General features: G+C 42.8%; 2 protein-coding genes and 1 long non-coding RNA gene across 3 annotated transcripts; 1 reads left to right on the top strand and 2 right to left on the bottom strand.

Moving 5' to 3' along the window:
- Positions 1-12,906: 12,906 nt before the first annotated feature.
- LOC120919456 (keratin, type I cytoskeletal 19-like) lies at positions 12,907-20,252 on the bottom strand. Its single transcript, XM_040331631.1, has 7 exons — positions 19,694-20,252; positions 19,491-19,573; positions 17,831-17,987; positions 17,270-17,431; positions 17,062-17,187; positions 16,344-16,564; positions 12,907-13,749 (listed from the first exon to the last, which is right to left on the bottom strand). The coding sequence occupies exons 1-7, from the start codon at positions 20,213-20,215 to the stop codon at positions 13,560-13,562; spliced, it is 1,461 nt and encodes a 486-aa protein (XP_040187565.1). The 5' UTR covers positions 20,216-20,252; the 3' UTR covers positions 12,907-13,559.
- A 14,341-nt stretch (positions 20,253-34,593) lies between these two features.
- LOC120918410 lies at positions 34,594-50,125 on the top strand. The gene is made up of 3 exons (XR_005744372.1): positions 34,594-34,639; positions 49,262-49,421; positions 50,038-50,125. It is a non-coding gene; the product is annotated as an uncharacterized LOC120918410 (long non-coding RNA).
- A 65-nt stretch (positions 50,126-50,190) lies between these two features.
- LOC120918405 (keratin, type I cytoskeletal 19-like) lies at positions 50,191-58,576 on the bottom strand. Its single transcript, XM_040329949.1, has 8 exons — positions 57,337-58,576; positions 55,238-55,320; positions 55,001-55,157; positions 54,477-54,638; positions 53,825-53,950; positions 53,452-53,672; positions 53,081-53,115; positions 50,191-50,309 (listed from the first exon to the last, which is right to left on the bottom strand). The coding sequence occupies exons 1-8, from the start codon at positions 58,411-58,413 to the stop codon at positions 50,212-50,214; spliced, it is 1,959 nt and encodes a 652-aa protein (XP_040185883.1). The 5' UTR covers positions 58,414-58,576; the 3' UTR covers positions 50,191-50,211.
- Positions 58,577-72,089: the final 13,513 nt, after the last annotated feature.

The raw sequence follows: 72,089 nt of genomic DNA, 5'->3' as shown, positions 1-72,089 counted from the left end.
GCCATTCACATTTATACAGCGATTAATGCGATAAATATGCACTAATTACTGTATAAATGTGACTGGCATTCAAGGGGTTAACACTAGGGGGGTGAGGGAGGGGTTAATATGTATACCTAAATTGTGTTCTAACTGTGGGGGAAGGGGGGTGACTGGGGGAGGTGACCGATCTATGTCCCTATGTACAAGGGACACAGATCGGTCTCCTCTCTCCCCTGACAGGACGTGGAGCTCTGTGTTTACACACAGAGCTCCACGTCTTGTCCCTGTAGCCGCCGATTCCGAGTGCCTGGCGGACATCGCGACCGCCAGCCACGCGCATCGGCATCTCGGGGACGCGCCGGCGCGCTCGCGCGCCCCCCAGTGGCCGCAGGAATACAGGACGTCAATTGACGTCCTGTTGAATATTCAGAGTCACCGTGGAGCCGTCATTTGACAATGGCCCGGTGCTCTAGTGGTTAATAAAAAAAACTCTAAAAAAAAAATTGGCCCTTTAATAAAAAATAAAATAAAAATACATTAAAAAATATATTTTTTTTTATTTAAAATAAAATAAAAAAAATGGGGGTTGCCATCTGGGGCCCTAGGGGTCTCCGGGCCCCTGGGGACCTCCGGACCCCTAAAAAAAAAAAAAAAAAAAAAAGTTTTTTTTTTTTTTTTTTTTTTAAAGGGGGTTGCTTTGGGCCCCCAACAGTGACAGGGCCCTGGGCATCTTCCCCATTTGCCCTGTGGTAAAGATGGCCCTGAAAGGACCACATCCTCTGCACAGTAACTTCTTATTTACATTGGAAGCTGCCACACTTTTTGGGCACTTACAAACAGTGGCAGTGCGTCCATAAGGGGCGCACGGGCGCCACCCCATCTCTCCTGCCACTTCTCTATCACCATAGATAGATTCATGCATTGAGCCTGAATTACAACGGTGGGGTATTTTTTGGAAGCGCCTGATTAGAGCCATAGGCTCTTATAGGCATCCAAAAAGGTGAACAGCGGTTGCCATTCTGGCGCTCGCAGTTCACTCAGCATTGTGTTAGAAAAACAAATTATTATTCGCTTTACTAACACTGAACCGCCTCTCAGCCAATCAGGTGCTCGGGTCTGTTACCTGTCACCTGATTTGCTGAAACGACAGGTGCTGTGATTGGACGCTTATCAGGTGTTCAATCATAGCAGAGGATGGGAAGAGAGGATGGGAGAAGGCATCGAGGAGCGTGGAGGACACCGTCGTGACTTGCTGCCCCACCAAGACAGGTAAGTGTTGGGGCATGCACACTGGCAGCATTTGATGGGCACAGTAGAGGCAATTGATGGGCACACTGGCAGCAATTGATGGGCACACTGGCAGCAATTGATGGGCACACTGGCAGCAATTGATGGGCACACTGGCAGCAAGTAATGGGCACACTGGCAGCAATTGATGGGGGTACAGTTTGATGTGCACAGTGGCTGCATTTGATGACACAGTGGCTGCATTTGATGGGCACAGTGGCTACATTTGATGGGCACAGTGACTGCATTTTGATGTCACAGTGGCTGCGTCAGATGGGCACAGTGGCTTCTTTGATGGAACAGTGGCTGCGTTTGATGGCACAGTGGTGACAATTGATGGGCACAGTAGCTGCGTTTGATGGGCACAGTGGCTGCAATTGATGTTTTTTTTTTTTTTTTTCAGTTTGTTTGCACCCCCAAAAAAATTTGAGCACCAGCCGTCACTGCTTACAAATATTTCTCACTTTCATAATCCTTCTCCAGTTACTGTAACCAGGAGATGAGACAATATAGTTAGGGATTGTTGTTTGCTGCCAGAGCTAATGAAATACCGGTAGAGAAATTCTTGTGTGAATCGACGGCAGAGGATGAGTCACCACAATCTTGTAACCCATCCTAATATTGTACATGCCTTGTAGACTTTATATCCTTATACAATGGTACTAGAAGTTATTTCAACATCAGATACTGTTTCATACAAGTTGAAAACTGATTTAATTAATCCCTTTAGCATGGAGTATTGTGGAGGTTATTGTGATGATGAACGACACTTTAGGTCAGGGGTGTCAGAAGGCCAGATTTGATGAAGTGAACATGCGTGAGGGCCTGACATTCGGTCTAAGTGTGTTCATTCGAGCACTAATACACTCCCCAACAATAATTATCTTGCCTTTGTGGCTGTGTGTGAGTAAAGAGATGAGTTTGGGTGTGTTATTTGGATATATTGTATTTATTGGCATAAAACACTCACATTCACTTTAAGAGGGAAGTTTCAGGAAAAAAACTAAAAAAATTAAATAAAGAACTGTGAAGAAAAATAAGGGTCAGTGCCCGTTTGCAGACCCACCATTGCCAGGAATGCAGCACCCACCATTGCCAGGAATGTAGCACCCACCATTGCCAGGAATGCAGCCCCACCATTGCCAGGAATGCAGCCCCACCATTTCCAGGAATGCAGCACCCACCATTGCCAGGAATGTAGCAGCCACCATTGCCAGGAATGCAGCACCCACCATTTCCAAGAATGCAGCACCTCACCATTGCCAGGAATGCAGCCCCACCATTGCCAGGAATGCAGCCCCACCATTTCCAGGAATGCAGCACCCACCATTGCCAGGAATGTAGCAGCCACCATTGCCAGGAATGCAGCACCCACCATTTCCAAGAATGCAGCACCTCACCATTGCCAGGAATGCATCCCCACCATTGCCAGGAATGCAGCCTTGGTGGGTAAAAGGGCGCCAAAGATATCCAACAGGAGAATCTCCTGTTTACACAGCGGCCTCTTTAAGAGGAAGTCCCGCCTCCTTTGATGGACAAAACAGTCGTCCAATGGCGGGACTTGATATTACAGAGGCTGCTGTGTAAACAGGAAATACTCCTCCTGTGTGCACGTAACTCCTCCCTCCGAGGCAGCCAGCCTATATATCTTTTGTGGCCCCGGCGCTGGGAGATCGTCGGGGACCACAAAAGATGTGTATGTTTAGATAACCATGCGGGCCATTCGAAATTGAACGCCAGCCGCAATTGGCCCAGGGGCCATACTTTGGACATGCCTGCTTTAGATGAACCTGCCAGGCAATGAAAAAAATTGTATCTAAAGACGGTCATAGATGGTGCAGGAAGGAAAATCAATTCTCCCATCAGCACAGTCAGTGTTGTTGGGGGAATCACGCCTGCAGAGCCAGTGTTGCCAACCTACCAGATTGAAATTTACTGACAAGACACCCAAGATTTACTGGCACAAGAGCTTAGTGGCATTTCCAAAAGTTACAAAATTACAGTTTTAAGTTCAAATTTCAGTATTTAGGTTTCAAACAAGTACAATATGCAATTAGCAATACGATTAAAGGTAGATATTAAAGCGGAGTTCCGGCCACAATTTCACTTTTTAAATATAAATACCCCTGTAATACACAAGCTTAATGTATTCTAGTAAAGTTAGTCTGTAAACTAAGATCCGTTTTGTTAGGTTGTTACAGCATTTAGACACTTTATAAAATAGAAATTGACTGGGGCCATCTTAAGTGTGGGCATCATGAAGCCAGACTGTATGACTTCCTGGATTTCAGCCTTGCAGATCTCGCACATGCTCAGTGCTGCACAAGCAGTGTAATAGGTTTCAGATCAGGTTTCAGCACCTGTACTGTCCAAGTCACATGATTCTTCAAGACTGGGGAGTGCACAGACTCCTGGAAAGTTACACCCACTACATTCCCAGGAGTCTGTGCGGTGTAGGTTAGGAAGCTTAAGCACCTAGGTGCAGGAAGAGGGAAGATTAACTATTCTGCCTAGCAACAACACTTTGAAGGCATCTAAAAAAAAAAAAAAAATTCTTAAAGGACTAATGACATTTTTTTAAAACTACTGATGTAATGTTATATTTATGGGTGGAACTCCACTTTAAGGCAAACAAACATATTTCTTATTTTATTTTTGATATATAGTGCTTTGAAAAATAATCCATACCCCTTGAAATGTTCCACATTTTGTCATGTTACAACCAAAAACATAAATGTATTGTATTGGGATTTTATGTGATAGACCAACACAAAGTGGCACATAATTGTGAAGTGGAAGTAAAATGATAAATGTTTTTTCATTTTTTTAACAAATAAATATCTGAAAAGTGTGGCGTGACTTTGTATTTAGCCCCCCCCCCCCTTTACTCTGATACCCCTAACTAAAATCTAGTGGAACCAATCACCTTCAGAAATCCCCTAATTAGTAAATAGAGTCCACCTGGGTATAATTTATTCTCAGTATAAATACAGCTGTTCTGTGAAACCCTCAGAGGTTTGTTAGAGAACCTTAGTGAACAAACAGCATCATAAAGGCCAAGGAACACAACAGACAGGTCAGGAATAAAGTTGTGGATAAGTATAAAGCAGGGTTAGGTTGTAAAAAAAATATCCAAAGCTTTGAACATCTCACGGAGAACTGTTCAATCCAACATATGAAAATGGAAAGAGTATGACACAACTGCAAACCTACCAAGACATGGCCGTCCACCTAAACTGACAGGCTGGGCAAGGAGAGCATTAATCAGAGAAGCAGCCAAGAGGCCCATGGTAACTCGGATAACTAGGATTTTCTTCCGTCCGAAAACCGGATCCCGACGGACGCGGACGCTAGCGGATGCTCCATCCGCTAACGGACGCGATCCCATAGGGATGTATTACAAGTCCGTTAACGGACTTGTAATACACGGACGAGCGGAGCGGACGTCTGAAAGGGGCCTAAGAAGTCCTCTTTGCAGTTTGCGATAAGCCATGTGGGGGACACAGCAAACATGTGGAAGAAGGTGCTCTGGTCAGATGAGACCAAAATTTAACTTTTTTGCCTAAAAGCAAAACGCTATGGGCTAGATTCAGGTAGGGGCGCGCAATCTAACGGCGGTGCAGCGTTTCGTATTTACGCTACGCCGCCGCAACTTACAGGAGCAAGTGCAGTATTCACAAAGCACTTGCTCCGTAAGTTGCGGCGGCGTAGCGTAAATGGGGCCGGCGTAAGGGGGCGTAATTCAAATGTGTTTTATGTTAATGTGTGTTGACCTGACGTGATTGACGTTTTGTACGAACGGCGCATGCGCCGTCCGTGTACATGTCCCAGTGTGCATTGCTCCAAATGACGTTGCAAGGACGTCATTGGTTTCGACTTGAACGTAAATTACATCCAGCCCTATTCACGAACGACTTACGCAAACAACGTAAAAAAATCAAAAATCAAAGCGGGAACGATGTCCATACTTAACATTGAGTGCGCCTCATAGAAGCAGGCACAACGTTACGCCTTACGCAAACGACATAAAAAACGAACGCCGGGCGCACGTACGTTTGTGAATCGGCGTATCTAGGTAATTTGCATACTCTCCGCCGAAAACGACGGAAGCGCCACCTAGCGGCCAGCGTGAGAATGCACCCTAAGATACGACGGCGTAAGAGACTTATGCCAGTCGTATCTTGCTTTCTGAATACAGAAAGAAGATACGCCGGCGCAGCTTTGAATTTACGCGGCGTATCTATGGATACGCTGGCGGAAATCGTTGCTGAATCTAGCCCTATGTGTGGTGGAAATCTAAACACTGCACATCACCCTGAACACACCATACCCACCGTGAAACATGGGTACACACTTTAATTAGGTAATAGGCACAGGGAGAACCATCCGTAAGGATCCTCTACAGAAATAGAGGATACACTTATATTTTTTTATGGCAAGATAGAAGTGGTATAATATACATTTATTCAGGAGTTAGCGCAATCCACACACTATTGCTCTCATTATTGCTGTTATAGGCCAAAATCTGAATGTTGTGCTTTGCTTCGTGTCCTCTTCTGAACTTCACGTGGGATATTTTTAAAACAGCTCAGACAGATTGCTGCTTGTCTTTGATATGTAAAACCTGTAAATTATAGCACCCTGAAGGAAAGGATTTTCCTTCTCATAACACCCAACAATTTGCCAAGAAGATAAAATATTCCGACCACACCCATATAATGACAACATATACAACTCAAATGAACTTTCATTTTTAAATCAGCCAAATACATTTCAGTAGCATCAAAACTAAACATGTGCTAAGTCCTACAATGTGTTATCTTTAGAATCAGTGGCGGCTGGTGCTCAAAATTTTTGGGGGGGCGCAAACGTAAAAAAAAAAAAATTGCAGCCTCACTGTGCCCATCAAATGCAGCCACTCTGCCATCAATTGTCACCACTGTGCCATGCCATCAATTGCAGTCACTGTGCCATGCCATCAAACACAGCCACTTTGACATCAATTGTCACTACTGTGCCATGCCATCAAACGCAGCCACTGTGCCATCAATTGTCACCACTGTGCCATGCCATCAAACACAGCCACTGTGCCATCAATTATCACCACTGTGCCATGCCATCAAATGCAGTCACTATGCCATCAATTCGCACCACTGTGCCATGCCATCAAACGCAGCCACTGTGCCATGCCATCAAACGCAGTCACTGTGCCATGCCATCAAACGCAGCCATTGTGCCATGCCATCAAACGCAGTCACTGTGCCATGCCATCAAACGCAGTCACTGTGCCATGCCATCAAACGCAGTCACTGTGCCATGCCATCAAACGCAGTTGCTGTGCCATGCCAAACGCATTCACTGTGCCATGCCATCAAACGCAGTCACTGTACCATGTCATCAAACACAGCCACTGTGCCATCAATTGTCACCACTGTGCCATGCCATCAAACGCAGCCACTGTGCCCCTCATATGTCGCCACTGTGCCAATTGTCACGACTATGCCCCTCAATTGTCGCCACTGTGCCAATTGTCACCACTGTGCCCTTTAATTGTCGCCACTGTGCCCATTGATGCCACTTTGCCCATTGTCACTACTGTGCCCATTGTTGCCACTGGACATGTCACTGTGCCCTTTAATTGTTGCCACTGTGCCCATTGTCACTACTGTGCCCATTGATGCCACTGTGCCCTTTGTCGCCTCTGTGCCCATTGTCGCTGCTGTGCCCTGTAAAGTGCACTTACCTTAATCCTTCGACGTCCCTCGATGTCTTCTCCCGCCTTGGTGACGCTTCAGCCAATCAGGTTACCGATAACCAGAATCGGCGAACTTGATTGGCTGAGACGGCCATCAGTCTTATCCAAGGAACGCACCCCCCGTACATTCCCTGGATAAGACATCCAGGAGACGAGGGCTGTACTCGGAAAGCCTATCAGAGCCGCTGGCTCTCATAGGCACTTCCGCACAGCCAACCAGCTGCCGTTATTCAGGTGGTCGGCGCTCGATTTCCGGCCACCTAAATAGACCAGCGGCAGCTGGCAACAATAACAATGCATGAATGTATGTTATTTTCAGTGGCGGTGCGGAGCCAGAGGGGGCGGCGCTCCAGCGCCCTCTATGGATGGACCACCGCTGTTTAGAATGGAGCCACAGTCTGAGTAGAAAAGCCTGTCCCTTGCCAGCCTGCTGCAGAGAAGGACTCTCCCTCTGCGTGGAAGCAGTGGTCTTTTTTGCAATAGGCTGACACAATAGATTTACAATCACTAGGGAGTAGTGATGAACTTGGGTTCAGGGCTGGGTTTTGATCAAAACAAAAGTTTTCACAAACTCAGAAGTTAGCTGTCATTGATGAGCTAATGAGCAGAATCCCCACTCTGCAACTGACATACACAAAGGGGCAGGGAGGTTTATGATATTATTGTCCTATGACTAATATGGCCACATGGCATTACAGGAATTCCAGTGAAGTCAGTGACCAAATATGGTCATCTCCATATTTAGTTAACCACCTCAATACCAGACACTTTCCTCCCTTCACGCCGAGGCCAATTTTCAGCTTTCAGCGCTGTTGCACTTTGAATGACAAATGCGTGGTCATGCTACATTGTACCCAAAAACCTTTTTTTTTTGCATTTTGTTCCCACAAAGAGAGCTTTCTTTTGGTGGTATTTGATCACTGCTGGGGTTTTCATTTTTTTGCGCAACAAATAAAAAAAGACCGGAAATATTAAAAAACAACAATGTTTTTCTTTGTTTCTGTTATAAAATTTTGTAAAATATAAGGTAAGTTTTCTCCTTCACTGATGGGCACTGATGAGGCTGCACTGATGGGCACTGATGGGAGGGTTAATATGCAGCACTGATGGACACTGATAGGTAGCACTGGTATGCAGCACTGATGGACATTGATAGGTGGCACTAATGGGCACTCATAGGTGGCACTGATAGGCAACACTGATGGGCACTAAAAGGCTGCATTGATGGACACTTATGGGTGGCACTGATGGGCACTGATAGGTGGGTACTGATGGGCACAGATGGGTGGCATTGATTGACACTGATAGATGGCACTGATGGCCATCACTGATAAGGAGGCACTGCCAGGCATTAGTGATGGGCACTGACTAGCGCCAATTGTGGGCACAGTTTGGAATTTATTTTGGGCACAGATTGACATCCCTGGTTGCCATGGGTGGTCCTGGTGGCATCCCTCGTGGTCTGAAGTGGGCATCCTCAGGGGAGCTGACAGGAGAGCAGCCAATCGGCTCTCCTCTACTTGCATCCGTCAGAGGCTCTTTACCGAGATTGGTGTTGTGGTGTATCAGATTGACACGTCACACCACAGATCGTGCTGGCTGTTATCCTGAAAGATGTCATATGATGGCCAGACAGGATTAATCACTTCCACTTAAAGCGGAGCTCCACCCAAAAGGGAAAGCTCCGCTTGTTTGCATCCTCCCCCCTCTGCTGCCACATTTTGCACCTTTTTGGGGGGGAGCAAGTACCTGTTTTTTACAGATACCCATTCAAACTTCCGGGAGACCTCGCCACAGCGAGGTCCCTTTGGAAGTTCGGCCCCCTTTCAATGCCATTCAGAAAGCACAGCGTGCTTCACGGTTGCGTAAAAGGAAACTGGCTGCCGGTTTCCCTTAAAACAAATGACGGCTGCAGCACTCGAGAGCCGATTGGAAAATGGGGTGGGGTGCCAACATTGCCGGATCTCTGGACAAGCAAGTGTCCTAATATTAAAAGTCAGCAGCTACAGTATTTGTAGCTGCTGGCTTTTCATTCTTTAATGGGGGGAGGGGGGGTTCTCTTTAATGACTTTTGACTAATGTGCTTTAACTTACAGTTCAAATCAGGGCCAATTCAGAGAGGAGTGACTTCTGGAACAGTAACAATTTTTGAGTGACAACAACCACTTTTAGAAATGACTGTAGTGGGAACACCACTCTAATGCCGCGTACACACGATAATTTTTCGGGTTGTAAAAAACGACGTTTTAAAAAAATGTAATTTAAAAAGATTGTGTGTGGGCTTCAGAGCATTTTTCGGGTTCTGAAACATGAAAAAAAAAAATCGAACATGCTCTATTTTTTCACAACGTTTTAAACAATGTCGTTTTTCGGATTGTAAAAAATGATCGTGTGTGGGCTTTAACGACGTGAAAAACCCGCACATGCTCAGAAGCAAGTTATGAGACGGGAGCGCTCGTTCTGGTAAAACTACCGTTCGTAATGGAGTAAGCACATTCATTACGCTGTAACAGACAGAAAAGCGCAAATCGTCTTTTACTAACACGGAATCAGCTAAAGCAGCCCAAAGGGTGGTCTGTGTATTTGCGGTGTTTGCTCATGTTCCTTCAATAAAGACAACTCAAGAGTTCTTTGGTGTGTGGCCGTCCATCCGTCCTTTGCTACTTTCTATTGCCTAGTGCATTGCCAGCACCCACATCCACCTGGACTTATCCACAATTGCACTTGGGATTTCCCTGGAGCGGTAAACCCCACCTCGCTCAGCCCAAAGGGTGGCGTCATCCGCATGGAACTTCCCCTTGATAGTGCCGTTGTATGTGTTGTACGTCAACGTGCTTTGCTAGAGCATTTTTTTTTCACTATCGTGTGTAGGCAACATCGTTTTAATGATGAAGTTGAAAAAAACTTTGTTTTTTCTAGAGGCTGAAAAACATAGTTTTTTACAACCCGAAACATGATCGTGTGTACGTGGCATAAGAGCCAGTATTTGTCACCCTTTCTAATGTATAAAGTCATACTGGTGGGAGAGCATTATGTAATTGCTCAGATGATATGGCCTTTATATAAATGGGCAATGTTTTGACAGACTTAATAGAGAGTCACAGGATATTCAGGTAGGACTATTGAGAGGGCAAGAGCCAAATGAGGAGATATTTTAATTGTATTTACTAAGAGCTTTGGGTTAGAGTAATTAGACACTCCAAGAAAAGAAGAGGGCTATAGAGTGCAAAGAGGTAGGGGGCTGTACTAGGGTATTCAGTCTTCCTGGCGTTATCAAATTCCTTGTTTTTGTATGGCTAGTTTAATAACTCATTCAATAACTCAAACTGATTAAATAATTTACAAAAACATTTTCCCAGATAAAAAAGGCTTGACATTCCTTTCAAATTGTACAGTATCTCACAAAAGTGAGTACACCCCTTAAATTTTTGTAAATATTTTATTATATCTTTTAATTTGGTAACACTTAAGATATGATATGATACAATGTAAAGTAGTGAGTGTACAGCTTGTATAATAGTGTAAATTTGCTGTCCCCTCAAAATAACTCAACACAAAGCCATTCATGTCGCTGGCAACAAAAGTGAGTACACCCCTACGTGAAAATGTCCAAATTGGGCCCAGTTAGCCATTTTTCCTCCCCGGTGTCATGTGACTCATTAGTGTTACAAGGTGTGTTGAATTTGATGTTATCGCTCTCACTCTCTCATACTGGTCACTGGAAGTTCAACATGGCACCTCATGGCAAAGAATGCTCTGAGGATCTGAAAAAAATAATTGTTGCTCTATATAAAGATGTTCTAGGCTATAAGAAGATTGCCAAGACCCTGAAACTGAGCAGCAGCATGGTGGCCAAGACCATACAGCGGTTTAACAAGACAGGTTCCAATCAGAATAGCCTTGCCATGGTCAACCAAAGAAGGTGAGTGCATGTGCTCAGCGTCATATCCAGAGGTTGTCTTTGGGAAATAGACGTATCAGTGCTGCCAGCTTGCTGCAGAGGTTGAAGGGGTGGGGGGTCAGCCTGTCAGTGCTCAGACCATACGCTGCACACTGCATCAAATTGGTCTGCATTGTTGTCATCCCAGAAAGAAGTCTCCTCTAAAGATGATGCACAAGAAAGCCCGCAAAAGGTTCGCTGAAGACAAGCAGACTAAGGACATGGATTACTGGAACCATGTCCTGTAGTCTGATGAAGGTAAACTTATTTGGTTCAGATGGTGTCAAGCTTGCGTGGCGGCAACCAGGTGAGGAGTACAAAGACAACTGTGTCTTGCCTACAGTCAAGCATTGTGATGGGAGTGTCATGGTCTGGGGCTGCATTAGTGCTGCCGGCACTGTGGCGATACAGTTTATTAAAGGAACCATGAATGCCAACATGTACTGTGACATACTGAAGCAGAGCATGATCCCCTCCCTTCAGAGACTGGGCCGCAGGGCAGTATTCCAACATGATAATGACCCCAAACACACCTCCAAGATGACCACTGTCTTGCTAAAGAACCTGAGGGTAAATTTGATGGACTGGCCAAGCATGTCACCAGACCTAAACCCTGTTGAGCATCTGTGGGGCATCCTCTAACGGAAGGTGGAGTAGCGCAAGGTCTCCAACATCCACCAACTTCGTGATGTCGTCATGGAGGAGTGGAAGAGGACTCCAGTGGCAACCTGTGAAGCTCTTGTGAACTCCATGTCCAAGAGGGTTAAGGCAGTGCTGGAAAATAATGGTGGCCACACAAAATATTGATACTTTGGGCTCAATTTGGACATTTTCACTTAGGGGTGTACTCACTTTTGTTGCAAGCAGTTTAGACATTAATGGTTGTGTGTTGAGTTATTTTGAGGGGACAGCAAATTTACACTGTTATACAAGCTGTATACTGACTACTTTACATTGTTGTCACATGAAAAGATTTAATAAAATATTTACAATAATGTGAGGGGTGCACTCACTTTTGTGAGATACTGTATGTATATGTAGTGGAATAGAGAGGGTTGGGCTACATGGAGTTCTGTAGTTTAACAGGTAGAGCTGACAACGCTTGTTAAGATTTTAAGTGCTTAAAACCCACAGTTGTTTTAGCCCAAACAGTATGGTAGGAACACACTGTATTCTTTGCACATCAATGGGTATTTTTAATTTTTTTTTTAATTGTCTAATTGGGTGTCCCAGGGCCGTCTTAATAGCATCATGGGCCCCTGGGCAAAGTAATGCTCTGGGGCCCCTACAATGATGATAGTGCAGGAAAACAGACATCAAGTAGGTAGGAGGCAGACTGCCTCCCCTGTGTATCTATCACTCTCAGTGCCATTATGGGGCCCCCAATTTTGGGGCAGCGTGGGCTCAAGGGCCAGCTTCTTTGGGGAAACTGCAGGGGCCCCCATGCAGCTGGGGCCCCTGGGCAATGCCCAGGTGTGCCCCTCTTATTAAGACAGCCCTGGGGTGTCCCACGGTTTCTATCAACCTATTGCAGGATTGTCAAAATAAAATGCCACGGCAAGAGGAGACATTAACATCGTCGTATGAAGCTAGCTCTGTTACTGAGTATTTTACAAAAAGGGAAAACAACAAATTGCATAAGATAGCACTTTTATTAAAAGATTCAGAAAGTAACATTCTTAACAGTGACTACCAACCCAGACCTTAAAACAACACCTAAAAGCAGGAATATGTATTTATGGGAAACTCAAATGCAGTGATGATAGCTTGACAGCTGTTCAGTTTACAAAAAAAGACACGCTGTGCCAGCCTTATAATAAACTATAGAATAGACTAAGTCTGGACATTAGATGAAAAGATGCTGGAATGTAAACTTGTTGTCCAGTTAATCAGATGGAATAAATATCTTGATAAAATTACAAGTAGTTTAGTTGTTATTGATAAGACTAAAAGCACCACCATTAGCCAGTGACATCTCAGATAGCAAGCAATTGAGCTGCAGGTTTGAAAATAACTTGCTAAGCTATTGTTAGACTTTGCCAGGCAAAATTGCAGAAAGTCCACATTGCATGACTCCAGATCAACTTTCTTTGCAAACATTCTGCAAGTCTGCTGCAAATTCTGGTTCAGTTTTGTTGCGCAATAGTCCTCCCACCACAGGGGTCACTGTGGCTAAATTTGGAAAAGTGTCAACTATAGCTTGTGCTTCAAGTGCTCTGCAAGGGTACAACTTGCCAGTGAAAATGTGCAGCAAGACTTACAATTCAAGTTATCCTTGCTATCTGGGATATAATAAGCATAAGGGTGCTTTTTCCATATAAAAAAAGAGCTTCATGTATAAAAATTGAATGTATGGAAAAAGGAGGTGTTCTCTTCATTAACCAAACAGATTTTAGCTTTTATATGCTCGCTTGAACTAGAAGAATGGCAGGTGAAATATGATTGGTTGCTGAAGGTAAGCCCTCCACTTTACTTTATTACAATTGGTATACATGACAGTCTATTCTTTCCAATATACAGCATCCGTGGCAGAGAAAGGGGGATGAAAAATATGGAAGCCTTCAAGTGTATATGGCCAGGATTCAATAACAGGTTTTATTCTCTTTTAGCTTGAGAGTATCCCTCTCTGACATCTTCCACTATGACTCTTGATTTTCCACCGCTGGAATGGCTCATGCCACTGGAACCTCCAGAGCCGCTCATGCTGCCCACGTTGCCCATGCTGCCTGCGGTGCCAGAACCTCCATAGCTACTCATGCCCCTTGAACTCCATCCACTTCCTCGTCTGTAACAAAGCCACATAAACATGATTAGACACTGTCTAACACAAGATATTAGGATATATTTTTACCAAAGCTTTTGCATGGAAGCTTAACTTAACATTATTTTTGTTCCCAGTGAGCCTTCAAGAAATAAGTAGCAACCGTCCTGGTGTGCCATTATGTCAGACAGTTGCAATGAGGAGTGCTTTGTCTATAGGATAGATACACCATGGGTTTTATATTGGGCATGTGTGGTATACTGAGGTGAATATTTTGTTGGTTGTTTTCGGAATGGAATTGGACCTAAAATGTTTCCTGAGGAAATATTTTAGTATTTTTGAGCTTTGTGTTTTTAAGTGCTGATAGGAGTTGTGATCTTTTCTCCAGGACGTTAAGGCCCTTGGTGTTAAGTGAAACACATTTCAAAGAAAAAGGGATGGATAGGCTTTGTGTTTGGTGGCATGGTGTGCTGAGGTTTACCCCTGAGGCCCCGTACACACGACCGAACATGTCCGCTGAAACTGGTCCGCGGACCAGTTTCAGCGGACATGTTCGGTCGTGTGTACGGCCTATCGCACAGGTTTCCAGCGGACATTTGTCCAGCCGACCGTTTTTCAGCGGACAAAAATTTCTTAGCTTGCTAAGAAACATGTCCGCTGGAAGCCTGTCCGTCGGACATGTTCGGTCGTCTGTACAGACTCACCGTACATGTCCGCTCGGCCGCCATCCCTCGCATGCGTCGAAGTGATTCGACGCATGCGTGGAAGCATTGACCTTCGAGGGCCGCGCACGTCGCTGCGTAATTGGAGATTTCACATCAGAAACACGGACCATCACATGCGGAGTCCCGCAAGGATCACCCCTCTCACCTCTACTCTTCAACATCTACATCCGCCCGCTCCTCAAAATCATCAGCAGACAGGACCTGCGTTACCACTCCTATGCGGACGACACGCAGCTTTACCTTCGAATCACCAACAAAAAAGACCAATTTCTTGAACTTGGAAAGTGCCTCACACTGATCGACAATTGGATGACCGATAGCTCCCTCAAACTTAACGGATCGAAAACAGAACTACTCATCCTTCACGCAAATAAAAAATCCATTGCTAGGACCACATGGACACCACCCACCATCCTCGGACAAACCATCGCACCAAGCAAAAAAATCAAAAGTCTCGGAGTCATCTTCGACTCAGACATGACGATGGATGCACAAATAGGATCAGTCGTCAGCAGCTCTCATCATCTGCTCCGCATGCTACGTAGACTCATCCCCTTTATCCCGAAAGAAGACACGGCAGTAGTTGTCGGAACAATCATCAACTCACGACTCGACTACGCAAACTCCCTCTACTTAGGGCTACCAAAATACCAGATGGCGCGTCTACAAGTCGTCCAGAACACGGCAGCCAGACTGGTAACAGGTAAAAAGCCGTGGGAATCAGTCGCCCCAGTCTTGAGGTCCCTCCACTGGCTGTCCGTACAGGACAGGGTGACGTTCAAGACGCTCTGCCTCACCCACAAATGTTCACAGGGAAAAGCTCCTCAATACTTATGCGAGAAAATAAAACCGTACGTCACCAAGCGCATGCTTCGGTCAACCAACCAAAACCTTCTCCAAATTCCTAAATCCCGCTACAAATCGAAAGGAGAACGAAGATTCTCGGTCCAAGGACCACGGCTCTGGAATGCTCTACCCACGACCATCCGCTTGGAAGAAAACCATCGGGCATTCAGGAAAAAGCTAAAGACCCACCTCTTCTGAAAGATCTGTACTACTCTGGATGACAAGCGCCTTGAGGCGATTAAGTTCGCATTTGCTGCGCTATACAAGTTACTCACTCACTCACTCACTCATCGTCACGGCGACGGCGCGGCCACGTCACCGCGTATCGTGTACACGTGGATTTCTGTCTGGTGGTGTGTACAACCATCAGACAGAAATCTCCGGGTGGACATGTCCGCTGAAAACGGTCCGGCGGACCTTTTTTAGCGGACAGTCCGTCCGTGTGTACGAGGCCTTAGACAAATGACAGAAATCTAGTGTTAGAAGGTGGTGATAAACCTCTCCACCTAGGGAGGAAGGGCCAGATGGGGAAGGTAGGAAGGTAGAGGAAACAGAGAAGAAGAAAAATGGTGTGGGGGGGGGGTAGAACCAGAGAAGCAGGAAAAGAGGAGGGAAGATAGGTGGGGAAAGAAAGAAAAAGACAGGGGGTGGACAACAGTGAAATAAGATTTGAAAGACATTTCCGGAGGTGGGGATAGACCCGCTATCCAACCTAAAAGAGGAGACAGAGCCTGGGGCTCAGTGCGTGCTGGAAAGTGTTATTTCTTACAACTTATCCCACCCCAGCTTCTAAACCAGTAATTCCAACCACCAAGCCACCCCCTCATATCCAAGTAAAGTGCTCCAATAGCCAAAGGGCAACAGAATATTATAGCATGATATTACTGGACAATAAAGGACAGAGGGTGACTGGAGATTCCCTTGTCAGTATAGGACAGGGAAATATCTGTTTTTTGGGGGGACAACAGGCCAATACAGGATAGCCTACCTTCCTGTACACCTCACGTGCCTTTTTTACTACAAATTTTATTGGTTGGTAATACTTACTGAGAGTCCTCTCCATCCATCAGTTGCCTATATGTGGCTATCTCCCTTTCTAGATAGGTCTTCACATCCAGGAGATTTTTGTACTCGAAGTTCTGTCTTTCCAAATCACATCTGAGCTCTGCTAATTTCATCTCTACATCATTGATCATTTCCTGAAGTTGAGCGAGTTGGGCACCGTAACGGCTTTCTGTCTCATGCAAACTGTTCTCCAACGCAGCTTTCTGTATTGACAGGAAATTTTGGAGGAAACATGATAAGCACCAAAAGTATATTTTTGTTCAACACTTTTTGTGTTGTTATATTACAGTCAGAATTATTATAAAATAGATGTTAATGAAGATCGTTATGGGAAGTTGGTTGTGGCACCAGCTTGTTTTTCCACTATCAGAAAATAAACTGACATTTTTTTGATTTTCAGATTTATGATATAATAATGTGATGCCTGAAGCAATTTCTTTTGGACATTGATAGGGAAATCCTTGGTATTACAAAGCATCCATATACATATGTTTGGTTTTATCAGTATTCTATTTAATGAGAGAACACACAATCTAAAATATTAAGCATTTGCTTTCAGCCTTATCAGAGCTTAGCATGGCATGATGTTTATATGTGACATAACAGATCTACTAGGTCCTACGTGGCTATGAGTCTATTACCCAGGCATAAAAAAGCAAGTCAAGTGATGAAAAGGGATAACATAAAAAAAAGCTATTACCATACTGTTTTGGGTCTGAAGGTCTATCTCCAGATTTTGGAATGTATGCTTGAGTTGAAGGATTTCTGTACTGTGGGTCTGTAGCTGTTGGGAACTGCTTGTCATCTGATGGCTCAGTTCTTCACTCTAAAGAGAACACACAATATTGTCACAATCATACTTCAATACAGTATCTAACATCAGTGTCGCAAGTATTATTTCTTCTAACCTTGTCGACGAACCACTTCTCTGCTTCCTTTGCATTTTGTTCCATTATATTTTCATACTGAGATCTCAGTTCAGTTAACACTTTGTTTAGGTCCACGGATGGTGCAGCATCCACTTCAACGTTGACCTTCTGACCCAACTGAGAACGCAAGCTGCTCACCTCCTGAAAAGGAAGAAATGTGAATTCATATTTTTAGGCTTATGTGCTAACTGCTCCAGCTGATTAATTGGCACAGTCTTCCTTGAATACCTTACATAAAAATATAAATAAATCAATCTGCTGCTTTTTTTTTTATAAGGGGCCGATTCCAGATTGAAATCAAGCATTTATACTGGTTAAAGATAACAATATATTTCATGATTCTTTTAATGATTACATAACTGCATTTCCTGGTGTTTTTTATTATGTGCTGTGAAGTCAGATTTAACTCTGTGGCGAGGGGATTACCGAGCTTCACTAAACATAAAGAGAAGCCATTAAAACTGTTCTCTTCACAATAGCATTTTGTATCTATAGTCAGCTGATACCTTTAAAAAAAAACTTTATGAAGAAGGCAATTACCTCTTGGTGGTTTTTCTTTAGGTATGTCAACTCCTCATTTAGGTTCTGGTATTGCATTTCCAGGTCTTTCTTGTTCAGTGAAAGTTCATCCTGCACACGGCGGAGGCCATTGATGTCAGCTTCTACTCCCTGGCGGAGAGCAGCCTCATTGTCATACCTGAAAAGAGGTTGTATAATCTTGTTAAAGTAAAATAAATACTAGCAGTAAGATACTTAATGGTACCTAGTATTGTAATATTAATATATGTGTGTAGGTATGTATGGCACAATATATTGTATTGCATGACCATATTGACCAGGAATTCAGTTGAACTGTCCAAGCCAGCTGAATTCTAACATATCAAAGGGACAGCTGAAGACCCTTTGATGTGTTAATCTTATGCAAGACTACCTAGGAAGTATTTATTGATGGTAATTAGACTTGAGGGGGTATTCATTCAGGGAAACATTTGGTTGACCTGGAAGAACCCCTCCCTCCAGTGTGAGACCAGTATTTGAGACTTTCAAGCTGGCATTTAGTCAGTCTTGTCACTGAGTATATTCTCTGTATATTCTCTGTATGAATATGGCACAGGTCAAAGGAAAAAGAAGGTCATAGGAAAAGATGAGACTTTGAATTACTCTGTTGAATTTGTATCATCTGTGGAATTTGGACGTTATTCTGTATTAGAAGTCAAATAAATGCACTCTCTGGAGAGCCTGGTGTGTTGCTGCGGAATAACATAACTTTTAGTCATCATACTAATACCTAAATATCAATTATCTAACCGGACTACACTATACATTTATATCACTACACCTAGCTACACCCAGGCCCTGCTTGTATGAAGGAGTCCTAGGAAAACATTCTCTGTTTGAAAAAAAAATGGTGGTACTGTCATGAACTAAAAACCTGATGAGTAATGTAATGTAATGAGTAATGTATGCTACTTTAGTAAATTACCTGCTATGCTATTTATTTGGTATGCAGATACTTATTTTCAAATATTCTGAATTTTGTTTCATAATTTTTGTAAAATACATGCTCTTTTTATATAGAATATACAAATAAAACATGCATAGAGAGTGTATATAGATTGACAATAGTCAGAAAGATTATATCACCTGACCCAAATGATGGTGCTTTTAAAATATTTACATTAAAAATATGACACCTTGGATTGTGCAGTCTATGAAAAATAGGTGGTATATGAAGTGACATATGGTCATATTAGGAACAGGTTTTCCATTTTTTAATTATTGCAGTATTTACCTGAATCTCATTTTGCATTAATTATATCACTGAGATATGCATTTCTTTGCATGCTTGTTCTTTGGTCATTTTATTATATTAATATATTTGCTAGATGATATTGTATTATATTATATTATATATTTATTTGTTACATAGATGTATTATGGCTGTTTAAATAAGAAACCAGACACATAAAAAAAACATGTTATTTTTAGTAGGTCAGCTGACCAATAGACTTCTATATTATGTGAGGAGCAGTAAAGTACAACTGTTGTGTAGCACTGAAAATCAGAAAGCAGGGCCAGTGTATGGAATGAATAAAAATGGCTGCAACCATGCACTTTTGGATTTATAAACCATATGTACAAACAAGGTTTTAGAGCATGACAACATTTGTAAGAAACTAAAGGTATTAATAATACATACTTGGTTCTGAAGTCATCAGCTGCCAGACGAGCATTATCAATCTGGAGTAAGATAGAGGCATTTGTTGCATTTCCTTGCATGATCTGAAAGATGGTAGAGAAATGTTTGATATGGCCAGACATTCAAGAAAGTCATACAAGGTGTATGGCATTGGCACATGTATAATTTAACGACTGTTATTCAGAATGTTACTATTAACATACCTTGTTTTGGACATCCTCAATGTTCTTGAAATAGGGATTGAAATCAGGAGATGTGTATGGAACTTGCTTGTCATACCACTCTCGGATTTTTCTTTCAATCTGGGAATTTTCTTCCTCTAGGGAGCGGACTTTTTCCAGGTAGCTAGCTAGTCTGTCATTCAAAATTTGCATGGTTTCCTTCTCATTCATGTTAAGCATGTTATCGCCACCAGAAGCAAAAGACCCTCCACCAAAGCCAAATCCAGATCCATAGCCTCCAGCACCTCCACTTCCAAATCCAAAGCCAGAGCCAGAGCCAGAGCCATAGCCTCCAGCTCCCCCTAGACCTAAGCTAATGCTTCCAGCAGATCCACATCCAGCACCACCAGCTCCATAGACTCTGCTACCAAAGCCACCATGAACACTGGGAGCCCGGAAAGATCCACTTGAGCGTACTGAGGACATGCGATTGACATTACAGCTTCCACTTCCTAGTCCTCTAAGGGATCCAGATGAAGATCTGTGACTTAGCTTGATGCTCATGATGACTTTAGTCAACTAGTGGAGTGGAGGAACAAATGTTTCTGGCAACACACTGGCCCAAATGAGCTCTATTATATATCACTCAGTAGGGTGTTTCCCACTAAGGGTCTAGTTTCCCATGAGACTGCGCCCTATCATGTTTGTGCAATAACTACAAAATAAATGTGCCCATAAAAATTGAGCATTTTGGGTTCCTGGTTCAATTTCTGAATATACTATTTTATTTCTCCTATAAAACAGTTGCATGCCACACCTAACCAAGAAGTAACATTTTATAATAAATTATAGCTGTAGAAACTGCACACACGCTACATTTCAACCAGATACGCAAGGTGTAATAAAATTACATTGCAAAGGTACCCTTTCATTATTTGTCTGCTGAGTCTAACATATGGTGTGTCTCTTTACTTCTTGTTAAACATGCATAGAAATTTGACTCTAGTGAACAACAGATACGCTGAAATGTTGAAATAACTTCTAACACGTATTAGTAAGCTGTTAATACTTAGTTTAGCTATTTGGTTAGTTAATGCAGTACTTTATAGATATATTTCTAACAAAGACTCTGAATTCACAAGATATTTAAAAAATAAGCAATGGAAACATAAGATTCTTGTATATTCAGAACTTAATTTATACAAAGGACAACTGGCATTGTCCTTCAAAGCGTCCCTTGCCCCTCACAATGTATTCTATATACAGTATATAGGTTGGTTAGTCCTGCTCTGAAGGTCCTAACTGTGTGGCCCTGCTTGGCGCTGCACAGGCTTGAAAAACGTCCCATATGGGGTGTGTGCTATTGCACAAAATACTGCTTTCCTCTGTCACATTTATAGTATACAGTAATGCCGCGTACACACGCTTGGAATTTCCGACAACAAATGTTCAATGGGAGGTTGTTGTTGGAAATTCCGACCGTGTGTAGGCTCCATCGGACATTTTCTGTCGGAATTTCCGACAACAAAAATTTGAGAGCTGGTTCTCAAATTTTCCGACCACAAAATCCGTTCTCGTAAATTCTGATCATGTGTGGACAATTCTGACGCACACAATTCCATGCATGCTCTGAATCAAGTACGAGACTGAAACGCTCGGTCTGGTAAAAATAGCGTTCGTAATGGAGATAGCATATTCGTCACTCTGTAACGAACTGAAAAGCACGAGGCTGAAAAGCGCAAATCGTCTCTCACCAAACTTCTACTAACAGGACTGGTATTGAACTTCCTTTTAATAGTGCCGGCATACGTGTTGACCGTGACTGCGTTCTTGGCGTTCGGAATTTCCAACAACATTTGTGCGACCGTGTGTATGCAAGACAAGTTTGAGCCAACATCCGTCAGAAATGTATCCAAGGTTTTGTTGTCGGAATGTCCGATCATCTGTACGCGGCATTACTGTAGTCAGGTTGAAAAAGACACAAGTCCATCCAGTTCAATCAATAGAAAAAAAACGAATAGAAAACCTCCATATACACAATCTTATACCCACAGTCAGTGGCGTATCTAGGGTATGGCAGCCATGGCAAGTTCCATGGGTGCCATATGAAGGGGGCGCTGTTGAGTGGCTGGGCAGCAAGGCACTTACCAGGGTCTGAGGATGTCTTCTTCCCTCCTCCCGAGCATAGGTAGGATCTCCTTTTCAGCATCTTTGCTAATGGACAATGGCAGCGCTATCCCTGCTGCGTTCAGCCACAGCCCTCCCCTGTTCTCCCATTCCATCTGGTCGGATTGGCAGCGCACAAAGAAGAAGGAAAAACATCAGTTTCTCCCTCTCCTCTGTGAAAACTGAGGCCTTAAGTGATGAAGATTTCATCACTTCCAGTATTGGTTCTGCATTTACCTGGCCTTGGAGGGCAGAGGAGGGATCAGGGGTCTAATAAACACCATATTTCTCCATAAAGAGGATATGTCACTACCCAAGGTATCACAAGGGATGATAAATATCACTAGTTTTGTTAGCCGTTTTTTTTTTTGTTAAGGTTATCAGAAAGATGGGTTTCAAATGTTTCGACAGGGGCGCAGTTTCAGTGCTTGCCATAGGCGACATTTACATTAGATACGCCTCTGCCCACAGTTAATGCAGGGGAAAGTGAAAAAAAACAATAAAGCATGATCCAATTTGCTCCAGCAGGGGGAAATAAAAATGTATTTCTGGTCCCCTAAGAGGCAATTGGTTATTTATTTTTGCATCAATGGTCCCTGGTGTTATCACCTATAAATGTTAATATCCAGGTATAATTTGTTCATTTAGGAATGTACTCAGCTCTTTTTTTAAAGAATCTACTGAGCAGACCAGAATCAGTTCTTGAGGGAGACTATTTCATATTTTCACAACTCTTACTGTGAAGAAATCATTCTTGTGAACGGTCCATACAGCTTTTGAGCTGTGGTAAAGAGGGTTAGTGTTCTTTTTGACATAGTTCTTTGTACTATGCTACTTTTAATACCCTCTGTTGGTATATTTCTCTAATCCACCGCTTTCCAGAGATCTTCTTTACCATCTTTACTCATTGGCTTTCTTAAAAAGTATCTATTTTTACAGCAGCTTCAGTCTTGCCATTAGACTGGCTGTGATACTGAGGTGATGTAACATATTCAAATTCCCACTCTCTGAGAAATGGTTCACACTCTGGGCCAACAAATTGTGGCCCATTATCTGCAATGGCAAAGTCAGGTATTCCATGGTAGCTAAAATGTACATGGACACATTCAGTTATCATTTTTCAAGTCATATTACTCAATGTATCTATCTTCCAGAAGTCTGAATAATGAACTAGTATTAACCACTTAAGACCCGGACCATTATGCAGGTTAAGGACCTTGCTCCTTTTTGCGCTTCGGCACTGCGTCGCTTTAACTGACAATTGCGCGGACGTGTAACATGGCTCCCAAACAAAATTGGCGTCCTTTTTTTCCCACAAATAGAGATTTCTTTTGGTGGTATTTGATCACCTCTGCGGTTTTTATTTTTTTATAAACAAAAATAGAGCGACAATTTTGAAAAAAATGCAATATTTTTTACTTTTTGCTATAATAAATATCCCCCAAAAATATATAAAAACATATTTTTTTCCTCAGTTTAGGCCGATACGTATTCTTCTACCTATTTTTGGTAAAAAAATCGAAATAAGCGTTTATCGATTGGTTTGCGCAAAATGTATTGCGTTTACAAAATAGGGGATAGTTTTATTGCATTTTTATTAATCATTTTTTTTTTTACTACTAATGGCGGCTATCAGCGATTTTTTTTTCGTGACTGTGACATTATGGAGGACACATCGGACAATTTTGACACATTTTTGGGACCATTGTCATTTTCACAGCAAAAAGTGCTATAAAAATGCACTGTTTACTGTGAAAATGACAATTGCAGTTTAGGAGTCAACCACTAGGGGTCACTGTAGGGGTTAAGTGTGACCTCATATGTGTTTCTAAATGTAGGGGGGCGGGGCTGGACGTGTGACATCAGTGATCGTCTTTCCCTATATCAGGGAACAGACGATCGCTGCCACTGCCACAATGAAGAACGGGGAAGGTGTGTTTACACACACCTCTCCCAGTTCTTCAGCTCCGGTGACCGATCGCGGGACACCGGGGGTGATCGGGTCCCGCGGGCGCGGTCACGGAGCTTTGGACGCTCGCATAATGGGCTACTATGCATCGCATAGTAGCCCATTATGTGTCACTTACCTGAAACCAAAGCCTGCAATGTCACCGCTGTCCCCTCTTCCATGAAGCGTCTATCTTCCTTTGGGGTATCACGGCTCCAGCGATGTGATTGGCCGGAGCCATGAATACGTCACTCCCGCGCCAGTCACGGCACGATCTCCTTTAGAAATGCACGCTCGCTGTTCCTAAAGGTTTCTAAAGTGTGCCTACGCCGTTGTCTATGGCGCATGTGCCATAGACATCGGCGCCCATCTGATTTGTAAATATCGCCTAATGTGACGAGATCCTTCCTCGCCCAGGTCCTGCTCTCCCGACACTTCTCTGCTACCAGTGAGTCAGCTTGCAGATTGCAGCGTCTGATGGTCCAGTCATCCAAGGTTCCGGGGTCCGAACTACAGCTATGTGCCATTCAGACCCATTAAGAACAAACACCAGGCAGGCTGTATGTAAGTTCAAGCAGGACTCTTTATTTCAAGTACACAGCACACTTTTATACAGAATTTTGGAACATCCCACTCCCAACAACCGCTTTCCTATTGGTCAATTGTAAAGTATATCCAGTCTTCACTCAGGTCCCCCTTGACCATGCAAATGAGGACTTGAAATTGTCAACAGGGATTGGTCCAATAGCTTGGATAGAAAGACTTGTGTATTGAGACAGAAGCCCCAGGGGGTAATCAATGTACACAATAACCCGGTTCTAGCTAGACGGACTGACTCCGACACCCGCTCTTAACCTGCAGAACACAATAAAAGGTATTTCGCAAGCTGGTTCCACTTAGCATTTCAAAAGCCTTGCATTGAATGTCCCTCTCCTGTGTAACAGATGTCAAGTAGAAACACTTTAATATCTCAAGGTCCATGACATTACTTCCCCTGGGAAACAGTCCAACAGCCGCAGTGGGACCCAAACGGGTCAACTCGAGGATGTTGGAAAAATAGTCTTAAAGTTCCAGGACTGTCTGCTGGGATGACCCATCTGCCTTCCTGTTTTGAGGTCCTGGCCCATAATCGGACGGCAAGAGGCTCACATTCAGTCCTCTCCAAAAGCCCCTGTCCCGGCTAGGTCTGTCACACATCACCCCCTTTGGCAGGAGACTAACACTGGGAGAGACCCCAATTCCGGTACCCCCCCAGTACCCCAAATAACTTGTCCCAAACAGAGCATTACTCACCCAGCCAATCTCTGCCTCTCTCAGAGAACACGCCTGCCGCTGGGGAGAGGCCTGGACTGGCCCTTCTCCCTGGAGTCCTTTCAGCCGCTGGAGAGAAGACAGGGTGGCTGGGCTCAGTTCATCATGCCGTTGGTAATCTGGGCCAACTGGCCACCATTCCTGGGGTATACCAGTGGAGACTGCAGTCCCATCCACTGATGCTAGGTAAAAATCCCCCAGTGCTTGCAAAGCAAAGCCGACATCCTCCTGTCTCAGTGCCGCACCATGTTCTGGGGTTGTGTCCATGGAGATCGGAGTCCCATCCACTACCACAGGAACCCCCTCTCCTGTTAGTTGAGAGCAGAGGCCTGGGACACTCTGCTCTGTTGCCAGCTCTTCCGCTGGGTTGCTGTGAGTGGAGACCACAGTCCCATCCACCGATATCCGCTCAAGCTGTAGTGGGGTGCAGCCGCCAGTAGCATCCTGTCCTGCTGCCAGTGATTCAGCTGGGAGTACGAGCTTTACCACCTCAGCTTGTTGCTGGGGAGGGGGGCCAACCGCCCCGGCTCCCTGGAACTCCACAGTTGGTCCCAGTACTGGGCAGAGATGGCTAGCATTCTGCCCTGTTGCCAGCACTTCTGCTGGGGGTGCATAATCCATAACATCCTCTGAACAGTCCATACACTCTGTAATCTGTGGCTGGGGAGTGATCGCCATCTTCTCACCCTGAGCCTCCGGAACTGCCACAGGGGTGGGGCAGAGGTCTTGATCCCTCTGTCCGGTGACCAGCGCTTCAGCTGGGGAAGTTCCTTGTAACTCCACAAATACTGTACTTGGTGCTGGGCAGAGCACAGTGAAGTTTGGCCCTGATACCAGCTCTTCTGTTGGAGGCTCCCCAGGTTGTTCTTCCTCAGCAGAAAAGTCTATCAAATCCCCTGTCTCTACAACTGGTGTCTGGGGATAGAGGTTCACCATCTCCTGTCCATGGAACCCAGAAGATGCTATGGGCACTGAGCAGAGGTTAGCAGAGCTCGGCCCTGCGGTCAGCACTTCAGCTTTGGGAATGGCAAGCTCCCGATTTTCCACTGCTGATTCATCAGCCAGGATTTCATCACTGTCAGCTGATATTTCCTCATAGTCCCAGGTAAAGGGAACCTCACCCTGCTGCTGAGCGGAGTCTAGCAGCTGTTTGTAGGCGATTTCCAGTTCCCATTCCTGAGCGGCCAGGAATTCCAAATCTTCCTGTAACCAGTGCACTTCCGGGACATTCAGTCTTCGCTCTCTGTGCTCCATTATTTCCTCCCAACGCCACTCCCGATCGCTCCCAAAGTTGGGATCCCTGGACATCCTCCAATACAACAATCCCAGGCCATCATAGTCAAAGCCTTCCGTGGGGCTGTCATCCGCTGACCACGGGCACTCTTGGACTACATACCACCGGAGGGCTCTGTAGCTCTCGTCCAACCGCATCTCTTCCCGGATCAGCCTGCTTAACTCTGCTGTCCACTCCTGCTTTGGTTGTTCCCCCAATAACAGCATCCGTACTTCATACTGTGACCAGTACCTTACATGGATGGAGGGGAGAGCTTTTCCCTGGTGTCGCTGCTCGCGGGCTAGCGCTTCTTTCCAGAGTTCGCAGCGGATCGAATCAGACCATCCAAGCAGGACCTCCTCTGATACTGGTCCTCTGCGCTGTATCTGCTTCTCTCGCAACCTCCTTCTGAATTCCTCTTCCATGGTTACTGATATCTGTACCTCTCCTCTTCTTTCATTTGGTGCTGCTTCTTTAGGCGTTGTCACCGATCGCCGTATTTCTGCAATTCTCAGCTCCTGTTGCCGCTCTCGTTCTCTCTGTTGTCGCTCTCGTTCTCTCTCATCCTGCCGCTGGAGGTCTCTAATGGTATTCTGTATGGCGGTCTCTGATGGGTTCGCACCATATAATGCCAACCGCTGTTGAACTCGCTGCTGGAACAAGTCTTCAACTGACCGGGGTCCTGCATCACCATCCCTCTGATCCATCTCGGCTAGCGCAATGATCAGGGTGGCCTTGTTCTTCCCACCGGTCCCTCCACGGCTCTCAAGCAAGTCTTTTAGCATGGTTCTCCTCCAGGCTGCATAGCTGGTCATTCATGGTGGTGGTTTGGAGTTGTCCCAGTAACTGGAGAGCAAATCCCACCGCTGCCAACCAATGTGACGAGATCCTTCCTCGCCCAGGTCCTGCTCTCCCGACACTTCTCTGCTACCAGTGAGTCAGCTTGCAGATTGCAGCGTCTGATGGTCCAGTCATCCAAGGTTCCGGGGTCCGAACTACAGCTATGTGCCATTCAGACCCATTAAGAACAAACACCAGGCAGGCTGTATGTAAGTTCAAGCAGGACTCTTTATTTCAAGTACACAGCACACTTTTATACAGAATTTTGGAACATCCCACTCCCAACAACCGCTTTCCTATTGGTCAATTGTAAAGTATATCCAGTCTTCACTCAGGTCCCCCTTGACCATGCAAATGAGGACTTGAAATTGTCAACAGGGATTGGTCCAATAGCTTGGATAGAAAGACTTGTGTATTGAGACAGAAGCCCCAGGGGGTAATCAATGTACACAATAACCCGGTTCTAGCTAGACGGACTGACTCCGACACCCGCTCTTAACCTGCAGAACACAATAAAAGGTATTTCGCAAGCTGGTTCCACTTAGCATTTCAAAAGCCTTGCATTGAATGTCCCTCTCCTGTGTAACAGATGTCAAGTAGAAACACTTTAATATCTCAAGGTCCATGACATCGCCTAAACCGTGGAGGTTTGGGCGATATTTCGAGCACCTACAGGTATGCCTTAATCTAGACTTACCTGTAGGTAAAACCACTTTAAGTAGTCCTGTTCTTGTTCATAACAAAACAAAACAGATTATAGAGCACCCATTCAAGAATGACATTTATCATGCAGGGCTAGTTAAAAACACCTGAATATATTTAAAAAAAAATACAGGGGTTTGGTCACACTATATAGTCATAGTGGTAAGCCCACTTACTGCGACAAAGTACCCCAAACTAGTGGGTCCTACCCTAGTAATAGAATAAAAGATCCTGCGTCTCAACCATGGGAGCCTTAACTCCTCTATGTGGGAGAACTGAAGGGATTCCTCCTATGCACTGGTGGCCAATAATAAGAGGTAATGTGGAAGGGATGGGGTGCTGTCCTGGTTCATGCCCACCAGCTTACTCCAGGGTAGAGTTGGTAATCTGTGTGTCAAAAGAGATTTATTTGCTTGTTTAGATATTCACTGTAGATATTACAGATTTATTGTTGCAGTCATACTATATCTGGATCCATTTGTGGCCAGAATACCACATCCTCGGCCTTTCATGCATCTGCGCCTAGATACAGTACCTTGTATGGATTTTGGCAATAATTTCTGGGTGGACATTTGTGTTTAATGAACAATTCTGTATACTAATCATCTCTAAAACCCTAGTAGGCTATAGCACAAGTTGGTGTATTTCCTCTTTGGTCAGCCCATCCAAATAGAATGACTGCATAATTTCATCTTACTCAGTATGGTGTTGCATTTGTTGCAGTCTGGTATCAGGCACCCTGAATACTTAGGGGCAGATCCACAAAGAAGTTACGCTGGCGTATCTATTGATACGCCGCGTAACTTCTAGTTTGCTCCGGCGTATCTTAGTTTTGTATCCACAAAACAAGATATGCCTGAAGCTGGGCTAGATCCGACTGGCGTACATCTTAGTACGCCGTCGGATCTAAGGTGCATATTTACGCTGGCCGCTAGGTGGCGTTTCCGTTGATTTCCGCGTCGAGTATGCAAATTAGCTAGATACGGCGATCCACGAACGTACGTCCGGCCGGCGCATTTTTTTACGTCGTTTCCGTAAGGCTTTTTTCAACGTATAGTTACCCCTGCTATATGAGGCGTATCCTATGTTAAGTATGGCCGTCGTTCCCGCGTCAAATTTTGTACGTTGTTTGCGTAAGTCGTTCGCGAATAGGGCTTTGCGTAGAATGACGTTCACGTCGTAAGCATTGGCTTGTTGTGGGTTAATTTCGAGCATGCGCACTGGGATACCCCCACGGACGGCGCATGCGCCGTTCAGAAAAAACGTCATTTACGTTGGGTCAAGTAAAATTAACGTAAAACACACCCACATCTTTAACATTTGAATTCCGCGTCCTTACGCCGGCAGAATTACGATACGCTGCCGTAACTTTAGAGGCAAGTGCTTTGTGAATACAGCACTTGCCTCTCAAATTTGCGGCGGCGTAGCGTTATTACGATACGCTATGCAGGAATAAAAATACGATCCGCTACGTGGATCTGCCCCTTAGTAAAGTTAATCTGCTCTTTTTAAAACGTTCCTCAATTGGATTGAACATATTTAATAATCTGAGGTGTCTCCTTTGACTTGTCTTTTAGATAGTGCTGCTCTTGACAAGAAGTCTTCAATATACATTTTACTTGGATTATTAATATTGTAGCATTTGTTGCTGTAACTGTTTTGAAGACATTTTTTGAAAATACTTTCCAGTGGTTTCTGATCAGATTTGATGATTAGAACTTTGTTTAGGACTTTAAATGAAGCATGTATCCCATGGCCCAGATATGAGTCTATGATAAAAATATATATATATATATATATTTATCATTTAGAACAGGGGTGTCAAAGTCAATTTCATCGTGGGCCGCATCAGCATTATGATTGCCCTCAAAAGGGCCGGTTGTATCTGTAAGATTAGATGTCCAGCGCATCCCCTCCCCTTTACATTAGATGTCAAGAGCCACCCCACCATCTGAAGTTGAGTTCCCCACAGGGGTGGACTGACAACTCATGGGGCCCCCGGGCAATAGAAGATTATGGGGCCCCCGGGCTTACAGATGGCCACCACGCCAGGAGGCAGTGCATAGGCAGGGCAGCTAAAATCTCAGGATTTTCACATCAAAAGCATTTCGGTTTTGGACATATCAGGGACAGATGTAAAAAAAAAAAACACAGATTTTTACATACTGTCCCTGGTTTTATTGAGCCTGGCAACCCTGATGGGGCCCCCTAGTGGCATGGGGCCCTCGGGCAGTGCCCGAGAGTCCCAATGGTCAGTCCGCCCCTGGTTCCCCACTCTCCCTTACATCACAGTGCACCCCCTTTCCTTATGCTGCTGCTGGGGAAAAGCTGGATGCATTGCTTGAAAGCAGAAAGTAAGGGTCTGGAGGAGGACCACAGGAGGGTTGGAGCTCTCCTGCAGCTGCAGTAGAGGTGTGAGGGCCAGATGAAATGGCTTGGAGGGCTGGATTCGGCCCGCGAGCCTTGTGTTTGACACCTTTGATCTAGAAGGTAAAACACATTAAAATCAGGAAGGCTGGCAACTTGGATGCTCTTGAATAAAAGTACTTTATTAGTTACATGGGTACACGAGTACAGGCTATACACTGATGCGTTTCGGCTAAGAAGCCTTCATCAAAGCATCTGTGGGGCCTGAACATCCTGGCTAGAGCACTGGATCACAGTTCGTGGACTTTTATATTGGCAGTGGAGCTGGGGTAACAATTTGTTTCTCTTAACTGCTTGCCGGCTGCCTCATGCACATTTATGTCAGCAGAATGGTATATATACGTTGCTTTGAACCTGTCCCCTAGCGGGCGCATGGCTGTCCCTGTGACCATGCCCGCCATGGAGCAACAGAAAGGGGCAAAAGTTGGGGATGGTAAAAACAGCTCAACCATAAGGTTTTCCTGCCCCTCCAGCCTGACATGTGAACAAGCTCTTGGTTCTGTGTGGATGCGTGCTGCGTGTAGGGCAGCCCATTCATTTCCCTACCCGCAGTAATGCGGGGAAAGAAGTCCCAGACACTTTTTTTTAAATTGTGCCACAACAAAAGCAACCCATGTTTGCCAATGGATGGGGCACCATTAAGAATTAATGGCACCCCTAAAGAGCAGAGCATTTGTCTGTGTGTCCAGAACGAGCGTGATTTTGCGCGTGTTCCGCAACACACAGGGACGTGAACCAAGTCTTGGACAGGGGTGCCTCAAGACTGAAAATACTTTTCAAGGGCGCCCCGACTGGAACAAGGTTGAGAAACACTGACTTAGCCTATTACTTTTCCTTTGCTCCTCTACCTATTTATTTAGTACTTCTAGATATGGAGGGGCATGTGATTCCCATTCATTCCTCCCACTGGCAGCTCCTGGTGATTGGCTGCTCAGGCACCAATGCCTGACAAGCCCTCAGTTTTCTATAAGCTCTAATTAAGATTGACTTGCAACCTACGTGGGTATCTTCTCCTTTATTCTGGTGGTAAAAAGAGCAGCGGGGGAGCAAAAAAACGGCAAGTATAAACTGCTGCCTAGTCATATAGAATATATTTTGGATTATGTACAGTGCATTGTATTGATGTAAGCACCTTTAACGGCATGATGAACTGATGGGTTTAAAAGTTCTCCAACAAATACCTCCCCTACCTCTATGATGAAGCCCTAGATGGGGCGAAACATATTAGAGGGTCGTAGTCTAAGAGCGGGACTGTGTCAACAGCTAGCTATGCACAATAAACCTACCAGCGGAAACTCTGTGGAGTGCGGTCTCGTTCTTTGATTCTGCTGCCTTGGCTGGCTTTAAAGTGAACCTGTTGCTTTGCCTTTGAACATCCCCTCGCCTATTGTTCTGGTGTAAACTTATAAACTGTAAAAAGTAAAATTTTGCATTGCTTTCTATTTCAGTGACAGCAGTCACAAAGGCAAATAGAGAGTGTGAACCTACCTGTCAGGGGCACAGAAAGCAAAAAAAAAAACAAAGCAACAACAAAGATTATAATCTTTCCCTTCTTTAAAGTAAAAGACAAATTGCCTGGACATACACTTTAACCACTTTCCGACCGCTTCACGAACATATAGGTTGGCAGAATGGCTTGGCTGGGCAAAGCAACGTATGTGTACTTTGCTTTGAAAATCCTGCCGTGCTCACGAGCGTGCGAACCTGCCATGAGCTCGGTGACCGTGCCTGCGGGATGTCCGCTGGTGTCCCGCGATCGTGTCACGGAGCTGCAGAACAGGGAGATGCAAGGCAAACAAGGCATTTCTCTGTTCTGCCTTGTGACAGGACACTGATCGTCTGCACCCTCTCATCGGGGGCAGTGATCAATGTTGTGTCACTGGTAGCCCAGCCGCATCAAAGTTAGATTCACTCCCTAGGACACACTTAACCCCTTCTTCGCCTAGTGGTTAACCAATTCCCTGCCAGTATCATTTACACAGTAATCAGTGCATTTTTATAGCACTGATCGCTGTATAAATGACAATGGTCCCTAAATAGCATCAAAAGTGTCCGATGTGTCCGCCATAATGTCACAATAAAAATTGCAGATCGCCGCTATTATTAGTAAAAAAAAAAATATTAATAAAAATGCCATAAAACGATCCCCTATATTGTAGACGCTATAACTTTTGTGAAAACCAATCAATATACGCTTATTGCAATTTTTTTTTTTACCAAAAATATGTAGAAGAATACATATTGGCCTAAACTATATATATATTATCTGGGGATATTTATTATAGCAAAAAGTAAAAAATATTGCTTTTTTTTCAAAATGTACACTCTTTTTTGTTTATAGTGCAAAAAATAAAAATCGCAGACTTGCGCCGGGAAATGTTTTTTTTTTTTTAAATATTCAAAAGCGACACGGGAAAGACGGGTATACTTTTACATGGTGTAGTAATTTTACACTTTGCAAAAGGTGCCCTATCTTTGCGACGGCAAACTAACACTCGTGGCGACGTAACGACGGGAAAAAAGTTTTGTGGATCGCCGTAACTGCTAATTTGCATACCCGACGCTGGTTTACGCTCCCCCCAGCGGCGGCCGCGGTACTGCATCCTAAGATCCGACAGTGTAAAACTATTACACCTGTTGGATCTTAGGGATATCTATGCGTAACTGATTCTATGGGCCAGATTCACGTAGATCAGCGGATCTTTAGATCCGCTCGATCTACCTGATTTAAGATCCGCTCCCGCAAGTTTGCGAGGCAAGTGGGTAATTCACAAACCACTTACCTCCAAACTTGCGGCGGCGGATCGTAAAACCCCCGGCGGAATTCAAATTCCGCGGCTAGGGGGAGTGTACTATTTAAATCAGGCGCGTTCCCACGCCGATTTAAATGCGCATGCGCCGTCCGCGAAATTTCCCGGCATGCATTGCTCCCACTGACGTCGCTAGGACGTCAGTGGTTTCAACGCTTACGTAAACGACGTCCATCCGTATTCGAGAACGACTTACGCAAACAACGTAAAAAAATTCAAATTCAACGCAGGAACGCCGGCTATACTTAACATTGGCTGCGCCTCATAGAAGCAGGGGTAAGTATACGCCGGGAAAGCCGCTACGGAAACATCGTAAGAACACTGCGTCGGGTCCGCGTACGTTCGTGAATTTGCGTATCTCGCTGATTTACATATTATTCTACGTAAATCATCGGGAACGCCCCCGGCGCCATTTTCAAATTGAAAATAAGATCCGACAGTGTAACACAGTGTAACACTGTCGGATCTTAGCCATATCTATGCGTAACTGATTCTATGAATCAGACGCATAGATAGGACCAGTGTAAGTCAGAGATACGACGGTGTATCTGGAGATACACCGTCGTATCTCTTTGTGAATCTGGCCCTATGAATCAGTCGCATAGATAGAAACAGGGATACGACGGCGTATCAGCAGATACGCCGTCGTATCCCTTTTGTGAATCTGGCCCTTTGCCTCTGTACAGGATCTCCCTGTAATAAAGACCTGTCACTGCTGCTCTCCCTCCTTGTGCAGGGTGGCTGGTCTTGTCTCCGCCCCCTCCTGTAATTTTCTATAGGCAACCTGTAGTGGGTGGAGCTGCTTGGTCCCTCCAACAGCTCTGTACAGGCTATTTACAGCACAGTGAGGATATTACTGCTACAAAGTAACATCTGAGTTTGCAAAGTTATTTTTTGCACACAAAGTGGATTTATATTCATTGTGAATATTGCAGTATTTATTTAAGTGAACGTTTTTGTGCCTGGAGTTTGGCTTTAATCGTCTGCAGCAATGAAGTGGTTAAGTAGACAAACCTATACAATTACGAGCAATCATTTTTAAAAGGAAAAGCAGAACCATATATATATTTTTTTTTTTTTTATGAAAATGACATGCTTGGTAAATTGTAATATTTTTATTAGCTTTCACATGTGTTTCTGCTGGCTCTGCTGATTTTATAAGCTTCCCTCTAAAATTAGACAGCCTGTTGCTTTAGGTGGAGCAGCCAACAGAGAAACAGAAGCCAATTAGCGTGACCCGCAATAACTAGATCTATACTTTATGACCGATGTACCTCCTTTTGTTTGACTAGTGTTTCTTTTTTTTTGCTTTTTTTCTATTAAATTATTGCTTAAATTTTTTTATTTGTAACCTGTTATTGAAGGCAAGGCTGTTTGAGCAACATTTCTTTGAAATTCAATTAAGTTGATACGTCATTGTTCTAAATGTAATTTCATTTCTCAGTGTTTAAGTCAACCAGATTTTTGACTCTGAGAGCTGAGCATTGGTAGAGCTTTTCCCATCTGACAAGGTAAGGTTGGCTTCATAGGTTTTTATTTAGCATTAGGGTTAGGGTTAAAGTTAAAGACAGGCTTTGAGGGAATTGCCAGCAAAAGCGGTTGCACCTGCCATTTTAAAAAATAATACAACAATTCTAGATATTCTTTATGAGAATATGAAATAAAATATATACACAACCCATAAAGTATATGTAAACCATTAATGGATAAAATGAATTTAGCTAAAACACTGTGTATCCTAAGAATATGTTTTTATTTTTTCATAAAAATATTCCTTTTTCACTTTTTTTTTAACCTCTTACTGCTGCATCCTATTTTAGTGACTCCTTGTTTGCATTCCCCTTTTCCAGCATTAGCTATACATTGTTGCTCAGGACCATCTTCTTAATAGTTAAGATGGTGGACATCATGACTGGGCAAGATTTGTCCGCATGGCTGCTTGTAGTTTCCATCAAAAGGCGCATTCGGCATGGTGGCAACCCGGGAGCGCAATTGGGAAACAGTGCAGGCTTAAGAAGATTAACCACTTAAGGACCAAGGGCCAAATCCTCAGCCAGGCGGCGTAACTTAACTTTCAGCAGTTAAGTTACACTGACTTAAAGTTTTTACCTAAGTGCCTGATCCACAAAGCACTTACGTAAAAATTTCAAGCCGTGTAAGTTAAGTGCCGCCGTCGTAAGGCGTTCCTCCTCTCCGGGGGGCGTTTACAATTTAAATGAGGCGCGCTCCCGCGCCGGCTGTACTGCGCATGCGTGTGACGTCATTTTCCCGACGTGCATCGCGCGAACGTAATTGACGCCGGGCGGCTTTGTGGATTGCGACGGGACACTAAAGTTGCGACGGGTGAAAAAAAGACGCGCCGGGAAAACAAATAATTAAAAAAAAAATGACAGCGTCGCTCAGCATGCATTCCTGAGAGGGAGAACTCCATGCCAATTTTCAACGAAAAAACCGGCATGGGTTCCCCCCCCCCAGGAGCATACCAGGCCCTTAGGTCTGTTATGGGTTGTAAGGAGACCCCCCTCCGCCGAAAAATCGACGTAGGGGGTCCCCCTACAATCCATACCAGACCCGTATCCAAAGCACGCTACCCGGCCGGTCAGGAATGGGAGTGGGGACGAGCGAGCGTCCCCCCCCCTCCTGAGCCGTGCCAGGCCGCATGCCCTCAACATGGGGGGGTTGGGTGCTCTGGGGCAGGGGGGCGCACTGCGGGCCCCCCCACCCCAGAGCACCCTGTCCCCATGTTGATGAGGACAGGACCTCTTCCCGACAACCCTTGCCGTTGGTTGTCGGGGTATGCGGGCGGGGGCTTATCGGAATCTGGGAGTCCCCTTTAATAAGGGGGCCCCCAGATACCGGCCCCCCACCCTAAGTGAATGGATATGGGGTACATCGTACCCCTATCCATTCACCTGTAGGCAAAAAGTAAAATGTAGTAAACACACAACACAAGGCTTTTTAAAATAATTTATTATTCTGCTCCGGATGCCCCCCCTGTCTTCGTTATTAGCTCAATTACCAGGGGGGGCTTCTTCTTCCACTCTCCGGGGGTCTTCTTCCACTCTCCGGGGGTCTTCTCCGCTCTCCGGGGGGGGTTTCTTCTTCCGCTCTCCGGGGGGGGGGCTTCTCCGGACTCCGGGGGTGTTCTTCCATCTTCTCCCCTCTTCCGCTGTTGACTCGGCGAACCCCGGTTCTTCTGCAGCTCTCCGGTGCCTTCTTCTTCAGCGCTGGCTGCCTGCTATGTTTGTGTGTTAGCTCGATTTCAAACAGGCAGCCGGCGCGGTCTTCTGTGACGTCATCTTCTCTTCTGTTCTTCTCCCCTCTTCCGATGTTGACTCGTCGCCTGTTGTCGCTGTAATGATGGAAGCGCGCCTTGCATCCCATTTATATAGGCATCACCGTCCCATCATGCTCCGGCAGGTACCCACGTGGTGGGTGCCTACCCACGTGCACCCACCACGTGGGTACCTACCGGAGCATGATGGGACGGTGATGCCTATATAAATGTGATGCAAGGCGCGCTTCCATCATTACAGCGACAACAGGCGACGAGTCAACATCGGAAGAGGGGAGAAGAACAGAAGAGAAGATGACGTCACAGAAGACCGCGCCGGCTGCCTGTTTGAAATCGAGCTAACACACAAACATAGCAGGCAGCCGGCGCTGAAGAAGAAGGCACTGGAGAGCTGCAGAAGAACCGTGGTTCGCCGAGTCAACAGCGGAAGAGGGGAGAAGATGGAAGAAGCCCCCCGGAGTCCGGAGAAGCCCCCCCCCCGGAGAGCGGAAGAAGAAACCCCCCCCGGAGAGCGGAGAAGACCCCCGGAGAGTGGAAGAAGACCCCCGGAGAGTGGAAGAAGAAGCCCCCCCCTGGTAATTGAGCTATTAACGAAGACAGGGGGGGCATCCGGAGCAGAATAATAAATTATTTTAAAAAGCCTTGTGTTGTGTGTTTACTACATTTTACTTTTTGCCTACAGGTGAATGGATAGGGGTACGATGTACCCCATATCCATTCACTTAGGGTGGGGGGCCGGTATCTCGGGGCCCCCTTATTAAAGGGGACTCCCAGATTCCGATAAGCCCCCGCCCGCATACCCCGACAACCAACGGCAAGGGTTGTCGGGAAGAGGTCCTGTCCTCATCAACATGGGGACAGGGTGCTCTGGGGTGGGGGGGCCCGCAGTGCGCCCCCCTGCCCCAGAGCACCCAACCCCCCCATGTTGAGGGCATGCGGCCTGGCACGGCTCAGGAGGGGGGGGGACGCTCGCTCGTCCCCACTCCCATTCCTGACCGGCCGGGTAGCGTGCTTTGGATACGGGTCTGGTATGGATTGTAGGGGGACCCCCTACGTCAATTTTTCGGCGTAGGGGGGTCTCCTTACAACCCATAACAGACCTACGGGCCTGGTATGCTCCTGGGGGGGAACCCATGCCGGTTTGGATTTTACAAATTGCCGTGGAGTTCTCCCTCGGGAATGCATACCAAATGCCGTCGCTTGAATGGGCCTTTACAAGGTGTGACTAACTTTACACTTTGTAAAAGCAGCCCTAGTTTTACACCAGGCAAACTAACACTTACGGCGAAAAAACTAAGCACAAAAGCTTTGAGGATCGCCCTAAGTGCTAATTTGCATACTAGCAGAGGCATTTCGACTCGAAATGCCCCCAGTGGCGGATGCGGTACTGCATCCTAAGATCCGGCAGTGTAAGTCCCTTACAGATGTCGGATCTTCTGCCTAACTTAGGAAAACTGCTTCTGAGGATCAGTTCCAAAGTTAGAACCAGAGATACGACGGCTTACGCCGGAGTATCTCTTTTGTGGATATGGCCCCTAGCTTGTTTTTCAGACTCAGTGTTTACAAGTTAAAAACATGTTTTTTTGCTAGAAAAATACTTAGAACCCCAAAACATTATAAAAAAAAATTCAGAATAAAATAGCGGTCATTGCAATACTTTTTGTCACACCGTATTTGCGCAGCAGTCTTACAAGTGCACTTTTTAAAATTAAAAAAATAAGACAACAGTAGAGTTAGCCTAATTTTTTTATTGTGAAAGATAATGTTATGCCGAGTAAATTGATACCCAACATGTCACGCTTCAAAATTGCACCTACTCGTGGAATTGTGTCAAACTTTTACCCTTAAAAATCTCCATAGGCGACAGTTAAAAAATTCTACAGGTTGAATGTTTTGAGTTACAGAGGAGGTCTAGGGCTAGAATTATTGCTCTCGCTCTGACAATCACGTCGATACCTCACATGTGTGGTTTGAACACCATTTTCATATGCGGGCGCTGCTCATGTATGCGTTCGCTTCTGCATGCAAGCTCGTCGGGACGGGGCACTTTAAATTTTATTGATTTTTTTTTTCTTATTTATTTTACTTTATTTTATTGATTTTAAAACAGTTTTTTTTCTTTTAAATGTAAACATCCCTTGTAATAGAAAAAAGCATGACAGGTCCTCTTAAATATGAGATCTGGGGTCAAAAATACCTCACATCTCATATTTGGACTTAAATGCAATAAAAAAAAAATGTATTTGAAAAAATGACAACAAAAAAAATTCCCTTTAAGAAGTATGGGCGGAAGTGACATTTTTGACCTCTCTATGGTATGGAGACGGGTGGGGGCCAACTTGCCCTCACATGTATCAATACCCAGCCACTGACAGGTCTTGATCGCCTCTGCCGCTACCGACGGCTCTGGTAAGTGGCGGAGGGTGTAGGAGAGGGGCAGGAGGCCCCTCTCCCACCGCCGATAATGGTGATCTTGCGGTGAATCCGCTGCAGAGACCACCATTATCGTTTACAGTACCAGCCGCTGAAAAGATGGATATTTCGGTTGTGGCAGCAGCTGCTGCTGTTAACGAGATATACATCTTTAAACTGCCGAAGTATATCTACATGAGCCGGTCGGTAAGTGGTTTTAACAATAATTTTTAAAATTAACATTTGGCTCCATTCACACTGCTGAAAAGGGGCGGCCACCAGCGAAAATACAGTACATTCTTGCCAGTTTGTATGCAACCATAGCACATGGTGGAAGCAAATGCAGCACGTTTTCCACACCTATGCGGGCTAATGCGGCCATGTGAATGTAGTTTAACATGTTAAAGCTTAAATGATAATTTAGTGGTTGGGTTTTGATCTACTTTAAAACAATATAAATACCCATAACATTCTCATGGCAATAAACATGACAATTATGTAAATGGTGTTTCCAGAAATTACATGGGCATTGATAAATGAGATAAGTTTCATTAGCGTATTCAGTAAAACAAACAGAAATCAAACCAAAATCAGTAAAAAATGTGTAATAACTAGTGCTTTAAAGGCATCTCCATCACAAATAAATATAAAATTATAATAATAGTTGATCTGAGTGTAAGAGACCTAGGATATCTGTTATTGATTATACTTGTATTTGAAAAAGATCTTAACACAGGTCAACCATTGCCTTTATGTTCTGCAATGTAAAAATTCAGTACAGGTGGTCTAATACACATAACAGGCCTATAGAGTTCCAGAGACTCTCGGATGAGTAGTCAGAGGTCTGTGGCAGCTCCTTTTTTTTTTTTTTTTACTAATATTGTACTAGAATTATGTCTGTATTATTATTTGTATGTATTAATAAATACTTTTTATCTTTAAAAAACTTTCCGGTTTGGGGGAACCCATGATAATAATTACTATATCTACAGCTCACAGTACATTAGTGACAGGGGTCAAGTCCTGGGGAAAAAAGTGTGGGAACTCCCACCCAAGATCCACTCCCCCACCATTTGCTCATCTGCATAATTACTAAACCTCATGTTTTTTTCGATCCACTGTACCTTAGTAATCCTTTATGTTACTGGCCACTTCCTGTATATGGATTCATCGGGGAGTGTGCGAGTGTTCCGTCACTTCCTCGATGCCGCAAGCTCCCAGGAGACATTGTGGCATCGAGGAAGTGACGGAATACCTGCACACTACCCGATAAATCCATATACAGGAAGCGGCCAGTAACATAATGGATTACTAATGTTCGCCTGCCCCTGACAGTGACTCGAGCTAGTGAAGGATTGGCTCGGGCGGCTCGGCTGCTCTAGTTCTGCAAAGGGAACTGAGTTCCTGCTGTGAAAAAAGTGCAGGAACTCCGTTCCCACGCGTTCCCGCAGGACTTGAGCCCTGATTAGTGTGATGGGCAATGAGAAAGATGCTCCTTACATTTGGAGTCCTTGGGAGGAATCTCCTACAGATAGCTAAAAGCAATGTTGTCGTTAGTGGTTACTTATCTTAGAGGCTCATCATTCAAGGAATCTCTAGCAACCTCTGGAGGAACTCTGGATGAGAAAGGCTGCAGCAGGACTTACCAATACCTTATCTAAGGTAATACTGGTTTAATAAATGTTTTTTATTATTTGGTATTTTTTAATAATTAATATTATATTATATAGGATTTAGAGTGCCAACAGTTTGTATAGAGATTTATGCCGCGTACACACTACCGTTTTTCATGACAAGAAAAATGCAATTTTTTAAATTGGTCATTAAAAACGATCTTGTGGAGGCTCCAGAGCATTTTTCCTAGACGAAAAAAATGGGCATTAAAAATTTAGAACCTGCTCTATTTTTTCTCATCGTTTTTCACGTCATCGTTTTTCTCATCGTGAAAAACAGTCGTGTGTAGGCTTTAACGACGGGGAAAAAAACGCGCATGCTCAGAAGCAAGTTATGAGAAGGGACATTTGCATAATCAGCCCAAAGGGTGGCGCCATTCGAATGGAACTCCCCCTTTATAGTGCCGTTGTACGTGTTGTACGTCACTGCGCTTTGCTTGAGCATTTTTTTTTCACGGTCGTGTGTATGCAAGGCAGGCTTCACAAGAATCACGTCGAGAAAAACTTAGTTTTTTTCCATAACATGAAAAACAGTCGTGTGTCATAGCTCATGACTAAGCACTGACATTACAGTGCGAAACGCGTCAGCTATACACCCCACTGTATGCTGTGTTTTGTAGTGCTCCATTTTTTTTACCATTAAAGGCTACCTTTTTAAGGTTTTTGTGGAAGTGCGGCTGTCCAATTTTCCTATCCAAACCCATTGGTCTCTAGAGAGCTGCCTCTGTCTCCATAATAAAACAACCATCTCACACCATCCAAGTCGGAAGCAGGGGCTGATATGTGTTAGAAATTTTTGAACACTATACAAATTCTAGGCTTTTACACTGTGTAACCTTTGAGCCAGCATCTCAGTCCATAAAGTAGATGTTGACCTTGTATAGTGCCTGAACAAAGATGGCTTTGTTTCTTTTAAGGAGAAAAAAAGGAGAAGTACTGTGATCTCTCTGAAAGGCCATAAATACCTGTATCTGGTGCACTTACACATTAGTTGGTATGCATTCATTTAACGTGAGCAAAATGGTGAGTGTTCCCTGGTTGTTCATATCTTTGCCAAATCAGATATATTGCTAATTGGTAAGTGGTGCATGACCAATCCATTCTTCCACCTCCTGTACCATCCTCCTATGTTATTGTAGTCATCGCCTGGGACTTGTTAACAAGTTTTCATACCTATATAACCCCTATTTTTTTTTAATTCAGCTATGGGACTATCAGCAATGCATTTGTCATTACTTAAGATACCAAAGTAAATACATATATAATTCTTTGAGAACAAACAAGGCTTTCTTTTAGAAGTATTGCTTTAAAAAAAAAAACGTTATATTCTATATATTTCATAGATAAAAAAAATAAACCAGTGTTTTTTTTTTTTTTTAAGTTTTGTTCAGTGTTTATTTTAAAGCACAAATAACTAGTACACATTTTATCCCGTGATTTGTCCCATTTAAGAGGATAATAAAAAAATATGTTGGTACAACAATGCATAACAAATCTGTTTCCAATGAAATAAAGGCTTTAAAAACGTGTTTTTTTTATTTTTTTTTTATACAATGCTACAAAAGTGAACAATAAAATAGTGAAAAGTGTTCAAAAAAAGAATGGTACCAGTAATTGAAAAATAGGGCCAGAAATAAAACCTTTTTTTAAAGTCAAGTCAAATTGCTGGAGTAATTGTTATTTTTTGGCTTGAAAAAGTACGTTTGCCTGAAACATGTCACAAAGCTTCATAAAGATATTGCTTTTACAGAGGTACAGATATATTTTTCTACTACATTGTGGCCAGTGGAGGATATTCTATTATAACAAGCATAATTTACCCCAAAACAGTATGTATCAACAGAGTGAATAAATGACTATATCTGTTATAGGTGTAGTCCTATAGCTGTTAAAAGGAAGCCTTTAAAATGAAAGAGGAACCTGAGCACATGTAGCAATGTGACATGAAAAATCTCAATCTGACTAATAGCATTTTATCTCCAAAATAGTTTTGATGTTGGTGTCTACAGATGTACCCCACACTTATTATAGCGCCGTGCAGACTTCATGGTGGGCACTGCACGTGTACTATGCGAACATGCCGGAGCTCATCCTTAGTCTTATCCTGCTTATCCTGCTGAAATCAGTGTTGAATGTAAACTGTCTGTCTGTGCATATATCTACCACCAAACGCCTAATGATTTTGCTATGGATCATGGCTCATGGGTCATTTAGTGGTGAGTACAGACTATGCACCTCAATACCTGTCAAATGTTTATATTTGCGTTGCTAAATGCTAGAATATGATGATATTAATGACTTCCAAAAATTAGATACAGTAGCACCTGACTTCCTGGAGCAATGGATTGGGATACGTAGTTTGTAGGCAGGTGCAGTCTGTACTCCCCACTGTAGGTGGCGCTCGACCAAAACAGCATTGCAAAAGGGGAAGGAAATCCTGAGGAACTTGGTTTCTCCATGATTTCCTGCAGTCACCAGAGGTCCGATTGTATGCTGGTGCACCTAGTGACCATGGCGTCTATCTTGGGGCAGGGCAGTGTTTATGTAAGACACTGGCTCCCCTGTTTGGCACACAGTCTGCGAGTGGTTAGTATAGGGACAGGTTCCCGGCCTGTCATGGAGAGTACTTAGAGGTAGGGAAAGACTTTGGAGGAGTTGGCACATTGCAGGGACTACACCCCTCCTCTGTTTTAGAAAGCCTCCCATTTGGGTGTGGACCAGCCAGGCTGCATTACTACTCATTATTGCAGAAGCTGTCAACATAATTTCACGATAATGACTTTACAGTTCATAAGAGGTTCCAGTTGGCTTTGCCTACACGCCGGGCCTTATTGTGCATTGTTGGTACTTTCTGAATACACGGTTTTCATTCACCTCAAACTCTGTGTGTTCTCTGCTTGCCCACACACCAGGCTGAACTTTGCTCACTAGTAAGCAAAGAGTGGTTTCACAACATTCACACTTCTGATCATTTTCTTGAACAACCAACATCTAACTTGACGTGTGATTGGTGATTGGTGATTATGGTATCTGAGTTATCTATAATAAATGAAAATTAAAAAACATACAAGGGCTGTACCAAAAATAATGAATAGGTGGGCATAACTTATTTATTACCTTATTCAAATTTACATGTTGGTAGAATAACTCTTCTTCTATAGTAACTTTTCATCTGGGTTCACATATATGCTAATTGGATGCGGGTTTCCCCGTATCCAATTCGCATGACAGGTGAGCGTGACTGGCTCTCAATGGAGCCGATTCACACAGATCCGGGGTGGCCGCGGTCTGCATTCCAAAAGGGTCCTGTGCATCTTTGGCTCCGAAACAGGTGTGAATTCAGACAAAAATCCAGACCTGAATCGCACCTGACTGGTAAACAGGGACGCACAGACCCCATGCTGTGAACCGCAGCTGCATATGTGTGAACGCGGCCTTCTCTACTTCAGTTATGCCCACTTTTGTATTTCTTTTGGTACAGCCCTCATAAAAGCTAGGATGTGTTAATATTAATGGCTTCCAAAATTTAGATACGGTATATTGTTGGATAAAAAGTAACACCTGACTTCCTGGACCAAGGAATTATGTAGTTAGCAAAGAGTTGTTTCACAAACTTTCACACCTTCCATCATCTTCTTGGAGAGCCATCATCTACCTTTGCCATGGTGATTTGATTAAGGTAAGTTATCTATAAGAAATAAAAAAAAATATTCAATAATCAAGTATATTTATGATTATCAATTAAATTGAAATAATGCACAAGCAATTCTAAACCACAAATAAGTATTTTTTTTTTTTTAAGTCAGCAGCTACAAATACTTTTAATATAAAACACTCACCTCTCCAGGGAGCCCACGACGTCAGCACCCAAAGCAGATATTCGGATCGACTCACGGGTGCTGCCGCCGCCATTCTTGGTAGGGGAACCAGGCAGTGAAGACATTTGGGTTCCCTACAGCTCATGCCTGGGTCGTGCTGTGCATTATGAATGGTCCCTGCTGTCTTCCCAGCAGAAAGCGGAGGGGAAGGAGGAGGGGCCGGACATAGCGTAGTTCGCCACAAAATGTACAGCACTATTTTGCTGGGAGTGGGAGCAAATACCTGGATTTGACAGGTATCTGCTCCCCCCCTGAAATTCGATCAGCGGAAGTTCCATTTCTGGATGTAATTTCGCTTTAATGTCTAGTCTTCTGGCCACTTTAAAAGAGAGTTTAGTCTCTGCTTTTTTTTTTCACGTCGTTAAAGCCTACACACGACAAGAAAAATTAGAGCATGTTCGAAATTTTTAATGCCCATTTTTCACATCGAGAAAAAAGCTCTGGAGACTACACACGATTGTTTATAATGTTTTTAATCGTGTGTACGCGGCATTACACCATAGAGCCATGCACAGATGAGGCCTAAGAAACCTGAAACAGCTTTATGCAAATTGGTAATACCGATTCTGGATGCACTGATGGCTAAAGAAATGGCAAAACCTATTTGCCTGACTCCTACCCACAAGCAGAGACTGAGCTCCTTGTTTCTGATTTTGTGCTGGAAGTGAAGATGTGTAAATACTTTTCTTATAAAAAGGTAATACTGTTTCAAACAGAATGCTATAACAATTAATGCAAAAAAATAAATATTGAAAATACAGTTTATGCTTAGTCCGGTAGTGCAAAAAATACCATGCGATCCAGTAAGTAAGTTAGGATTCAGTTCACTAACTCTGTAGTCCTCCTGGACTGGACATATTCACAGGAAGATGCCTGTAGATGCATGACCGGGGCCAGATTTATACTTCTACCTCCCGAGAACAACTACCAGTTCCCAACTCCCTCTCCCCATCACATTTATTGGGGGTATTGGGAGCAGGCTGAGGATTGCGGAGCTACAAATCTGAGGTTGACCTGACTAACAGGCACTGTAGAGAGCTAGGGGGCACTTCAGGGGTCTGGGAGTAGTACAATGGGTTGGGAGCAGCTAAGTGGGCGTAGGGAGTAAATTTGCAGAGACAAGCACATAGCAGTTCGGGATTGACATTAGAAGTTTTGTTGCTGCCTCTTGCCATGACATACGGTAAGTAACTAAATACTCTACTGCAGTTTTCTAGAGCATGAGAGGACTCTGGACGCTGGACAGTCAATGAAAACTGTGCATGTCATAAAGGTGAATACCCATAGAAGAAGATTCCACTCTGCAGCCCAGATCACAGAAGACTAAGGATCCAACACATAACATGACCACCAATTAAGGAAATTATTAGAACTTTAAATGTACTTTTTTCAAAATGGAACTGGCTGATTTGCTCTGGACATAAGCGAAATATTTTCAGAACATTTTTAACCCTCCTATTGTGTTAGGGTCAGAACCGACCCGTTTTCAGGTTTTGAATGTCTATAAGTATCACATAAATTTGTTTATTGCATCAAGATTTGTTCCATTTGTCAGGAACCTCTATTTAAACAATGTAATAGAAAAAGAATCATTTTCACTAAATTATAAAATACTGTGGTGAAAATTAAGACGTGTATGGTGTTAGGGTAAATTCTGACCCAGTTATAATATAGGATTATAGGACACTGATAAGTGCCAAAACTGAAATCATAAACACTCTCTCTGCTTAACACTGACAGCCAATCATCTCTCAACCCTGTGAGCTGTAGTTAGGGAGGGGGCTATCTCTTTGCCTGCTTGTCTGCTTCTCTAAATAAAGTAAAGAAACATAGGACCAATTTATAATATTCTATTGAGGTTCATTTTACCATTTTTTTTATTTGAAAATGAGAGGTATGCTATCAAAAGAAAGGTCTAAGGGGTCACACCAAAATATTAAAACCAATCTTTTCAAGGATAAAGAAGCCTAACAAGGTAACCAAAAGGTAAGAAACAAATTGGATGATAAATAATTGTTCAGAGGGTATTTTATGGCTGATTTAATACACGGGTCAAAACCGACCCGTTAACATCATGGATAGTAACAGAAAGCGAGCATAAGAGGAGGGTTAAGGATTTTTTGATCACCAGGACTAATATTTCCCCATCCAACCACACCTATTTTACATACTTCTTAAAAATCACAATTTATTTGAATACACATTGGTTTAGGTAAATTGTTTATGCAGGTCCAAAGCTAAATCAAGCTTTTCTGGGAACAAATGAATAATAATGCTCTTTTAAAACTGACCTTCAGTTATGAAAAAAAAAAACAGCCATCGGTGACAGTGTCACTAGGCAGCATAGGAGAATGACTTGTTTACAAAGGCCTCCCCCTGTTCTGCCTTTGCCGACCGCAACCGCAAACCGCCCGGGAACATTGAGTTCCTGGAACCCACAAGCACACTCATGAGGCGGCTCACTGGGCGGCAAATTTAAAGGGACGCACAGGTACGCCCATGCCCTTTTTTTTTTTAGGGTTTAACCACTTTACAACCGGGCCTATTTTGGCACTTCTCTTCTTGATGTAAAAATCGACAAAATTAATTAGAACCCCCAAACATTCTATATTTTTTTAGCACACACCCTAGAGAATAAAATGGCGATCATTGCAACTTTTTTTCTCCCACGGTATTTGTGCAATCATTTTTCAAACGCCTTTTTTTGGGAAAAAAAAACGGTTTAATGAATTAAAAAATAACAAAACAGTAAAGTTAGCCCTATTTTTGTGTATAATGTGAAAGATGATGTCACGCCGAGTAAATAGATACCTAACATGTCACGCTTTAAAATTGCACACACTCATGGAATGGCGACAAACTTCGGTACTTTAAAATCTCCATAGGCGACGCTTTAACATTTTTTACAGGTTATTATTTTCGAGTTACAGAGGAGGTCTAGTGCTAGAATTGTTGCACGCGCTCTAATGCACGCGACGATACTTCACATGTGGGGTTTGAACCGCGTTTACATATGTGGGCGGGACTTGCATGCATGTTCGCTTCTGCGCGCGAGCTACCAGGGACAGGGGCGTTTTAAAAAAAATCTATATATATTTTTATTTTACTTAATTTTTTTTTTTTACACTTTTTTTTACATCTTTTTTTTTTATCACTTTTATTCCTATTACAGGGAATGTAAACATCCCTTGTGATAGGAATCCGTGTGACAGGTCCTCTTTATGGAGAGATGTGGGGTCAATAAGACCCCACATCTCTCCTCCAGGCTTACAAGCATGACATTGTGAAAAAAAAATTCACCAATCTCAGGCCGACAGCCGCGATTGCGGCTTTGTTTACTTCCAGGTACTGTGCGTGACATCATAATGTCGCGCCCGGGCCTCCGACGGTCATAGAGATGACTGGTGACCATCTGGTCACCAGTCATCTCTATGCTTCCCAGCCAGCGCCGACCGATTCACTCTCTGTGCCCCTGATGGCAAGGGAGAGCCCGGAGAAGCACCGGTTGGCAGCGGGAGGCATGGGATGTCCCCTCCCTGCCTATAAGAACGATCAAGCAATGGAACTGCCGCTTTGATCATTCTTATCGTGCAGAGAATCGGTGGCTGAAGACAGTGATATCTGAATGATGCCTGTAGCTGCAGGCATCATTCAGATATCACCGCACAAAGTCGAGGACATCCCAGGGATGTCCTTGGTTGTCAAGAGGTTAAGATTGTCATTGTATATACTGTAAATAAATAGGACAACCCCTGAAAATAAGCCCTAGTGTGTTTTTATAGCCAAAATAATGTAAGACTCAGTCTTATTTTTGGGGAAATATGGTAGAGATGGCATATGGTCTGCTTTATATGCTACCTCAACTAGAGTCTTGCACTCCTTTCAGAATCCCTGCACCCCTTTTCCTCTACAGCCACACAGTTTCTTGCTCAATTAAGTCACAAATGTCCAGATAGACAGTAAATTCTGATTCTAAGCACTGTCTCCTCCAATGTTGCTGTCCTAGGCACTGGACATTTCTTAAATGAAAGCCTATTTCGATTTTTATTTATTTATTTATTTATTTTAGATTGGAAAAAACATGTGCATCAATAATACCACAAACACAGCTGATTGCATGAACAAGATAGAGTTTGTTTTATTGAAAATTTAGTAGGTTACAATGACAAGAGAATGATGATCAAAATTCACCTGATTACTGCAGTAGTACACCAGAATATATATAGTCACAATAATCCTAAAACATTCTAAATAACCAGAATCTAGGGCTTAGTATGTCCACCACAATAACATATGAATATTGAATGCTAATATTTCATTAATATGTACCATGGTAGACAATACAAATAGGTTTATAACATAAAACCATAGCTCCCAACTGTCCCTGATTTGGAGAACTGTCCCTCTGTTCATCTTTCCTCCTCATTTGTCCCTCATTTTCGTCTGATCTATATAGTTTTATAAAAAATGCACTTTCTATCTTTCAAAAAGTGTTTCCCAGTGCTAAACTTTTCATCAAAATTCTAAATTGCTGCATTTATACATTTTAAAAGCCAACATAAAGGAATGGTAGCAGTAAAAAAAAAAAAGCCCTTGTGGATTTCATTAATTTTTTTGGGGGTTAATTCTCCTTTAAGGGGGTGTGGCAGGGGGCGTGTCCTATGCCTACATACGTTTGCTAGTAGGTGTCCCTCATTCCCATCTCAAAATGTTGGAAGGTATGATAAAACCAATACTACAACTATGTAATAAACTCTGTAATAAAACCTGCACAGGATTATGTTACAACATAAAACTAGAGTTCATTTTGAACTAAGCACGTGTTCACGTACTATAAGCAAGTTTCAAAGTGCTGTTTTTTTATCTTTTTAATAGGAAACTACATTGCGAAGGATTCAGCAAACATTCATATTCTATTCTATACTGATCAGACTGGGTTAAATACGAACGCATTTTGCATATGATCATTGTAATTCAAAATGACTGATTATGGTGCAGCTCACGTCTTCTGAGTGAAGCAAACTATCTTGCAACAGTAGGTACAATAATGGCCTGTTTACACTTGAAAGTGTTTCAGTAACACATTCACCACAACTTACTTTTAGGGTACTCCATAACCACAGGTTATTTGTTTTGAATGGGACCTAAAGCAGCTAAAAATGCTTGAGCTCTATTGTTTTCTCCAAAGCACTGCAACGTAACCCATATCGTACCATGTGGTGTACTGCATCATACTATAGCATAGATGCATTCTGTTCATGCGGTGAGGTGCCATTCATTGCCATTGCACAATAAATGGCACTGCAACACTTTGCATGTGTTGGCACAACATCTGGGTATTAAAATGCTTTATTGTAACAAAATAAATGGGCCCTAAAAGTATTGAAAGTGCTCCAAGAAAAAAGTGAATGACAAGTCATATTTTATGCTCTATCATAATGTAATCCCTAAAAAAAATGTTGGATACACTGAAATATCTTCTTTCATTTTGGATCTTTAAAAGTGTTCAAAGGCCTGAACCTCACAGCTTTTGTAACACGTGGGTCAACATCTTGAAATTAACTTACAATTTGGGTAAACTTGAATAGTTTACCACCAACCTCTAAAGATGAACAGATATCTAACTAATTCTAAACCTTGCATAATTTCAGTTGTGTCTACTGGGTATCTTGGTGGATCTAGTTCAAGTCTCATGCCAAGTTTTGCCTAGGTGAAGCAGATTCCGAAGGCCACATAAGAAGAAGAAAGAGGAAGACACCAAAAGACTTTCTAGAGATAGGATAATACTATTATCCACAGGGTTCTCCAGAAGAGTCAGAAACACATTAGCAAACATTATGGTGATTATGATGTTGATGATGACTTTGATGATGATGATGACTGGGGCTAGTCACATGGTGAACTTTCACTGTGTGGTGAGATCCTGAAAGTAGAAGATACAATAGTTCAAATGAATAAAGATCTATGTCACATTATAAAGGGATGCAAATGATCTATGTTCATATCAATCCACCATATTCCAATTATCATTGTTATTGTTACATAATTAATCAAGTTGAGAAACCTGCATATGTACAATGAGTTGTAGATATATTGATTTTAGCAGGGGTACCCCAATACCTGAAATGTATTTATTTAGTAAAAAAGTAGAGAAAGGTTGCCGTAGACAAACATTCAACTATGTATTTGAAAATTTAGTTATTCCTTTTTGTTTTGCAGTATAATAAATGCACACAACTTTTTTTAGAAAATATCTACAGCTAGAATGAGTTCCTGTGCAAGACTATTCCACATTTTCACAGCCGAAAACTATTGTGGGTCATTTCTGGGCCAAAGCCCACTGGGCCCATTGGCACATGGTAGGAAGGGAAGCAGGTTGCTGTCTAATCATTCATTATATAGCCACTTTGAATGCTGTTTTTCCCATATACAAGCCAGGCATATCAAAATTGACAGCAGACAATGTGACTGCCATGGAACTCATTAGCAAAAAAAGGTCTGTAAATATCTGGCTACATAGGGATTTATGCAACGTGAATTTTTAGATAGGATTTTGAAAATATATTTGGCTAAAATAAATGTTTACAGACTATGACTGCTGATTAAAATTATTGGTATTGGGTTTCAGTAAATTAATGCCATTAAAATAGAGATCATCTTAGGCGTGCGTAGGGGGTGTGCCAGGTGGGCCTGGACACACCCTAATCAACCGGTGCGCCAGTCCTGTGTACTATAGATTCAAAAGGGGGGGCCCAGGCATCTGCCAAGCAAAAGGACCGACTGTACTGCCTTATTGCAAATACCCGTCCTCTTGTTCCTCCCACTGCAGCGCTGCCAGCTTCTCCTCTCTCTCCCTCCTTCTGCACTGCAGGGGGATCAGCTATAGCATCTGCGCCTTCATCCTGTCCTTTTTCTCAGTCTTAAATGTAGGATATCAGGGGTCTGTTAGAACGCTGATATTTCGCTAAAGCAAATCCAAAATGGCAGTTAAAAAAATGTAAAAAATATACTAATAAAAAAATCTAAAAAATAATGAAATAAAAAATAAAATAAAAAAATAATTGAAAAAAATGAAGGACTCATTCACATGTGGTTTTCTGCAAAGCATAGCATCGCAGCTGCGATGTGTTTGAGCATTGGGGTGCACACCCTAATGCCATAGGCTGCGCCCACCTATGGAGATCATATAGATGGGGTGGTCTTTTAATCAACAGAAACTATATTAAAACGTTTTTGTAATACAATACAAAATAAGGATCGACACAGAAAGTGCAAATCAAGTGGCCGAAATAACGATACAGTTGCAGGAGACAAAAGTGATTGCAATAGTATTTCTATAATCTGACAAAAGTCAATATAGGGCAACAAGAGTCTGAGGCTGGGTTTACACTGCCGCACGGAATTGCTCACAGCAGGGGTCTGTGTCCCTGTTCACCGTTTCAGGTCTAATTTCAGTCCAAATATTTGGCTGAGTTTGGACCTGAAATGGACCAGAAGACCCATAGGACCCCTGTGCAATTCGCATGGGAGCCGCTCCAGAGATGTGAGGACTGGCTTTATAGAGACCAGATCACAATCCCCCAACATACAAATTGGATGCGGTGAAACTCGCATCCAATTCACAAAAGTGTGAACCCAGCCTAAGAGATTTGGTTAATAACTGTAAAGCACAAAATCTTATGAGGGACCATCAAAACAGGAGTCTCAAAAATATGGGATAGAAAAAATGGTGGCAGACCAAGGCATATACATATATGCAGGTGTTGGGCAAGAATATGTTTTGTTTTGTTGGAATTCTAGATAGAATAATATATAGTAATGCCATTAAGGGCAAGCTATCATAGGCCAAATACAGCACATGTACAGCAAAAGAGTTATTATTGATAAATAATTCATCTTTTTCCATCTCTCTGTGTCAGAGTTTGTTAATGGGATTGTTAGGGGACAAAAGCAGATAAGGGAGGTAGGGGTCATAGGAGGAACACATGGGGGCATAGGAGGATAGCGGGGGTTGGGTGGGGTGAGATACAGAGGGAGGGATGAGAGAATAGGATGGCCTACCCCATCCTGGTGCCTAGCCCCCAGGTCATGGGATGAGGTGGTCTTTTAAAGGATCTGCAATGACGTCCAAACCCTATGGGATGGTGTCTAAATGCCACTAATGTCCAGGTACTAGGTAATTTTTTTTCCATTTTTTCCATTCTAAACATTTCTACCAGCTCATGCACTGCTTTTTAAAGTGATTCTAAAGCCTAAAGGTTTATTTTCGCCCTAAGGCATTCCCTGCATTAAGGTTAAAAGCCTTCTTTGTGTAGCCCTCCTTTATACTTACATGAGCCCAACCTCAATCCAGCGCTGTGCATGACAGCAGTGGCTCTCTCAGCTCCCTCTCTTCTCATTGACTCCTGCTGCTGCCAATCACAGACAGTGAGGAGGGATCGGGGGTGGGGCCAAGCCACACTGTGTGTGTCTATGGACACACAGAGCCGGCTTGGGAGCAAGCCCCCACGAGTGCCCCCATAGCAAGCCACTATGGTGGGCACTCTGCAGGGGAGGAGCCAGGAGAGCAGACAGATCGGGATCGGGGCTGCTTTGTGCAAAACCATTGCACATAGCAGGTAAGTAGGACATGTTTGTTTTTAAAAAAAAATACATATGTTTACAAACTCTTTAAGACAATATATGTTTACATACCATGGCTGCCTCCTAGAAAACTTTGACTTGAAGTGCTGAAATGTAAAACACACAGTAAGGAATAATGAAGAAATATATGGTATTCTGACTATTCTGTATGGCTTGGTTTAACTAATATATTAATAAACAAAATGGAAACATTTTATGAACTGTCTGGTTTTAGAATTAAGCCGTTCTCCAAATTGTATTGTTCTATTCTGGTAGCTGATTGAATATTATAGCAAACATATTATATAAAAATTATATTAAATATAAAAAATATTTATTTCCCCATAAAAGATTCAATGTGAAATTTGAATACGTATTTCTATAAATTAAGGACTGCATGTTTTAAGGTATATTCTGTTGCTTGTCCTGTGTGAAATACGTACTGGATATCATGACCCTCTAATAGGCGCTTATAGGTGGCGATCTCCATCTCCAGGTGAGTCTTTTGGTCCATTAGGATCATGTATTCCTGATTCTGACGTTCCAGGTCAGATCGCATCTGGGCCAGCTGGGACTCTACATTGTTGATCAAACATTGTAATTGGGCAAGTTGGGCCCCAAATGTGGCTTCTGTCTCTGCCAAGGTGTTTTCTAGAGCTGATTTCTGGAAAATTATAGAGTAAGATTGTATACAAAAACATAAAAGTAATTACAGTACATACTGTTAGTCTTTGCAGAATGAACTGAATATGTTCACAGACTTAAAATAGCAGCTGTTGACACAATCTTTATTAATTGGCTGGCAATAATACTTACCAAGCTGAGCTGGCTTTGCAGTTCGATCTCCAAGGTTTGGATGGTACGTCTCATGTCAATGACTTCAGTTTGTACAGACTGGAGTTGTTCAGAACCAGAAGCAACTTCACGATTCAGTTCCTCAGTCTATATAAGTAGAAAGTTTTTTAGAGTCATGTACCCCTTAATATATGGAGGCTGATTTCCATATAGTTTTATATATAAAGTCAAAGGAGGTGAAGAAACATGTTACAAATTTTGAATATACAGTAGCTAGGCTTAAGATAATTTGCATAAGTTATGCCACTGCATTTTGTCCTTTGTGTACTTAGGCAACAGCCTTATATCCCAGTTGCACCAGTGCCCCAATAAACACTCACATGCCTGATCAGGAAGCATGAGTGTGGCCACTTGGCCAGAGTAGTTTTAACTGTGCAAAGGGTGCGGCAGACCTCTGTATGAGAACAGTGGTCCTGATCTTCAGTGTAACTGGAAGATTGGGATGGTATAGTACAACTGAGCATTAAAGCCGATCATGCTTTCATCAATATTTATTGTTTATTGGAATATAACCATGATGTAATAGTGCCTTATAATCAAAATTTAATAGATAGCTATCACACTATTTTTATAACAGGTTTAACAAGCTTTTTAAGTCTACATAAAGACTTACGCGTTGTCGGAAAATAGTTTCCACCTCTCTTAGATTCCGCTCCATCAGATTCTCATACTGCTCTCTGATCTCAAACAAGGTTCTATTCAGATCAGCCGATGGTGCAGCATCCATTTCCACATTGACCCTGGCACCCAACTGAGCTTGCAAAGCGTTGACTTCCTGTAAGCAAAAATGTTAGAAACTAGTTGTGTGATGGGTGCATTTCTGCAGATCTCCATAATGTGTGCTGTAGGACCTGTGTTGACTTGGCTTTCGGACTTACGTCAATGGCCAAATATAGTGGGCTTTTATATGCATTTGAGACATTTCTGAGACCATTTAAGCTCATTGACAAGTAAAAAAGATAAAAAGATCAAAAAAAGGTGTCAACGTTGTCAATTTTCCACAGATGGCACAGGATGGCAGCATATCTCTAAAGCAAAAGTGATTTCAACACTTTTTATTTCTGTTTTGTAACAACACATTTTTCTTAAAATAAATGTCTGATTTAGCTTAAAAAAAAGTGGCAACATGTTTCCCACCTCTCCATGGTTCCTCTTCATTAGCTGCAGTTCCTCCTGAAGGTTTTCTACTTGTGCCTGTAACTGACATATTTCCCTGTTAAGTTCTTCCAAGAGTATACGAAGTCCATTCACATCAGCCTCAACACTGCTTGCCAGTTGGCGTTCCATTTCATACCTGGTGACAAAAGGAAGACAAAGCAATTAATGCTGATATTGATAATAATGATGAAAGACATGAAATATAGAAAAGCCTACTTGTTTCTGTAGTCATCTGCTGCTAGACGAGCGTTGTCTATTTGTAATACAATCCTGGCATTTTCCACAGAAGTTGAGGAAATCTGGAAAATATAGGTGTTATTTATTTCAAAGGATAAATAGAGTGTATTGAACTAAGCTTTGCTCTGTATCAATTAAGATATCTATTATGGCTTGCACTGTAATATGACTTAAGGGTACATTCACACTTGCCACATGCTAAAATATTCCCTTTTAGCATTCAGTTGGTATCTGTGGTGTGGCAATGGTGATGAGCCATGAGTTTTACAGCGCAAGGCACTGTTTTCCTTTTTTTAACTTTATTGAAGGTGTACAAAGTATACACTCCATTCAGGTCTCTGCACAGCCCTGCACTGCAGTGTCCTCCATTGCCATCCAGTGTGCTGCAGAAATATGGAGCATGTTTGCATTGTTCTGTAACACACCTAACCCCAGCGTTGTAGTGTGAATGGGACACAATTGTTTTCTATGTAACCTAGGATTTCGGTTTTCACACGTAGGATTTTGAGGGATTCCTGCCCACATTTGTGTGTTCCAACGTTGATAGCAGAGAACCGTCACAGTGGCCGCTGGAGGTGTGCAGACTAAGGAACTCAAGTGAAGGTATTTCACCAATAGGGCCTCTGAGAGTTATTACAAATTTTTTAATGGTTTACCTCTCCAGTACTTACCAAACACTAATATAACCAGCACTATCGGGACTAACCTTCTAATTAAAGTGTCGTCAAACCCACATCAATAAAAACTATCAGTACATGCTGTATTACATGCTGTTCATGTCATGTTCAGTCACTATGGGATTTGATTTCTGTATACTGTAAAAAAAAAGGTTGATCTTGCTGTTCTCCCTCCTTGCCTGTGTCCTTGCTACAGTCTGAGTAGACCAGCTGTTGCCAAGTCTTAAAAAAGACGGGCTGTGCCCTACCGAATCATTGACATTGATTAGAAAATTCCTCCTACTTTAAGTCCCGTTGAGTGAACCTACTACCGGTTGCATATTGCACAGTGCCATCATCCATATACATAAAGAGAAGGGATAATGTTTAGCATCACTTTAACCACTTGCCGACTGCCGCACTCTGATGTACATTGGCAAAATGGCACGGGCACACAGATTGGCGTACAGGTACGTCCATTTAAATCTGCCGCCCAAGACTGTGATCGGGAACAGTTATCAGTGATGTGTCACGTGTGGCCACACCCCCTCACAGTAAGAATCACTCCCTAGGAAACACTTAACCCCTGCAGCGACACCTACTGGTTAACCCCTTCACTGCCAGTGTAATTTTTACAGTATCGGTGCATTTTTATAGCACTGATAGCTGTAAAAATGACAATGGTCCCAAAATGGTGTCAAAAGTGTCTGATGTGTCCGCCATAATCTCACAGTCACAATAAAAATCGCTGATCGCCGCCATAACTAGTAAAAAAAATAAATGATTAATAAAAATTATAGCTATAACTTTTGCGCAAACTAATCAATAAATGCTTATTGCGATTTTTTGTAACCACAAATATGTAGAAGAATATGTATCGGCCTAAACTGTGGAAATTTTGTTTTTATATATATATTTGTTGGGGATATTTATTATAGCAAAAAGTAAAAAATATTGATTTTTTTTCAAAATTGTCACTCTATTTTTGTTTATAGCGCAAAAAATAAAAACCGCAGAGGTGATCAAATACCACCAAAAGAGAGCTCTATTTGTGGGGAAAAAAAAGATGTTCATTTTGTTTGGAAACCACGTCGCACGACCGTGCAATTGTCAGTTAAAGCGACGCAGTGCCAAATTGCAAAAAGTGGCCTGGTCCTTGACCACCAAAATGGTCCGGGGCTGAAGCGGTTAATGCTAATGACCCATTTCACGTTCTGTATAAAATATGTCATCAGGTATCCCTTAAGATGCCTAATATGCCTAATCTGTTTTAATTTTTTTTGTCAGGGGGAGTTTAAAAAATATAAATATTTAACCACTACAATATTTGTGTATATTTAGTGTTCATCGAAAAAAAAAGAATCTGTGTCAAAAAATGTCTTAATTATTATACCAGGTATGCAGACAAGGTAGTTTATTTACCTGGCCTTGAAGCTCTTGAATAATTCTGAAGAAGCAGCTGTAGTCAGGTAAAGTGCTGGGCTGATTCCTCTCGTACCACTCCTGGATATTTCTTTCAAGCTGGGCATTCTGTTGCTCTAGGAAGTGGACTTTGTCCAAGTAGGAAGCCAAGCGATCATTCAAATGCTGCATGGTTTCCTTCCCATTGACATTGAACAAACCATGATGACTAATCATGCTTTCATGGCTGCCGCTGTGAGAACTTCCATGAACGTGCTTACATATGGAGATTCCTTTGCCTCCTGATCCTCCGTGTACACTGGGGGCTCTATAGTGATTGCTGTGATGCACTTTATGGGAACTTTCATGGTGGGTGGCATGGGATCCTCTATGATGAGAACTATGAGAACCTGTAGAATGGAATCTGTGGGAGCCTCCATGGTGAGAAGTATGGGAACCTCCAAGATGTAAGTTATGGGATCTTCCATGTTGAGAAGCATTAGAACCCCCATGGTGATGAGAAGTATGGGAACCTCCATGATGTAAATTATGGGATCCTCCATGATGAGAAGCATGAGAACCCCCATGGTGATGAGAAGAGTGGGATCCTCCAAGATGTAAATGATGGGATCCTCCATGATGAGAAGCATGAGAACCCCCATGGTGGTGAGAAGGGTGGGATCCTTCATGATGAGAAGCATGAGAACCCCCATGGTGGTGAGAAGAGTGGGATCCTCCATGATGAGAAGCATGAGATCCCCCATGGTGGTGAGAAGGGTGGGATCCTTCATGATGAGAAGCAGGAGAACACCCATGGTGGTGAGAAGAGTGGGATCCTCCATGATGAGAAGCATGAGATCCCCCATGCTGGTGAGAAGAGAGGGATCCTCCATGATGGCTAATTGAAGATCCTCCATGAGAAACACCATATGTGTGGCTTGGGATCTTAGACAGATGACTACCAACATGGCAGCTTCCATGGTGTGATCCAGCAGAGGAGTGACCACCGTAACTCATGATGATGGATTTGAGTGGTACAGATGAACTAAAAGTGTGTGTTTCTAAATGGATGTCATTCACAATATGTTCTCCATTCATTCTGCTCCCTTATATATGGAAGACTGGGAGTGCCACAAAACATTAATTACCAATATTAATGTTTACAAGTATGTGACTGCTCATCTATCCACTGTTTTACATGCTTGACATTAAGGTTTAATATTAAACATTTAAAAAACTGCTTGGAAAACTTCAGACAGTTGTAAAACAACAATAAAGGAAAAGCCAACTGACTTGGCTTAACACACCTCAAATAAAACACTAAAAAATGCAATATTGCAACGATAAACTAATGAAACATTTAATCACAGTATGCAGTTGGTCTAAAGCTGGACACAAATCATCAGATTTATTTTCACTTTGATCAAGCTTGTCTGAAATATATAACTACAGTGGTAAAGTGTCAGGTACTACCCAAACAATGTATTCAATATTCAGTGTATATCTATTTAGGTAGCCTGTGCACTGGAAAATGTTGTTTCTTTGTCATAATAGCATTTTTTTATTCTATACAATAAAGAGTCAAGGTTTCAAAATATTTCTTACTGTATTATCTTACTTGATGACTTATGTTTTGGACACTGTTTAGGCAAATAGGCACAGCCCGTCAATTGATACCTATTGGGAGTGCAGTTAGACCCAAGAGAAGAGAACCTCTCTGATAAAGCTTACTCAATGTCATTAGTAAAGTTGCCAGCATTGTCCCTAAATCATCAGCCTGCTTTAGCATTTAAAAAAAATATAAATAGAACTAAGGGCAAACTAAAATATATATTATAATATTAACTGACAGGCCTCTTTAGCTTGTCTTTATGCTATTGTGTCCAAATGGTTCACATCCAAGACTTTGCACCCTTTAAAAACTATGGCCAATAGAGCTAAATGAAGAAGGTGGTAGCAAGTAAATCTGCAGAAGCAATCACTCAGATATGATAGGGTTTAAAAAGGTAATTTTCAAGAACTTGTGACTCAGAGAAACTTCTCAGAAATTGTTCAGAAATTTGGTAGAGGACAGAGGACCTGCTTTCCAGTTATGTTAAGCAAGAATTATGCCGCGTACACACGACCATTTTTCATGTCATGAAAAAAAACAATGTTTTTCTTGACTAGATTCTTGTCCAGCCTGCCTTGCATACACACGATCGTGAAAAAAAAAATGCTCGAGCAAAGCGCAGTGACGTACAACACGTACGACTGCATTATAAAGGGGAAGTTCCATTTGATTGGCGGCACCCTTTGGGCTGATTATGCAAATTTTCCTTCTCATAACTTGCTTGTGAGCATGTGCGTTTTTTCCCCGTTGTTAAAGCCTACACACGTCCGTTTTTCACGACATGAAAAATGACGACGTGAAAAACGACGAGAAAAAATAGAGCATGTTCTAAATTTTTAATGGCCATTTTTCAGGTCGAGAAAAATGCTCTGGAGCCTACACACGGTCGTTTTTAATGACCAATTTAAAAACTGCCATTTTTTTCGTCGTGAAAAACGGTCGTGTGTACCCGGCATTAGGAATTGCTGAGTAGTGAAAGAAGCCTGTTTAAGATGTTTCTAAATGTGCTTATTTTTTTTATTTTTTTAGAAGGCTGTAAAAAATAAATAAGTAAGTAAAAAAGTTAAAGTGGTTGTATACTCAAAAATGTCACTTTCTATTTATAAGTCCATGTCATTTTTTTAAAAAGTTTGCAAGTAGCCTTTTTTTTTTTTACCTGTATAATTCTTGACTTATTGCTGCATTCTCGAGTGGGGACGTGTACCGCGCATGCGCCGGATCCGTCAAGCTGAGTCTCAGGCCGGACAAATTCTTTGCTTATGTCGGGGCTGCGTCATTACCTCATGCAGATGTCAGCCCCGACATCCCGCGATGCTTCGGCCTGATTCTCACCTAGAGCATGATGGTCATCACGTGACCTAGGCTTGCATATTGTGATCGCAGTGCACACGCGCGGGATTTATGAATCAGGAAGGAACTGTGGGCGGAAATTCTGCATGTGAAAGACGCGGAAGACCACATTAGAGATGGCGCAGGCTTACTACAGAAATGACATGTCACAAAATCGGTGATTAATACAGTAAGACTAGTAATGTGATTTATTATATAGGGATCAATCGATGTAGAAATACAAGGTCTTTGAGAATATGTAAAGAGTTTGGATGTTTCCAGAGGGTTTACAACCGCTTTAATAAGCAGAATAGAACAGAATCCACAGTTTTTAATTTATGGCAGAAAAGCTAAAGTTGACCATTTAAAGCCCTGTCCCAATACATGACCATAATTTAAGTTTATTAAGAATGAGAACACAGGGCCAGATCCACATACATTTAGTTACGCGCAGCGTATCAGAGATACGCTACGCCGCCGTACCTTACCTGGCGCATTGTCGAATCCTCAGTGAGTTTGCGCCGTAAGTTACGGCGGCGTAGTGTATTTCTGGCGGCGGATTTCAAATTGGGCGGGTTGGGGGCGGGTTTCATTTAAATGAAGCGCGTCCCCGCGCCGAATGAAATGCGCATGCGTCGTCCAGAAATTTCCCGCCGTGCTTTTGCGCGAAATGACGTCGCAACAATGTCATTTTTTTAACTTAGACGTGAGTTACGTCCATCCCTATTCACGGACGACTTACGCAAAAAAAGAAAAGTTCACATTTTGACGCGGGAACGACGGCCATACTTAACATGGCAATTCTATCTATACACCGCAAAATACCAGCTTTAACTATATGCCGGAAAAAGCCGACTACAGACGACGTTAGAAAATGCGACGGCCGCGCGTACGTTCGTGGATCGTCGTAAATCGCTAATTTGCATACCCGACGCGGAAAACGCCACCCAGCGGACGCCGAAGTATTGCATCTTAGATCAGAAGGCGTACGAAGACGTACACCTGTCGGATCTAACCCAGAAGCCGTCGTATCTTGTTTTGAGGATTCAAAACAACAATACAACGTGGGAAATTTGAAAGTACGCCGGCGTATCAGTAGATACGCCGGCGTACTTGCTCTGTGGATCTGGCCCAAGGTTTGGTTGCAAACAGAGGAAACAATGTTCTCCACAGAAATTCAGGGCTTATTCTGCAAAAGAAAAATGAAAAACCTATCTGTCCAAGAGCAGCTTGAATTACAGCTTTTGGTTCTTTGAAATAAATACTGCAAGCTAAGGTTGTTTGAAGATACTGATGCCACTTGGCAGATGTACCATACATAGGATTTTTTTCAGTAGGAAGGAACACAGGAGAACCTGTTCCGACACCTCCAGCACTGATTGTATGTAATGGAAAAGAATGCTGCAGTATGCTGAAGGATATATTGATGCTGGCTGCTGGGTAACCTACTGTCACTAGGGGTGATCCATTGTTGCATTGCATTGTTGAGGTTTTATTAATGCTGGGAGGTATATTGTTGCTAAGGGAGATCTACTGTTGAGGAAGGGGACTTTTGATGCTTGTGCTGGGGTCTCCTGCAGAGGATCTTTTGGGATTACTGCTTTTCTAGTTATCATTAACACATTCCAAATAAATTGCTTATTATTAGCACCACAAAATGATACATGGGTCTGTATTCTTTAAAAGGGGTAGCACTGGGAGGTGGGTAGGGGCAAAGACAGTGGGGTTTCCTAGAAGGAATGAGTACCCGAACCTATTCTCTGAGAATAAAAGGCCTGTCCACACATCCAACTAACAACAGGCACCGTGGCAGGCCTACAACAGGATTTTTTTTTCTACAACAGGCTCAGCCTGTTCTCCTTGTGGTCCCCAGGATAGAATTTTTCAACCCGTGGTACGTGTACACCTGGGGGTACATGCACCAAGGGCAGGAGGTACGCCCAGTGCTCACACTGCTCTGTCTCCTAAATCTCCCACACACATACCATCCCCGGCGGCCCTGTAGCGGTTCGTCCCATGTGTGTGTAGTGGGGTTTCAGGCCAGCGGCACCAGCCTGTCAATGTACTGGAGCCCATAATCGCAGTGCACTGCCCGGAAGATGTTTCCCTGGCCAGGGGAACTGACCAGGGTCAGTAGGGGGCTCCATGTTCTCCTATCTCCTGACTCCTACCCCTCTCCAGCGTGCCTAGAATGTCCTGCCTGCCATGTGTGAAGAAGATGCCTGCTGCGGCTCCCTAATCTCCGCTCCACTCTGCAATCCACATAGCCAAAAATGAGTGTAGCACTACAGGATGTGACCAGATGAGTGGAAACATTTATGTATGAACCTGAAAAGATTGTGCAAATATCACAATCAGGACAGTGAATCACCAACTCTCAGTCTCAGTGGATAATGTGAAAGTGAACCTACTATATCACATAGAAAATATGTGCCCGGCTCTCACTCGGCTCTAACTCGGCTCTCACGTCACACATACAGTCCCACATCCGCCACCGGCATTGGACCAGTGTTCTGTCTATCACAGGAGCTGGTCCAATGCTGAGGGCAGATGCGGGACTGTGTGTGACGGCTGACTGAGAGCCGAGTAAACAGAAGATGACGGCTCGTGATTTCCTGCTCTGTTCAGGCTGCATTAATGAGAGATGGTGAAGCTGCAGATGAGAATTGAGGCTAAAAATGGGCATTAATCAGGCTGCATTGATGGGAGATGGGCTGCAGATGGACATTGATCAGGCTGCATTGAGGCTGCAGATAGGCATTGATCAGGCTGCATTGATGGGAGATGGGGAGGCTGCATATGGGCACTAATCAGGCTGCATTGAAAGGAGATGGGCTGCAGATGGGCATTGATCAGGCTGCATTGAGGCTGCAGATGGGCATTGATCATGCTGCATTGAGGCTGCAGATGGGCATTTATCAGGCTGCATTGATGGTAGATGGGCTGCAGATGGGCATTGATCATGCTGCATTGGTGGGAGATGGGGAGGCTGCACATGGGCACTAATCAGGCTGCATTGATGGGCACTGACCCTTTTTTTAATTCAAAGTTGTTTATTTAAAAAATATGTTTTTTTCCTAAAAGTTCCATCTTAACATGAAGGTGTGTGTATTCTCGTGTACTTTCTCGAGACAGGGGTACTAAGGAAAAATGTTTTAAGCCTTCAGGGGTACGTTACTGTAAAAGGTTGAGAAACACTGTCCTAGGAAATGCATTACTTATTTGAGAGGATTGTAGAGACCCCTGCTACTACAATGAAACCTTTAGCATAAAAAACAGTAAAGTATGAAGCCTCCGATGCCAAACTTTCAGTTGGCATCAAATCCCAAACCTGATCAATCCCAATGGAAGAACCTTTTTACCCCAGATATGGAGTTACTTCTAATTACTAATAATTTCAGCTGTAATGTTTATCTAAATCTATACTTTAGTTGGGTGGACCATTTAAAAAACCACATGAAAATCTTATTGTTTATTGAAAACTTTTATAATTAGTTTGGGCTTCGCCATTAGAAGTTTTGTTGCTGTCTCTTTCTCTGACAGCAGTATGCTACTGCAGTCTTCTATAGCCTGAGGGGATTCTGCCACTGGACAGTCAATGGTAAGTGTTCACATCTAAAAATCATCGTGTGTGGGCTTCACATAGTTTTTCGGCTTCTGAAAAACGACAAGCTGCATTTTTTAATGTCGTTTTTTAAAATGTCGTTTTTCGGGTTGTAAAAAATGATCGTGTGTGGGCTAAAACAACGTAAAAAACCCACGCATTCCCAGAAGCGAGTTATGAGACAAGAGCGCTCGTTCTGGTAAAACTAACATTCATAATGGAGTAAGCACATTCATCACGCTGTAACAGACAAAAAAGCGCAAATCGTCTTTTACTAACAAGGAATCAGCTAAAAGCAGCCCAAAGGCGAATAGAACTTCCCCTTCAGAGTGCCGTCGTACGTGTTGTACGTCACCGCGCTTTGTTCATAATTTTTCAAAAACGATGATGTGTGAGCAACGTCGTTTTTTATGATGAAGTTGGAAAAACATTGTTTTTTTTTCATGATGAAAAATTTCATTTTTTTCCAGGCCAAAAAACGACCGTGTGTACGCGGCATTATAGGTAACAACGTGGGCACCCAAAGGTGAGCCCTTCCACTCTGTTGTTTTGAGGATTACCATGACCACCGATTCAGGAAATTATTAGGGACTTAAATGTACTGTACTTTTTTTTTAAATGATTGGCTGATTTGCTTTGGATATATTGTATGTGAAATATCCCCAGAAAATATTTAAGGATTTTTTTGATCACCTTAACTAACATTTACCTTTTTAGCCACATTTCTTTTTCTTCTAACTGTACTTGAGCTAAAGCCCTAGGTTTCTGATACTTCAGTAAAGCAAAAGCTTTGCTGACAGCTGTCATCACTTTGTTCTTAGTTGAATACATAGGCCCCTCAAAACACTGTATAGGTCTTACAGACCATAAAGAAGCTTTGGGATCTGTTGGGAATGTTTGGTGTGAGTTTCTGTGTTAAATGCAATCCTTGCCTCTAATAAAGCTTATTTACTCTTGAGTCCAGGTACATTGATTTGAAATAGGTCATGTTCCAAGACCTGTGTTGTAAAAACATATTTAAAAAGACCAGTGAGTGTCATACCTAGGGCCTGATGCTGAACATTAGTAGTGAGGGTGCTGCCAAATTTGAGAAAGAGGCTTTAGGACAATGCCAATAACGCTATGTCATTGATGTTTTAGCAAACCCTACCACCACCGTACACCAACCCATTCTACAATTTTTCTCTAAGGGCTTCCAAAGCATTTTTATTTTTATTTCAAATAGTTTTTATTGAGTTTAAACATTGAAAAATTGCTTGGTGAGTACATGAGATCACACTTAGAGATGATACAGTTGTTTCTATATAAATCAGTTCTTAGACAAATAAGTATGGTACAATCCAATATGGTAAATTATTGTGTATTCAAGTGACAATGAAAGTGTAAACTCACGGAAGAAAGCGAGTTGAAGATTAGAAATAGGGTATGGGAAGAGGGTGAGGAAGAAGGAGGGTGAAGAGAAATATTGTGGGGGGGGAGGGGGTGAAGAGCAGATCAGGATAGTCAGGTACTTGTCACTTATAATATAGATGTGGACAAGTTACACTTGTCAATATAACACGTTGATTAGTCACAGTGACAACGTTTGGGCAAATAGTAAAAGTATGAAAGATTCTGTAAGGCAAATCTGTGTTCCATATCGCATTGATGATTGATTGTTGTAACTGTTTCGGATATAGTGGGTATTTTCCACAGTCTAACAATCATCAATTTTGCTGCTTGGAGTGTCTGGATAGTAATTGTTCTGGATTTAATGGGATGTTCCTCTGTGCCTATGTGGAGCAAGGCCATTTTTAAGTCTGGGCTAATTACTTTATGCGTCACTTCTGCTATTCGTTTGAATATCTTATTCCAATATGATATGAGGGATTTGCAGGACCACATAATATGTCAGGGAACCTTGGTCTCCGCATTGACGCCAGCAAAGGGGCGAGGTATTGGGGTACATTTTAGAGAGTTTCAAAGGTGTAAAGTACCAGAAGTGAAGAATAGATACGACTCCCAGTATTTCATACATCTGGAGGCGTTGGAGTTGTGTGAGAATATTTTTTGCCAAGAGAAGTCAGGTATTTTGCTGCCAAGGGTACTTTTCCATTTGTTTAGTGAAGGTGTCCTAATGGGGAGTTTTAGATTATTAAGATACGAAGAGAAAAAGGATATTCCATGTCCTAGATATTTGGGGTTTTCAACGAACTGCAAAATAGGGGTTGGAAGGATGATGTTAGACGAGATTATGGAGGTGCTTAGATAGTGATAAATGTATATGTGTAGAATTCAGAGGGGGGGGTAAGGCAAAGGTGTTCTGCAAGGCACAGAAGGGCAGTATATTATTGTCTCTATAAAGGTCTTGGAGGTTGTATATCTTTCTGCTTGTCCAGGGTGTTAAATTTAGGTCAGGTATTATGGCTTTAAAAATATCCACAGGTAGGGTTAGAGATCTAAGTCTGGAAATATGAAAGATAATAATGAGGTCCAAACTTCAAGGGATGCTTTAATGGATGGGTGGTTCACAGTGTGGTGTTTAGAGTGGGTAGAGCTTAGGAGGAGAAAGTTACGTGGGTTGAGTGGGTGAAGTAGACAAGTGGGTGACTAAAGCGCTAGCCAACAGTGAAAATTAAAAGTGACCAGTGAAAAACAAAATGCTGCTCAAATCTAAAATGTGCTAACAACAAATAAAGGTCCGAATAAAGAATGATGAGCGCAAACTGAAAATCTAAAAGTGAATATAAAGACAGTCCATAGGGGACTGATAACAATCAATAAAGATATGCAGTGAATTCAAAATTAGTGAAATAACCCAAAACTGATAATAAATCCAAAAATAAAAGTCCAAATATATAAATCAAAGTTTGGATAAATCAATCTAGTGTGCCAGTGATAAACAAAACTTCTGCACTTCGGGCATCAATGTGGACAATCTTGATAACTCTTTGCTTAGCCTGGGCTCGCAGTGCGCTTACCTCCAGACACTAGGTCATGCGTGTCAACGAAATCCTCCCAAAACTGGAACAGAATCCAAACAGTGGGTAACACGTGTTGCACGGAATCTTCCCAGTGCTGAGATAGAATCGAGGGGCGTTCTCTGTATCAAATACCAGTATAGGTCCAGGCGCAGCGAAGTCGACTCCACAGGATAGCCACAAGGTGTATCATTTACATGTTACATTTGCTCCTGATACACCTTGTGGCTATCCTGTGGAGTCGACTTCGCTGCGCCTGGACCTATACTGGTATTTGATACAGAGAACGCCCCTCGACTCTATCTCAGCACTGGGAAGATTCCGTGCAACACGTGTTACCCACTGTTTGGATTCTGTTCCAGTTTTGGGAGGATTTCGTTGACACGCATGACCTAGTGTCTGGAGGTAAGCGCACTGCGAGCCCAGGCTAAGCAAAGAGTTATCAAGATTGTCCACATTGATGCCCGAAGTGCAGAAGTTTTGTTTATCACTGGCACACTAGATTGATTTATCCAAACTTTGATTTATATATTTGGACTTTTATTTTTGGATTTATTATCAGTTTTGGGTTATTTCACTAATTTTGAATTCACTGCATATCTTTATTGATTGTTATCAGTCCCCTATGGACTGTCTTTATATTCACTTTTAGATTTTCAGTTTGCGCTCATCATTCTTTATTCAGACCTTTGAGTGGGTGAAGTATTGGTGGTTCCATCTGTGACAAAGTTTTTTCTTTAGTTGGTTGCCACCAGAGGTACATCTGGTCGAGTAGGGTGGAGATGTAATATAGGTGTATATATGAGGGAGACATACTGTGATTCATCCCAATTTGGATGTGCCAAAGGATCGGACCGACTGTAGATCTTTGGATATGGACTGCATTAGTGATTTGTGATTATATTTGAATAGCTGGCTAGTTGAAGAGGTTAGATTAATGCCTAGATACAAAATGGATTTCTTAGCCCAGGTAAATGGGAAAGTTCTAGTAATGGCATTTTGTGTGATCAGGGGGGTGTGTAGATTTAGAATCATGGATTTTGCTCTGTTCAGTTTATAATAGGAAACTTCCGCAAATTGGGATACAATATTGCATATCGAATAAAGAGATTTTGGAGGGGTTGGTGACCATTAGGATTATATCGTCCACAAAGAGACTAATTTAATGTTCAGTTTCTTGATACGAAATGCCAGAAATGTGGGAATCTCCTCATATTTTGGCAGCAAGGTGTTCTATAATGAGTGCAAATATGATGGGGGATAATGGGCATCCTTGCCTGCCATTAGTGATGTCAAATGGTTTGGAGAGCACACCATCTGTTAAGACCTTGGCTGATGGGGAGGAGTAAAGTGACATTATAGCCGTTTGTACCCAGCCTGTAATACCAAATTTCTCTAAGGCCTCGTACACACGGCCGAGGAACTCGACGTGCCAAACACGTCGAGTTCCTCGGCCAGTTCAGCCCTGAAGCCGCCGAGGACCTCGGCGGGAGGAGAGCTCCCATAGAACAACGAGGAAATAGAGAACATGTTCTCTATTTCCTCGCCGAGGTCCTCGTCGGCTTCCTCGGCCGAAAGTGTACACACGGCCAGTTTCCTCGGCAGAATTCAGCCAGAAACTCGGTCGGAAGCTGAATTCTGCCGAGGAAACTGGTCGTGTGTACGGGGCCTAATACTGCCTGCAAGAATCCCCAATGTACTCGATCAAACACCTTTTCTGCATCTAAAGATAGAAGCATAGAAGACGTTTTCTTGTTTCATAGATCATTAATTAGGCAGATCAGTCTTATTGTGGAGGAGGTGGAGACTCAGCTCCTTGCACAGATGGAAAGGGCTGGGACGGTGATAAAAATGGGGGATTTTAACTACCCAGAAATTGACTGGATTAATGGCACTTCTGGGACAGTTAAAGGAAAAAAAAATTTAAAAACCTATTGCAGGACAATTTTATGGTGCAGTTCATTGAGGCCCCAACTAGGAATGATGCTCTGTTGGACCTGATAATCTCAAACCATGCAGAGCTTATTACTAATGTTCAGATAAAGGAACACCTGGGTAGCAGTGATCATAACATGATTTCATTTAATGTTAACTATAAGCAAGAAATACATACAGGAAATATTAAAACACTAAATTTTAAGAGAGCAAATTTTCCAAGGATGAGGGCCGCTCTCCAGGACTTGGACTGGGAGGGACTATTGATACCGATGAACACAGAACAGAAATGGGAATTCTTCAAAAAGACTGTGTGGAACCTCACTGCAAAGTATGTTCCCATGGGCAATAAGTTTAAAAGGCTAAAAATAAAACCTATGTGGCTCACGGTCAAAGTTAAAAAAGCTATAAACAATAAGAAAGTAGCTTTTAAAAAATATAAAAATGAAGGAACACTAGTGTTGTTTAAATGTTACAAAGAATATAACAGGATATGTAAAAAGGAAATCAAGGATGCAAAAATTCAAAATGAATGACAGATTGCAAAAGATAGTAGGACAAATCCCAAAAAATTCTTAAAATATATTAATAGTAAAAAGGTGAAGTCTGAGCATGTAGGCCCCTTACAAAATAATCTAGAGTGGGTGACTGGGGACACAGAGAAGGCAAATTTATTAAATGCTTTCTTCAGCTCTGTGTATACAATGGAGCATGGGGGAGCTCATGTCCAAAATGGGGGTGGGAGTGACACAGCCCCAAATCCACAATGGCTCAAAAGTGATATGGTCCAGAAATATTTAGACAGAATAAAGGTGGATAAAGCACCTGGACCCGATGGCATCCACCCACGGATCCTAGGTGAGTTGAGCTCTGTCATTTCAAAGCCACTGTATCTAATATTTAGGGACTCATTAATGACAGGAATAGTACCACTGGATTGGCGTAGAGCCAATGTGGTGCCTATATTTAAAAAGGGAACAAAGTCTTTACCAAGAAACTATAGACCTGTTAGTCTAACTTCTATAGTTGGGAAGATACTGGAACGTTTAATAAAAGACCACATGGATGAGTTCTTGCTGGAAAAAAACTATTTAAGCAGCAGACAACATGGATTCATGAAAGACAGAAGTTGTCAGACAAACCTGATTTCCTTTTATGAAGAGGTAAGTAAAACCCTGGACAGAGGGGTGGCTGTGGACGTGATATATTTGGATTTTGCAAAAGCGTTCGATACAGTTCCGCACACACGGCTCATGTGTAAGGTAAGGTCTACAGGATTGGATATATCAGTTTGTAAATGGATAGAAAACTGGCTGAAAGACAGAATTCAGAGAGTCGTGGTTAAGGATTCTTACTCTGAATGGTCCAATGTTATCAGCGGTGTACCCCAAGGTTCAGTGCTGGGACCCTTACTTTTCAATATATTTATAAATGATATTGGGTCTGAGATCAAAAGTAACATTTCTGTCTTTGCAGATGACACCAAGCTATACAGTGGAATAACGTCCTTGCAGGATGTCGCCAATTTACAAGCCGACCTCAATGCTCTGTCTAATTAGGCGACTGAGTGGCAGATGAGGTTTAATGTTGATAAATGTAAAGTTATGCACTTAGGGACTAAGAATATGCATGCATCATACATACTGGGGGGAGTACAACTGGGGGGATCTGTAGTGGAGAAGGATCTGGGGGTTTTAGTTGATCATAAGCTCAATAATGGCATGCAATGTCAAGCTGCGGTTTCCAAAGCGAGCAAAGTCCTTTCTTGTATTAAGAGAGGTATGGACTCCAGAGACAGAGATATAATTTTGCCCCTGTACAAATCATTAGTAAGACCTCATCTGGAATATGCAGTTCAGTTTTGGGCACCAGTTCTCAAAAAGGATATCGGAGAACTGGAGAAAGTGCAGAGAAGAGCAACCAAACTGATAAGAGGCATGGAGGAGCTCAGCTATGAGGAAAGATTAGAAGAACTAAATCTATTCACTCTTGAGAAGAGGAGAATTAGGAGGGATATGATCAACATGTACAAATATATAAGAGGTCCATACAGTGTACTTGGTGTTGAGTTATTCACTTTACGGTCAACACTGAGGACAAGGGAGCACTCTTTACGTCTAGAGGAAAAGAGATTTCACCTCCAAATACAGAAAGGTTTTTTCACAGTAAGAGCTGTGAAAATGTGGAACAGACTCCCTCCAGAGGTGGTTCTGGCCAGCTCAGTAGATTGCTTTAGGAAAGGCCTGGATTCTTTCCTAAATGTACATAAAATAACTGAGTACTAAGATTTGTAGGTAAAGTTGATCCAGGGTAAATCCGATTGCCTCTCGGGGGATCAGGAGGGAATTTTTTCCCCTGCTGTAGCAAATTGGATCATGCTCTGCTGGGGTTTTTTGCCTTCCTCTGGATAAACTGTGGGTATGGAGTTGGGTGTATGGGATTGTATTGTGTTTTTTATTTTGTTTGTTTATTTTTTTGTGGTTGAACTGGATGGACTTGTGTCTTTTTTTCAACCTGACTAACTATGTAACTATGTAACTATGTAACTATGTGGCGTCTGGGGCTTGTTGGCTTGGGACAAATCCCACTTGGTCGGTGTGTGTATCAGTAAGAGAATGAAGGTGAGAAGTTTTCTTGCTATCACTTTGGCATACAGTTTTACATCTGTATTTATAAGAGATATGGGTCTATAATTTTGTACCTCTTGGGGATCCTTGTCAGGCTTGGGAATTGTTGCTATGACAGATTGTAACATTTCTTTAGGAAGTGAGCCAGAGGATGCAGCATGGTTAAAGAGGTCGGATAGATTTGGAGAGACTATGGATGCAAATTGTTTGTAGTACTCATCAGCTCCAGGGTATTTCTTAGATGTAAGGGTTTTGATAGCTAGTTTAATTTCTGCTGTGGAAAAGGTTTTAGATAAGTATTGAATTTGAGGTGTTGAGAGAGTAGGAAGATTTACTGATTCTAAGACAGTCTGTATAGTTAGTGGGTTTGGTTGAGGGGTAGACTCTTATGAAGGCCTTGTATGTTGCCCATAGTGTGGGAAAATAAATGTCTGGGGATGTGTTTGTGTCAAAGAAGAGGGCATGAGCTTTTGAGATCAATTGGCAGTGGTCCGGGACTGCTAAGAGGAAGGCATCCAGTCTCCAAAGGCAGGTATGGTTGGGTCTTGAAGGTTCACCAAACAGAATGGAGACAGGAGCATGGTCAGACCATGTTATTGTACTTATCTGCGAGGCAGTAATCAGTTGGAGGGTCTTGTCCATGAGAAAGAAGTCAATTCTGAAGTATGAAAGGTGGGAAGGTGAGTAGTAAGAGAAATCCTTTTGTG

Source organism: Rana temporaria, chromosome 12 (assembly GCF_905171775.1).
Source record: "Rana temporaria chromosome 12, aRanTem1.1, whole genome shotgun sequence".
Lineage (NCBI taxonomy): Eukaryota > Metazoa > Chordata > Amphibia > Anura > Ranidae > Rana > Rana temporaria.
Note: the sequence above shows the minus strand (reverse complement) of the source record. Positions and strands in the feature narration are given on the sequence as shown.

Bases quoted from the DNA above. Each gene is read 5' to 3' on its own strand.
- LOC120918405 (XM_040329949.1), bottom strand. From the start codon at position 58,413: ATGAATGGAGAACATATTGTGAATGACATCCATTTAGAAACACACACT. The intron at 55,321-57,336 runs GTAAATAAACTA...TATATTTTCCAG, and splicing joins TTCAAGAGCTTCAAGGCCAG to ATTTCCTCAACTTCTGTGGA. The intron at 54,639-55,000 runs GTGGGAAACATG...TTTTGCTTACAG, and splicing joins TGAAGAGGAACCATGGAGAG to GAAGTCAACGCTTTGCAAGC.
- LOC120919456 (XM_040331631.1), bottom strand. From the start codon at position 20,215: ATGAGCATCAAGCTAAGTCACAGATCTTCATCTGGATCCCTTAGAGGA. The intron at 17,988-19,490 runs GTATGTATTATT...ACCTCTTTTCAG, and splicing joins GCTGATGACTTCAGAACCAA to GTATGACAATGAGGCTGCTC. The intron at 16,565-17,061 runs GTAATAGCTTTT...CTGTCAATACAG, and splicing joins TTCAGACCCAAAACAGTATG to AAAGCTGCGTTGGAGAACAG.